Below are 72,089 nucleotides of genomic sequence, written 5' to 3' on the forward strand. Positions count from 1 at the left end.
ATTTTAGATCCTTAGCCCTACTTTTTATTTTCTCCTTTTCTCTTTCTAGCTTTAGTAACTCTTCCTCAAAACCTGTTATCTTTTGCTCAAAAATTGATAATGAATCAAATGAATTAATAAAATTGTTAGGTAGCTTATTAATTTCCTCCTGTATCTTGCTCATTTTCTTGTCTATGTCAACTATCAAAAAGTTTGTCTTACAAGTGTCATGGGATTGTAAGGTTGCCATCAATGACAAAACCTTCAATCACCTACAATGTCTCATTGGAGTGTGCATTTGCCAACAGGATGGAGGCAGTTAGACCTAGAACTGTCTGGATAACAGATATGGGTTATGAAGTGGACTCACACATCTTGGAATCTTATGCCAAGATACTCCTATATGCTCCACTAGAACAGACAGAAAAGATCTTTGGTAATGCTGAAACTATTGAAAAAGGTGTTGAAGTTCAGAAGCAAAGGAAGAAAAGAGACAAAGTAATAAAAGATTCTTCAAAGTTTGTTGAAGTTGTTAAAAAGGGCTTGTTGAAACTTGATCTGATGAGGGGTGTTGTTGCACAAGAAAGAAAACCAGAACACCAACCGATAGCACATATTTCCTATCATGCCCAAACTTTTGGGCAAAAATGAAACAACAATTTTTTTTTTAAAACAACATAAACACATTAAATAATCTACATTGAAAAATGAATAAATAAGTTTTGTCTTAACTAAGGGTTAATCTCGAGATTAAAGAATGGTTTACTAAAGTTGTTTTGATTATCTAAATCAATATGGTGACAATAATTAGAGAAGACTAATTATTCCCTTAAAGGGGTCAACTCAACTTAATTAATTAATCTAATTAAACTAAGTAATTTCCCCTAATTAAAATTCTCCAACAAAAATCGAGAGATATTAATTATCTCAATAGAATTTGAAATACTCAAGGCTAAATAAAATAATGATAATGTTCTCATATTAAAACAATTAATTGAACGAATGCAAAAACGTCTTTAATTAAATTAATAAAGTTAACCTAATTCAAATATAATATCAAACTATTTAATTTAAATTTAAATCCCCTTGGATATTTAAATCTCGTCTATTAATTACCTGACCAAAATTGACCTCGTGGGATTAAAATTTTACATTATGCCTATAGTAAATTCCAATAATAAAATTCTCCAAGGAATTCTAACACAACATCCATATTTAATTAAATATGAAAATTAACTATATAATGTTGGTATTTTGGTATGGTTTTGTCATTGATGTCAACACCTACTGAAAACTAGCACTTTGGAGATCCAGCAACATTCACCGGCAAACAAGTAACTATTGCACAATTACTAGTATATGGTTCACCGGTAGGATATAATGTTCACCAGTACCTGGAATGATATGGAAGGCACTTGGTAATGTCAAAGACATCATGTGGATACTTTGTTTTGAAGAATTAATCATTAGTATATTCATATTTGCATATTTGCTTTTACCGACAAATAGGTCCATGGTTATCTAGGGTTACACCGACAAGTTTATCTTTTCTAGATCAGCATGGCACGCTATGGAGATGATTTATTATTGTTGTAAATGCATTAAGCCGACATGTTCAATCGGTTATTGCATCGGATATTATATTGTATGTAAAATATTTTTATTGTAATATCTTATAGAGCCGACCTACTAAAATTGGTCTTAGGGTATGGTATAAATGTAAGATCTTATTTGTAAGATTGAATGTGGAATGTGAGAAAAGAATTGTGTGAAGGTATATGCGAGATTAAGTAGAGGTATACATGAAGACATTATTTGAAGGTGAAGCTAGGTTTTTGTAGAAGCATATCAGCATTACACCAGTACTGAATCCAACATATGAAGATGCTACTTTATGCAGTACATTCTTATTGGATTTAACCATCCAACTGTAGTCAGTGTGACTCCCATTTTGTGTTTGAGCAGTGAGCTCTAGGCTATTGGCCTTTCTACATGTGCAGACCCCATTTATGTAAACTTACTATCTGCAGTAGTATCATCTGATTGTGGGTAAGGTTTCCCACCGTGGGTTTTCCCCTTATAGGGTTTCCACATACAAATATTGGTGTTATGTGTTGTGGATGACTTTATGTTTATGTTTCATGCATTATTCCTTACCAGTATAGAAATTTACTATTAACACTATCTACCGGCATACTTAACTAGTTTACTGGTATTAAGCATTAAGTTGGTTAAATGGTTTTTGGTTTAAATTTATTAGACAACTGATTCACCCCCCCCCCCCCCTCAGTTGTCTCTGGGACCTAACAATTAGTATCAAAGCCTAGTCCTCTGTTATAGAAGTTTAACAACTTGAGGAGATCCAATGTCTACAAATTATTTCAGGAAGGACAATCCTAAACTTGATGGAACCAACTATGGGATATGGAAGATCAAGATGGAAACACATCTGAATTGCATCGGTAAAGACATCTGGGAAGTTACAAAGAATGGTTATACTATAGTTGTAGCTGGTCAGACTATTCCAACTACCTTAGCTAAAGATGAAAATGATTGCAAAGCAAGAGAAGCACTTTTGAGCGCATTATCAGATCAACAAATCATGGGATTATTAGATAGGTCTACTGCTAAAGCTATTTGGGATCATTTGGAAACACTAAATGAAGGAGATTCCATAGTTAAGATTGCAAAACTTGAAAGCTTCTGAGTCAGGTATGAACATCTGAAAATGGAAGAAGATGAAAGGATTTCTGCTTTTATGGAAAGAGTAAATGAAATTGTTTTGGGTATTAAATGTTGTGGAGGAACCCTGAGTGAGGATGAAATTGTTTCAAAAATCTTAAGAGGTTTGCCACCGGCATATAAAATGAAGGTCATTGCTATAAATGAGTTGAGAACAATGCCTAATACATCAGTAACTAGGGGTACATTGATTGGAAAACTTCCAGCCTTTGAAATTGAGGAATTTGGTCCTGTTGCTACTATAAAGATAGATTTGGCCTATAAAGCATCAACATCATCTGCTCCATCATTTGACAAATCAGACTAGAAAGCCTTTTATGCAAGAGAACTTGAAGAAACTAGGAAGGAGAATGAAGAACTTGAAGAACTTGAAGCACTATTTGCAAGGAAAATGCCAAAAGGTCAAGTTGGAAGTAAGTATGAAGGTAAAGCACCCTTTAAATGTTTCAACTGCAATAAGATTGGTCATATGGCTTTGAGATGCCCTGATAGACATGCTAGACTAAGAGAAGAAGAAAGAAGAACATACAAGCCTAATCCTGAATATCAGAGATACAGATTTAAGAAGAACAAAGACAAATCTTGTTACATTGTTGATGAAGGTGTGACTGATGATTCTGATGAGGATCAAGCAGACAATGGATGGGTTTTTGTTGCTATAACAGAGGATCAACCGGCACCTACTGCTCAACCAGTAGAACAAGCCCTAGTAGCTAAAGTTGAAGCAAAGGATGAATGGATCATTGACTCAAGATGCTCACATCATATGACAGTAGACAAAGACAAATTCTTGAACTTTCAAGAATACAATGGAGGTTTAGTAAGATTTGGAGATGACAAATCCTATTCAATCAAAGGTAAGGGTTCAATATCTCTTGATGGTAAGCATAACACTGACAATGTCTACTATGTTGAAGGATTAAAGCATAATCTTTTAAGTGTTTGTCAATTAGTTGAGAAGGGATTTTAGTTGAGAAGGGATTTTAGTTACAATTTAAAAATGGAAAATGTAAAATCATGAATAGAACTGGTTTGGAAATTGCAACCGGTAATTAGACTAGAGGTAATATCTTTCATTTGAATAACAGTGAAAAGGCATGCTTGATTGCACATATAGATGAAAGTTGGTTATGGCATAAGAGACTATGTCATGTAAACTTTGATTGCATGGTAAAAATCAGTACTTCTAAGGCAGTTAGAGATCTACCTAAAATTGTGAAACCTCAGAATACAATTTGTAAGGAATGTCAATTTGGAAAACAAGTTAGAGCTAGTTTTAAAAGTATTCTAGAAAAATCCAATAATGCTCTTGATTTAATTCATACCGATTTATGTGGTCTAGCTAGAACTAAAAGCTTACAAGCTGATAGATATTTCATGCTAATTATTGATGATTATTCTAGAATATGTTGGGTTACTTTTCTCAGAGAAAAATCAGAAGAACTTGGAAAGTTCAAACTATTCAAAGCAATGGTTGAAAATGAAACTGGTAAGAAAAACAAAAATGTTTAAGATTAGATAAGGGAGGAGAATTCACATCTAAGGACTTTAATACATTCTGTGAAGTGAATGGAATTAGAAGACAGTTATCAGCACCTTGGACACCACAGCAGAATGGAGTTGTTGAAAGGAAAAACAAAACTATCTTGGATGCAGCAAAAAGTATGTTATCAGAAGAAAATCTACCACATGTGTATTGGAGAGAGGTAGTTAGCACTATTGTCTATACATTCAACAAAGTTCACATCAAAGGTGAAACCGGTAAGACCCCTCATGAACTATGGTTTGGTAATACTCCTACTCTTAAGTATTTCAGAATTTTTGGAAGTAAATGTTATATTAGAAGAGATGAGTATATTGGAAAATTTGATCCTAGAAGTGATGAAGGAATATTTCTTGGTTATTCATCTAAGAGCAAGGCATATAGATGTTTTAACAAGAGATTGTAGAAAATTGTTGAGAGTACAAATGTAAAGATTGATGAATAATTCAGAGGAACTTCAAGGTATATAGACTCTAAACTAGAAACAAAAATTGTGACAAATGAACTTACACCAAATCCATCAGTACAGAATGAAGATCCAGTTACCTCGGTATCATCAAAGGATTCCACAGTAATTCAAGAACAACAGTAAACTAAGACACCCTAGTATGTAAGATTGAATCATTATGAAGATCAGTTAATTGGAAACAAATTTAAAGGAGTTATGACAATAGGAAGATTGACAAATGAAGAGGTATGTCTTATTTCTCAAATTGAACCATCATCTATCAATGAGGCATGTGAAGATAAATTTTGGATTAAAGCTATGGAAGAAGAATTAGGACAAATTGAGAAAAATAATACTTGGACGTTAGTTCCCCAGCCTAAAGATAAAAATGTAATTGGAACCAAATGGGTATTTAGAAACAAACTTAATGAAGATGGTAAGGTTGTCAGAAATAAAGCAAGACTAGTGTGTAAGGGATATTCTCAGAAAGAGGGAGTTGATTACAATAAAACCTTTGCACTGGTAGCTAGAATTGAGGCAGTTAGATTATTCTTGGCTTTTGGAGCTCACAAGGACTATAAAGTTTATCAAATGGATATTAAATGTGCATTTTTTAATGGAGATCTTGAAGAAGAAGTATATATTGAACAACCTGATGGATTTTATTTAATAGATAACAATGATATGGTTTGTAGGTTAAGAAAAGCTCTGTATGGATTAAAACAAGCCCCAAGAGCTTGGTATGCAAGGTTGGATAAGTATCTTTTAAAGATTAATTTTACTAAAGGAAATGCAAATAGCAATTTATATTACAAAATAACTAATGATGACATCTTGATTATTGAAGTATTTGTTGATGATATAATCTTTGGAGGAGAAGATGGATTATGTAAAGAATTTTCTATTAAAATGCAGCAAGAATTTGAAATGTCTATGATTGGAGAAATAAAATTCTTTTTAGGATTGCAGATTTCACAAACTGATAAAGGTATATTTTTGAGTCAATCCAAGTACTTGAAAGAATTACTAAAGAAATTTGGGATGGAGAACTCTAAACTGGTAAGCACACCTATGACTACAAATGACAAATTATCTCAAAGGGATGAATCTACACCTGTTAATCCAACTAGATACAAATCTATGATAGGAGGTTTACTGTATTTGACACAAACCATACCTGATATTATGAATGCAGTATGTATTGTTTCTAGATTTCAAAGTAATCCTAGGAAAAATCATGAATCAGCTGTAAAAAGGATTTTCTAGTACTTACAAGGCACAACAAATCTTGGATTATGGTATCCTAGAGATGAAAATTTTGACCTATATGCATACACAGATGCAAATTGGGCAGGAGATGTGGGTGATAGAAAAAGCACCACTGGAGGAGCATTCTTTCTTGGAAAGAGATTAGTTTCTTGGTTGAGTAAGAAACAGAGTTGTACATCTTTATCAACAATAGAATTAGAATATGTTGCAGCAGCAACTAATTGTACACAAGTACTATGGTTTAAACAAATGTTGAAAGACATAAAGGTAAAATGCAAGGAACCCATTACTATATATTGTGATAACACTGTAGCAATTGATATATCTAAGAATCTAGTATTACATTCTAAAACAAAACATGTTTTTATCAAACTTAATTTTCTAAGGGAAAAAGTTGAAGAAAAGGAGATAAAACTGGTTTATGTGAATACTAAAGAATAGCTTGTAGATATTTTCACAAAATCTTTGCCTAAGGAGACTTTTCAATATCTCAGAGATCATCTTGGAGTCATACCACCACCGGTAGAGACTTAGACAATTGATGATTGTCATCAACCAGCAGGATAGAAAGACAAATTTTTTACTGCGGTCTTTTGATGAGGAAGCTACTTCTCAGGGGGAGTATTTGGTATTTTGTATGAACTTGATTTTTGTAACTTTGGCATTTGATGTCAAAGGGGGAGAGATATCTATGGAAAAATACATTATCTTTTTGAAGAGAAATCTTTGGATAAACACATGTTGCTCCCAGAGGGAGAAACTATTGTTTAGAGGAGATTGTTGGTTTTTAGTATTTGGCACTTTGATGGTTTTTCCATCTTGTGTTGCCATCAATGCCAAAGGGGGAGATTGTTGGTATTTTGGTATGGTTTTTTCATTGATGTCAACACCTACTGAAAACTAGCACTTTGGAGATCCAGCAACATTCACCGGCAAACAAGTAACTATTGCACAATTACTAGTATATGGTTCACCGACAGGATATAATGTTCACCAGTAACTGGAATGATATGGAAGACACTTGGTAATGTCAAAGACATCGTGTGGATACTTTGTTTTGAAGAATTAATCATTAGTATATTCATATTTGCATATTTTCTTTTACTGGCAAATAGGTCCAGGGTTATCTAGGGTTACACCGGTAGGTTTATCTTTTCCAAATCAGCATGGCATGCCATGGAGATGATTTATTATTGTTGTAAATGCATTAAGCTGACATCTTCAATTAGTTATTGCATCAGATATTATATTGTATGTAAAATGTTATTATTGTAATATCTTGTAGAGCCGACCTACTAAAATTGGTCTTAGGGTATGGTATAAATGTAAGATCTTATTTGTAAGATCGAATGTGGAATGCGAGAAAATAATTGTGTGAAGGTATATGTGAGATTAAGCAGAGGTATACATGAAGACATCATTTGAAGGTGAAGCTAGGTTTTTGTAGAAGCATATCATCATTACACCGGTACTGAATCCAGCATATGAAGATGCTACTTTGTGTAGTACATTCTTATTGGATTTAACCATCCAACTATAGTCAGTGTGACTCCCATTTTGTGTTTGAGCAGTGAGCTCTAGGTTGTTGGCCTTTCTGCATGTGCAGACCCCATTTATGTACACTTACTATCTGCAGTAGTATCATTTGATTGTGGGTAGGGTTTCCCATCATGGTTTTTCCCCTTACAGAGTTTCCACGTACAAATATTGGTGTTATGTGTTGTGGATGACTTTATGTTTATGTTTCATGCATTAATCCTTACCGGTATAGAAATTTACTGTTAACACTGTCTACCGGCATACTTAACTAGTTTACCGGGATTAACCATTAAGTTGGTTAAATGGTTTTTGGTTTAAATTTATTAGACAACTAATTCACCCCCCCTCTCAGTTGTCTCTAGGACCTAACATATAATATTCTCATTAATAAACCTTGTTAATAAAATTTATTCAATTATGAGAATAATATTATTATACAAAAATTAATCCCTAAAAATCCTATATTAAAAACTAACTATATAATATTCTACACATGGCTATAGACAAATGGGGGGGGAATTCTTTTTCAAATTTTAAAAATAATTATCCCCTCCTCTCATTTTATTAATATTTAATTTCAAACCCTAACTAGGATTGATTTATCCTTTTTTTTTTTAATACACTAATCTAATATTTCATTCCTTATTATTAGGCAAACCCAAACCCGAAATAGGGTTAGGGTTGCTTATTGAAAATTTCTCTTCTTTTTAAATTCTAACCCTAACCCGAAAAATGGGTTAGGGCTTCTTATTCCAACATTTCCTATTTTTCTTTTGTTTTGCCCATGGCGTGTGTGTGTGCAGGTTTAATGGCGGTGAGGAGGGAGAAGTTCCTTCCACAAGAGGCCATGGATTCCATGAGGGAGGGAGGTGGTGGAAAACACATGACATGGTGGCAGTGCTGTTGAGGTGGCCACCCGTAGTGGCGGCCAAGGCCACCACTGGGGGTCGCAGCCCACAGCGACATCGTGGCATCCCTGTGGGACACGGCCCGCGGTGGCGGCTGAGGCTACCACTATGGATCACAGCCCATAGTGGCATTGCGGGTGCCCCTATGGGTCTCAGCCCACAGAGGGGGCCCAAGCCGCCCAACTACAGCTTGCAAGGTCTTCGGGGGGGAGGGGGGGGTTGAACTCTTTTTTTTATCAAACTTTTTTTTTATTAGTTTTTTTTTTATAGTTATAAATGTTAAAATATAAATATATTTATGTGTGTGTGTGTGTGTGTGCAGGCATGCATAACTACAATATGAACCAGAAAGTTAAAAATGACAAAGTATTTCATTTCCAGAAATAAAATGTAAATAAGTAAATCTATATATATATATATACATGAGCATGTTTATTTTATTTATTGTCAGTAGCATACATGTCTATTTTATATATATTTTTTGAATAGCAGCTTAGTTTTATATATAAAACTGTAGGCTTTATCTCTTGTATATATATATATGTGTGTGTGTGTGTGTGTGTGTGTGTGTGTGTGTGTGTGTGTGTGTGTGTGTGTGTGTGTGTTTAAGTCTGCATTTACATTATTTAGAGAAAGTTATTTTTAATAAATTGAATAGATTAATTTTTTATTTCCATTCATTAGCATGTAGTTTTCTTTTGATATGAAATAACAATATCTAGATCAGCCTATTTTCCACTTCACATGCTTTTTCCAGATTTACAGAAAAATATATTACAACAATAAATGTATTTACAGAATAGTAAATATAGAATAAATGTTTTTATTTACAGCTGCAATTAACCTCTTCTAAAATCTATTTATTTATTAGCAGCAAGATGCATTTGCCTAATAATTTTTTATTTTTAACTACAGGCAAATAAATTTTTCCTATTTATTTTTAACTGCATTTCTGACACTTATATTTCCAGAATAATAAAAGAAAATAGAATGGAACAACTCAAATATACAACTATTTATTTCCTTTCCATTTTTTATTTTTTTTGCAATGAACAATTACAAAGAAATTACTCAAATACCTAGCTATAGGGAAATAACTCAAATTTTATTGTTTCTTTGCAAGATCCAAAATCTAAATTAAAGAATACATCTTGTTTCATGATACAACTTAATCAAATAAAGACATTTAATACATCATGGTATTTCTTTTACAAATACGTAGGTACAAAAACTAACCTCTCATTTCTATTAAATGAGGGCTTCCCAAATACATATATTTTCATAATACAAATAAACAATGGTATCAATTTCTATCTTTTCCTTCCATTACTTTCCAAAGCAAAAACCTGCAATAAGAAGCTTGAGGTTGTGACCATGGAGGCTCACCTCCCAACCTGGGCTTACTAGAAGCCACCCCCGAGCAAGGAGAATCAAGGCTAGATAGGAAACACACATTCAAACACATATAAGCAGTAAACTCATAACAACAAAAGACACTCCCAACCCAAGGATTACACAACATCACATATGTGACTTTTCAAATGGGGTGAAGATGGACTATGTACCTTGAGGAGAATTCTGCAAATAGAGAACATAATGCCATAACATGGCTACAAATAAACACATCCACAAGTTCCAAACTTGTCCCTATAATCCCTTATGTCCCCCAATGCATACAAGCCAACAAAACTCGCCTTATGACCCCCATTGCATAAACAAATCACAATGCAGCAAGGGTCACAAAATCCCTTGAGAATCACTCTCTTCCAAAGAGAGTCCCTCACTCAAAGGTTGTCAAACAACCCTTCACCCCAAGGCCACTCTACCCTCTCAAGGGTGAGTTTGGCCTTGAAAACTCCCAAAACAAAAAAAATATATAAAAACTCAACTGAAACACATAAGGAATAACTCTACATCTTTCTACACATATATATAAAAAAAATAGCAATGGAAAACAATTACAACCACATTCTTTTCAAAATAAAATAACATCATACAAGAAATAGGAGTTCAACCAACCTTAAATCCTCCAAAAAGGGTAAGAGAAGTTGTAGGAGAGCTTCCCAAATCCACAACCTTTTTCCTCTCAAGAGTTAGCCAAAATCCTCCAAAAACTTACAAAATTTTCTCAAAAATCTAAGTCTCCAAAATGGAGAGTGGGTGATCAAACTTTTCCCTCCCAAACTATTCCCTATGAAGACACTCCTCACTCTTTCCAACCCACTTGGGAAGGGTGAAGGATGTTCATTGGTTGATATTCCCAATACCTTACACACTCCCTAACCAAGGCACCTCAAAAAGGGTAAAAGGAATGGGGAAGAGAAATGCCACTCATGAGGAGGGTTATCTAACCTAGGAAGGCTATTCTAAAGATGAAATTTAGCCAACTTAAGAAACTCAATTTTTGGGGAGGTTGAACAGGCCCTAGGGAGTGGACACATGGCTAAATTTGACCTTCATCCATAGGTAAATCATATGGCCCACAAAAAATGCCCCTAACTTGACCCTAGGAGTTAGTTTAACCCCCTAGAAGTCCACCCAAAGTTTACCTATGGGTCAACCCTAAGTTGACCTTTCTAATGGCTCCTTATCCAAGGTTTACTTGGGACCATTTTAGGATAATTGAAAATATAAGAATTGGGAAAATAAAATTCCTCAAAAAGAGACATGACAATGCCAACTCATCCTACAACACATGTGTCAAGTGACACTACAAAAAGAATTACACATCACTAAATTACACATGGAAAATGTCCCTTTTTTTTGGAATTTATAAATTAAACAATTTCCAAATTAATCACACATCCAAGCATAACATTTACAAATTAAAACACATTTACAAATTAGGGGTTGTCTCTCCAAATAGACAACCTCTAGCTTCACAATCACACATAGACCTAGGCTTGATTCTTTGAATAATTTCCATGGTCATGTGGAATAATTTTCCTACACATCTCACTTGCACATTAGTAATTCCAAAAATCACATATAATATTATCAAAAGAATACAATTCAGAAATCACATAAAATTTCAATTATAAAAATCAAGTATCCAATTATCTGATAACATCCCCATACAATCATCTACTAAATGACATCATCCTCATAAACATGAAATTAAATTATTTTTAGAGCATGCATCCATAATTTCTAGTATAAAAATGAAGTACTACAAATCAAAGTAAGTGGCATAATCATATCAATGTTATCCATAACACGAGATCATATAAAATCTATGTCAATAATGCATCACAATATAGTATCAATAATAGGTCCAACATGAAAATAACTGAAATGCTATGATGGCTCGGGGCAGGGCCTCACATTTCTCCTATGGCTACCTCATCTGATTCTGATAGTAATAAGGATGCTGAATTCAAAAGGGTGCACAAAAAGAAAAGAAAACCCTCAGCGACACCTGTTCCATCACCTAAGAAATAAAAAACACTTAGAAAGAAACAACAGGATGTGAGAGAACCCAGTGTTCAAAAGAAGAAAATCACACCAAAGAAACAACCAAAACTAAAGGAACTATATACTCTTTCACCGAAAGAGCTGATAAATGAAATAACTGAGGAAGGAAATCTTGGTAATGTTAATAAGTTTTATCATTCTTTTAAGGATTCAAATAAGGATACTGTTGAGGAAAGTATGATTTTGTATTAGGATATATATAAGAAGGTTCTTATTGAGGTTATAGATGTTCTTCCTAATGATCTATACTTAAGACTCGAAGCAAAGAGAATGTCCATTATGAAGTTAGATAAGAAACTGAAGGTTGAGGCTCTGTTAGCAATTCATCATGTTAAGTCTAAGCAAGAAATAGATGATTTAATATCTGAAGCTAACAAGACATTTTTTGTGAGTGATCATTGGCAAGTTATTCTTATGGCCAATAGAGTAGAAGAGATTATAGATGAAACAACGGATAAGTGGGATACATTCTTTGTTGAGAAGGAGAAAAGGAAAGAGAAAGATAGACAAAAAGTTGATAAATCATTTAATAAAGTATATTAGAAAGAAGATAAGGGTAAGAGTAAGGTTGGCAGTGTACCTGACATCATAGTTAAGGAAAACTTACTGCCACTGGCACATGACACCCCACCGGTAGTAGCAGAGGCATCGACATAAATGCAAAATGAGCCTAAAAAGATATTAGAGGAAGTGAAAGAAGATGATATTGATCCCGAGTCAAACATTCTATTCACAATGAATGTTGACACTCAAGACATCAATATTGTAATTGATAAGGAAATTGCAAAGGAAAATAAATCTAAAGCTATAAATGTTGAGATCTTTGAATCATCAGTCAAGGTTGTTAACACTCAACAGAATATTGAGATATTGGCAAAAGCAGAAAAAGAACCAGAACATACACAATCTGAACTGGTAGAGAATAAGAATGAGAATAAGAGTGAAAATAAGGAAGATAAAGTGGATGAAGAAGAGGTTAAGGTAACTAAACAAGTATCTGGAGAAGAGAAGAAAATTACTGCAAAACCTAGCACTCCTCCCAATACTTCTATTATAGATTAAAGACTGACAAATGTTACTGATGTATTATTAGAATCCATAAAGAAGATAATAGAATGCAATGCCTTATCATTTAAGGATATTGATGATTCTTTACCAATTTTGTAGATAATTGCATTAGCGTGCAAGGTTGATCACATTATTGGGTCTATAGGTAAATTGGACACATTGTCCAAATTCATTTCTTCCAACATTCACACTATAGATAAGATAAATGAGGAGACCATTCAGGAAAGAGTTAATAAGGAGAAGGATGAATTCTTTGACAAAATAATAAAGGATTGTACATAATAGATTGATTCATTATTACTAGCAATGAATTCCACCATTCTGGAATACAAGGAATTGTACAGGGAAGCATGCAAACCTCACCATCTAACTGAAGATATTGATGAGCAAATAAGGAAAATGCAGAAAGAGATTGATGACATTGCTGACAATATGATTGGTTCTTTGAAACTCACATCATTTTTGGATCAAGAGATGGCTATTTATGAAGAGAAGATTGAGAAATTGGAAAGAGATAAAGCAAGGTTGAAGATGAAAACCCAGGATTTAAAGAACAAACTTGGTCCTAGATTGGATAATTTGTTAACACATTGGAATGAGCTATCTAAGGCAACTATTCAAGGAGAAAGATCACCAGAGCAACAGATGCATTATCTCACCGGGATGATCTGACAGACAGAGACTGTAATTTCTGACAGTGCAAGGTTTTTGTAGAGTCTTAACTTGGTTTTGGCAGACATTTTTTAGATTATACATAACCGACTATAGGTTTCTAGATAAATTTTGAATTTTTTATACTTTTGACATCCTTTATCATTGATGTCAAAGGGGGAGTGGTGTAATGATAAAAATATATAGAAGGAGAATACTTGCTCACATGGATCACTCTCTATTTTTAGACTTCAAATTTTGGATATCAGTTTTGATTTTTCTCATGAGTGTTGCCATCAATGCCAAAGGGAGAGATTGTTGGCATTATACACTCAGATGAGAATGGTTTATGTTGTCATTGATGTAAACCAACTGGTAACAGGGTTAAAAGGTTCTAATGGAAACATACTTCACCTACCGACACCAACAGTCACTACAAGGGTTATTCACACCGACATACATCTACACCGGCAATAGATTATATCAACAATCCAAGTCAACTTGGAAATAATATTGATAATGAGCAATGTATTGTAATGTAATATTATATTTGTATGGCCAACATGATGTATTATAAAGACTCATATATGTATGAGATCTTGTAGGTCATTTGTAATGAAAAAAAAGTTATGTATGTAGGCATGTATGTAAGTAGTATATGAGAGTGAATAATTGTATATGCATTTTGATGTGTTTATCTTAAGAGTGAATAAGAGCATAGCAGAGTGAAGACTATTTTATGTAAGAATCATTCACCAGTAAGGTTTTGGTAGAGGTATCAGACAAAGCTTAAACTAGTATTGAATCCAGAATTGCAGATCCTATTTTGAAGCAATACATTGTTATTAGATTTAACCATCCAATTATAGTCAGTGGGACTCCATTTTGTTGTTGAGCAGTGAGCTCTAGGCAGTTGGCCTTCCTTCATGTGCAAGCCTCTTTTTTACTAAGTACTATTTATTCATATTGGCAAGCGAGTAAATATTATGGGTCACAAATCCCACTAAGGTTTTTCCCTTACCAGGTTTCCTCGCCAAAAATATATGTGTTATGGTGTGCATTGATGCTCATTATTTTGTTTCTCTTTACTGCATTATTATTTTCGTGCCGATATATTAGTTTGGGTTGTAAATTTGCAAATAAGTTTAAATCTTTCATGTACTGGTCAGACACTAATTCATCCCCCCCTCCCCGTGTCTTTGGTACTAACCAATTATCTAACAACCCTTACCTTTTATCTTGATTGATGAGCTATCTCCAAACCTAATTGAACCACCATTTCAATCTTCAAGTTTAGTCAATTTCTTTTTATCTCTAGTCATGTGATTGGAGTAGCCATTGTCTACTACCCAAAAGTTCTTCCTCTCTACATGTAGGGCATTTTGGACAATCAAACTTGACTCTACCTTGTTTCTCTCCTTTTCAATCCAAACTTCTTTTATTTCTTTCTCCTTCTTTATTGTCACATGTTGATTTGATTTTGTCTTTGGTTCCAAAGGTGACATTTTCTTCCTTTAATTTTTTTCTCTCATTTTGTAATGCTTGGCTATATGACCCAAGTTTGGATGGAAATTTGGAAGATTTTATTATATGTTGCATTGATGTTTGTCATTGATGTGAACACTATCTTGTTTGGTTATCTATCGGGTTCCTGTAGAGTGGTTGGACTTTGATGATGATCAAGAGATTTGTCTCCGGTATATTCAGATTGGTGGAATTAGTTTGGTTTGGTTATTCATGTTATTCAAATGCATATCACATTTAGATGGTTCAAGATTTGGTGATCTAGAAGCTATCATATGTTCTAGTAAGCCTTTTGGTTATCGGTAAGGGTTCTACCCTCAGAGCTTTATTGAAGACCTTTTGATGGATTCGATAAGTGGTGTTGGTGCGGCTTCTAGATGCTAATGGTTATCATGTTTGTGTTCCAATTGATCGATGGTGTTGCATTTGGTTTATGGCGGCCTATTTTAGGTCTAGACTTAATGCTACTCTATTAGGTTATGGACTGGTTTATGTAATGTGTTGGTGGATTCTCTCAATGCGTTACCGATTTGATTAATTGTTTGGTTAATGTTATTTTGGTCTTAGGCCGACTTAGATTATCATTGGTTTGCAAGTTTATTTAATGGATTTATTATATTATCTTTTAGGTAGCCGGCCTAATTGTTTAGGTCTTGGTTTCGTATAAATATGATGTAAGATCTCTTTGAAGATCATTGATCATGGTTATGGGATTATCTGTGTGTGAATAAATTTGTAATAATATGCAGAGGTTTTGGTCAGCCATAGATGATCAAATTGGGTTTGTGTACGAGGTTTAAGACCTCTGACATTGAGCTTAACCAGAACTGTACTTAGGCATAGGAGATGCTATTCTTGCAGTTCATTCTTATTTCTAGATTGTATTCTGGATATCTTTTGTACTTAGTGAGGCTCCTTTGTGATGAGTCAGTGCGCTCTAGGATGTTGGCCTTCCTACATGTGCATGCCCCTTATTGTAGTCACATACTTACTACAAAAGTATCATCTAACTATGGGTAGGCTTCCCACCATGGTTTTTCCCTTTATCGGTTTTTCTACGTACAAATCTTGGTGTTATGTGTTGTGGATGCATGATATTTGGTATATGATATATTCTTGTGCTTAATTGATATATCTGCTATTATAGTATTTGGTTTATGCATTTTGGTAAAAGGTTTTGTGCGCTTAAAGTTTCATGATCTGTTAAGAACTGATACACCCTCCTCCTCTCGATTGTTCATCGATTATCCTAACAATTGGTATCAAATCTTGGTCCTCTCTGTAGAAGCTTAACCGCTTGAGGAAGAACCTATGACGAGTAATCATTCAACTTCAATTGCTTGAAGGAACAACTTATAGAGTATCGAAGCTTTGGATGGAGACTCATATGAGATGTCTTAGCAAGGAGATTTGGGAGATTATTGAGAAAGGTTATACCCCTTATGATCTAGCATCTAGAAACCCTCCTTTGACAAACTTGGATAAGAATATTGAAAATGAGTGTAGAGCGAGAGAAGCCCTTTTGAGCGCCCTTTCATATCAGCAAGTAATGGGATTGATGGACAAATCATCTACAAAAGCTATATGGGACAGGTTGGAGACTCTAAATGAAGGTGACCCTACTGTTAAAATTGCTAAAATTTATGGTTACCGAGTGAGGTATGAGAACCTAAGAATGGAAGAAGATGAAAGAATTACTTCTTTTATGAAAAGAGTCAATGAAATTGTCTTTGGAATTAGATGTTGTGGTGGATCTCTGAGAAAAGATGAGATTGTTTCTAAAGTATAAAGAGCTTTGCCATCGGCTTACAAGATGAAGGCTATTGCAATTAATGAGCTCAAAACAATGTCTAACACTTTTGTTAATAGGGATACTTTGGTTGGAAAGTTATCTGCTTTTGATCTTGACGAATTTGGTCCTCAAGGAGCTGCAAAAACATATTTTGCATTCAAGGCATCTACATCAACAACCGGTAAGAGTGATTGGAAAGCATTATATGCGAAGGAACTAGAAGATATGAGGAAACAAGATGAAGAGCTTGAGGAACTTGAAGCCCTATTTTCTAGAAGAGTACCTAAAGGTCCAACATGAAGTAAGTATGAAGGAAAATCACTTTCAAATGTTTTGCATGTAATAAGATAAGTCATTTTGCATCTAGATGTCCTGAGAGGAATTCAAGATTTGAAGAGAAAGGTAGAAGATATTTTAAGCGTAACCATAAATATCATAAAAAGCATAAGTGCAGGAGGAACAAAGACAAATCATGCTACTATGCTGATGAGGAAGGTGTGGCTGATGATTCTAATGATGAACCAACAAAAGATTCAGCTAGTGGATTCGACAATGGAAAGGAATGGGTATTCTTAGCTATCAAGGAAGATGCTCTGGAACTTGTCATTCAAAATGAAGAGAAGACCCTTGCTGCTAAAATTGAAGACAAGGATGAATGGGTGATAGACAGTGGATATTCACATCATATGACTAGAGATAGAAAAAAGTTTCTATCTTTGCAAGAATTATATGGTGGTTTGGTCATCTTTGGAGATGACAAAACATGCATGATCAGAGGAAGAGGAACAATATCATTGGATGGTAAAAATAACACTTATAATGTTTATTATGTAGAAGGATTAAGGCTTAATATTTTGAGTGTAGGACAGTTGGTGGATAAGAGATTTCAATTACAGTTCAAGGATGGAAAATGCAAAATCATCAACAGATCTGGATTGGAGATTGCAACTGGTACTTAGAGTAGAGTTAACATCTTTCATTTGAACTCCAGTGAGAAGACATGTTTGATTTCACATATTGATGAGAGTTGGGTATGGTATAAGAGGTTATGTCATGTGATTTTTTATTACATTTTAAATATCAGTTCAACTAAGGCAATTAGAGATATACCTAAGATTATGAAGCCTCATAATCCGATATGTAAGAAATATCTAATGGGAAATAAATTCAAAACTTCTTTTAAGAGTATTCAAGACAAATTTAATGATATTCTTGATCTAATTCATACTGATTTGTGTGGTCCTGCTAGAATAAGAAGTTTTTATGGTGATAGATATTTCATGTTAATCATTGATGACTATTCTAGAATGATGTGGGTTAATTTTCTAAGAGAGAAATTTGAAGCCTTTGAAAAGTTCAAGAACTTTAAAACTATGGTTGAGACAGAGACAAGATTGAAGATTAAATGTTTAAGATCCAATCAAGGTGGTGAACTCACATTTGGTGAATTTAATAGTTATTGTGAGAAACATGGGATAAGGAGATAGTTGTCTACACCCCAGGCACCTCAATAGAATGGTATTGTGGAAAGAAAGAACATAACTATCTTGGATGAAGCTAGATCTATGATGATGGAAGCTAATTTACCTCGTATCTATTAGAGAGAATCTATGAGAATGAAGGTATACTCATTCAACAGAGTTCATATCAAAGGAGACACCGGTAAGACACCTTATAAGTTATGGTTTGGTCATAAACCTACTATTAAGTACTTCAAAATCTTTGGTAGTAAATACTATATCAAACGAGATAATTCCATTGAAAAATTTGATCCTAGATGTGATGAAGGAATATTCCATGGTTATTCAAATGAAAGAAAAGCATATATATGTTATAACAAAAGATTGTGGAGAATTCTGGAGAGCGCTAATGTCAAGGTGGATGAGCAGTATAGAGGTCAAATCAAAAATTATGAGAGAGAACCAGAAGTGGAAATGATCATAACTGAACTAGTAACACTTGTACTCGAACAAAATGTTGAACCAATTACTCCATCAGTATCTAAAAATTCAATAGTAATTGAAGATCACAAAAGAGAAATAGAAAGTCAGAAGACTCCTAGGTATGTAAGGTTGAATCATTCAGAAGATCAGATCATTGGAGACAAAAGCAAATGAGTGATGACAAGGAGAAGGTTGGTAGCTGAAGAGGTATGCTTAATTTCTCAAATTGAACTAGCATCAGTAGATGAAGCATGTAAGGATGAGTGTTGGATGAAAGCTATGGAAGAGGAATTGGATCAGTGAGAAAAGAACAACACATGGATTTGCAGATTTCACAAACAAATAAAGGTATATTCATATGTCAAACAAAGTACTTGAAGGAACTCTTGAAGAAATTTGGTATGGAAAATTCCAAACCAATAAGCACTCTTATGACTACAACTGATAAATTGACATTGAAGGATGATTCAACTCCCTATTAATCTGACAAGGTACAAATCTATGATTGGAGGTTTACTGTATTTAACACAAACAAGACCCGATATAATAAATGCAGTATGTATTGTTTCCATGTTTCAAAGCAATCCTAAAGAAAATCATGAATCAACAATTAAAAGGATTTTCCAATACCTACAAGGCACAACAAATCTTGGTTTATGGTATCCTAAAGATGAAATTTTTTACTTATGTGGATACATCAATGCGAATTGGGTAGAAGATGTAGATGACATAAAGAGTACCACTGGCGGTGCATTCTTTCTTGCCAAAAGATTGATTTCATGGATAAGCAAGAAATAGACGTGTACATCATTATCTACAGTAGGATCAGAATATGTTGCAGCAACAACTAATTGTACTTAGGTATTATGGATCAAGCAAATATTGAAGGACATAAAAGTAAAATGCAAAGAACCAATAATTATCTATTGTGATATTTCAGGAGCAATTGATATATCAAAGAATCTAGTATTTCACTCTAAGACAAAGCATATTTCTATTAAGTACAATTTTCTGATAGAGAATGTTGAAGTAAATGAAGTGAATTTGGTTTATGTGAATACTAAAGAGCAAATTGCAGATATCTTTGCAAAGCCTTTGCCTAAAGAAACATTTGAATATCTTAAAAAGCAGCTTGGGGTAATTTCCCCACCAACAGAGACTTGAATGATGGAGATTGACATCAAACCGACAAGGACTAACAAAAAAATCTTTTTTCGGCTTTGATGGAGGAGAGCTACTTCTCAGGGAGAGTAGTTGGCTGAATGTTATGTTTTTGAAAACTTAAATTGCTTTGGCATTTGATGTCAAAGGGGGAGAGATATCTGTGGAAAAAAATTGTATTTTGGGAGAGATGATCATTCTACGTTGAGAGATATACTCTTTGGATATATGTATTTTTGGTTTTGGTTTCTGTTTCTATTACATAACTTTTTATTGATCTACCTTTGGAAGATTGTTGGTTCATTGGTTTTTGGCATTCTATTTTTGGCATTTTGTTTTTGGCGTGTGTTGTGGATGTTATCTTTCCTTAGCTTTCATGCATTAAGTTAAACCGGTACTGCTATATCTGTTAATCTGTTTTACCAACACTTAAGTTTGGTTTACCGGCATTAAGTTTAAGTTGGAATAATTTGCATTTGGATTACAATTTGTTGAAAAATGGTTGACAACTGATTCACCCCCCCTCTCAATTGTCCTTCCTGGATCCTAACAATACACACACTACAAAGCCAAAAGAACCCTAACAAATCGAAAATGCTAATCCATGTACAAGATATATAATTTTGACCATTATAATAAATTTGACCCAATCATAAGAAAAGATTGAGAAAATTTAAACTATCAACTCAAATGGTTCCCCCTGATTTGCCCGATCCTCTCTCAATGATTAAGCTAGAGAGCTTCATTCACCAATCCTCCTTACTCGATCCGTATCCTTTTTGACAAAATTAAAAGATATCTTAATTAAGCTTTCCATCTCTTTTATCATCCATTCAAACTTTGTAAATCTAAAGATTATATATTAAAAAAAATAATCTTCATTTATCATGGTAAATTGTGAGTTCCCTGATTACAGATTAATTTTTTCTCAAACAAGATTTTATATTACCCGTAAATAATAAATCAAATTTAAATTAGTGTCTCATGCCTTGAATCTGACTACATTACGTGGACCAAGGATAATTCTGCCAACCTGTTTTCCACATTTCTGCAAGTGGGTAACCATATTCAAACACATTACTTGCCTCATTCACATAATTCGATCAGATAGAAAAGCTCTGGAAAATGAATGCAGTTAATCTTCATAATCTGTCTCTGCAATATTATTAAAATCAGATTTTAATAAATGATTTTTTTGCCATTCTAATCTTCATAATCTGTCTCTGCAATATTATTAAAATTTAAAAAAAAAATCTAAAACAACAAAGAAGTTTATCGAACATTGAACGGATATCCATTGCAAATTTATGGGATGCAACAAATGTAAAGAAAAACATTAGAGCTACAAGTAGAAAAAGAGGGGATGCAACAAATAGAAAGAAAAAGCGGCGGATAAGATAATGAATATTGTACATATGTGACAAGTGAAAAATGCAGCATTAGTCAGGCCACATTCTCTTAGGATTTCAATTTGTGTATTCAAACTTCGCTCTCTTAGGATCATCTATATTCTCCTAGTCAAAATATTATTCTCTTTATCATGATTCGTAATACTATATCAGATAAGAGTGTTAGTGTTAGCATAATAAATAAATAATTATATATTTGCTAAGTGTTGGTAGGAATTGTAGATGTGTTGTCAAGTAGTTTTAGTTAAGTGTTTTATAGTTTTAGTTAGGGAGTAGATGGAACTCTAAATTTAGTGTGATTAAGAAAATGTGAGCATTTTAGTAGTTGAACATCTTAAGATAAAAGTAGGGTTTGTTGTAGCATAAGTTTGATTTTTTGGATGTGTTTGTCTTGGCTTTTGAGTGCATGTACAACAACAAAATGAGAAGGAGAAAGCATCATAGTTTTTGTAAAGAAAAGTTTTTCTTTAAAAGTATCATTGTGATTGGCTAGACTACCTAAATAAAAAGAAGATGAAATCATTTAAAGCATGAATTTTCCACAATCTATGTAGTATAATTAAGATTAATTTTGGCTTCATTGTGCATATTTTTTCAATCAATGTTTCAAATAAGACTTGGTGACTTGGTGTCTGCTCATCAAGAAGAGGAAAGTACTCATAAACAGAAGCCTATATATACATAGGACTATATATATGATCTAGAGTTTTACATTTTAGTATCCTCTCTCTCTCCTATGTGTGTGTGGACCATGTGTGTTTGTACTTCTTTCCTCATATATTATTGTTGCCTTATATTATGTTTACTCACATTTTTTTTAAATGTTTGTGTGCGTATATATCTACATCCATACATTCTCATATATGTAACATATTGTTACCCTTTTCACGCACCCACACACATGTGCATTGATACTTTTACATATATAGTAAAATGAATTATGTACATACAAATGTGTGCATTCATATTTATTCATTTGACCTTATATATGTTATCAAGCATATAGAGAAATTCTTTTATATGTCTAGTCTTTATAACAAATCTTTCTTTCCACCTCTAACTTTCTCCTCTTTCTCATGTCTTGTCCTTTTTTCTTGAGTATTCCTTCCTTCCCCTAGTTTTTTTTTGTTTTTTATCTTATCCTTCAATTTTTCCTTCTTGATAATGGATCATTGACTACGAGCTAAAATGTTAGTTGAAAAATTATACATAGTGAATCCAAAAGATTTTTTAATAATGCAAACATCCAAATATAATTTGGATGACTATTAGATGTGTTGGATCATTAATGCACACTTGAAGAGGTTGTGTGGGGAAATATAGGTTCCTTGACATGTCTCCACTTTGGGTGTTGGAAGAAAGGTGCTTAAGATTCCAATAATGAACATTGGTGTGCTTGTGTGATAGTTAATGGATGCTTGGTTGTAGAGAGAATGTTGGATGCAATTTAAGATATAAGAAAATTGGTAATACATAGAGATATATAGATATATGACTATAGTTCTTCATTTAAGAAAAGATGCTATAATAATAGATAACTAAATTATACACATTGTGAATAAGTGTTAGAAAGAGTTATAGAGGTGTTATTGTTAGGTTTCAGATTGTTATCAATGAGTTCTATTTTTTTTTTTTCAATAAAAGTGGATTATTCCACTAAACTTTTTTATTAATATTTTTTATTTTTTACACAGGATTCAAAGAGCATACCAGAGGAAAGAACCATGGGAAGAAAACCTCTGGTCACAGCTCATAAAATAAACCTATAGTATCTAACGGATCAATTTATACACCCCGCCCAAAACCACATACAAAATGCGGTCACAACACATATAATATCAGTTTTGCATAGAGCCCATATGACAATTTGCCAAAAAAACCCATCGGAAAATTTTCAAATGTAGACTCCATAGCTACTATCAATGGAAGAACACAAAATTTTCCAAAGCCCTGTGCCAAATCCCATGAGCCAAAAACCTTCCTGCCAAAAAAGAAAGTATCAAAAAACCTTTGGAAAAACACTATCATATCAAATACCATGACCTCGAACTCTTCTCTAGATAATGAACATGAATACTTGAAATGAAAGGGGAAAGCGTGAATAATTATCATCATAAAATTTTACATCGACATTACTCAAGAAAATCATATGACTATTATTGCAAACCTTCCCATACCCTAGAAGGAATTTCCTCAAAACCCACCTCTCGTTGATTGGCATTGCTATCAATGGCTAAATTTGCCAAATAATCTCCAATCTTATTAACTTCTCTGTAACAATGGGATACCAAGAAAGATTCAAACAATTCTAATTTTTGTAAAATGGGATCAAGTATATACTACAAATTCCAACAATTCGATTTCTTTTTCATAACACATTGAATAATCACCATAGAATCACCTTCAATTATTAAGTCCTTAATTCCCAAAGAGATTGCCATATCCAATCCAAAAGACAAAGCATGAAATTCCGCATAATTGTTAGTTTTAAAACCAATAGCATGACACTTAGCTCAAATAAAATTTGCATTGTGATCATAAATTACCATGCCTACCCCAGCCGGCCCAGGGTTACCATGAGAGGCCCCATCAAAATTCAGTTTAAAGTGCCCCTGCGGAGGAGGTTTCCATCTAGCAGAGCATCTCTTACCTATTGCATCATTCTTTTTTAAAATTGAACCATGAGAGGGTAAAACTGCCAGCAGATTCCAAACTCTAGTAACTCTACTATCCCAGTGCGAAAAAGAAGTAAGATTTTCCAAATTCTTATAAATAAATGACAAAGAAACCTCAGAGATTGAAGACTCAATTTCTAATAGAACTTAGACATAGGAGACCTTGTTTTTTTAAATATCCTGTTGTTTCTCTCTAACCAAACATTCCAAATCACAATTGATGGAGATATGATCCAAAGGCATGCATAAAAAGATGAGGCAAACATAAAGGGCCAAGATCTAAAATGGGAAATGAGATCCTTACCAATAACAAAGGATATATTTAACTTCTCAAACAACCACTGCTAACATTCATAAGCATAATCACAATGTAGGAACAGGTGTGAAGAAGATTCCTAATTTTTGTTACAAAGGACACAAGGGAAAATAGTAGTAATACCAAACCTGTCTAGTCTCATACCTGTAAGGACTCTATCCTGAACTGCCAACCAAGCAAAGGCTCCAGCTTTGGGAAGACAAGCCGAATGCCAAAACAACTTATAAGGCCAAGAAGATAAATCTTTAGCAACCATAAGAGAGTTGTAACCATCTTTAACAGTGTACTTACCAGAAATATTCTTTGTCCAAATAAGTTCATCCTTAGAATCAGAAAGAAATACAATTCTATCCCCCAAAATCTTTTCAAAATCTAGTTTCATGCTTTGATCAACATCTAAGAAATCAATTGACTTCCATCTAGCTAGCTTAAGGGGTCCACTAGTCACAATTTCAAAATAATCTCCTACAAAAACACCCCAGAGGGAGGAAAGAATAGTGATCAGAGGAGACCAATCCCTAATATTCACCAAAGGTGTGTGTCAATTCCATACTTCATCCTAGAATCTGACCTTTCTACCATTATGAACAATCCATGAGAGATGAGGCAAAATAACTGATCTACATTTACAAAGGAAATTCCAAATAGCAGAACCCAAAGGCAAATTTGAGACTTTAAAAATGGACTCTCTCGGTCCATTATTTAAATATTTGGCAAACATAATCTGTGCCCATAAGGAGCTAGGCTTGTCCTATAATTTCCAAACCAACTTAGCACCTAAGGCTAAATTTTGATTCTCTAGACTCTGAATTCCTATTCCCCTAAGTTCCTTAGGCAAAAATACCGTATCCCATGCAACTAAAGGGAGTTTCTTCTTGCCATCTTTATTATTGTTCCAAAGAAAATCTCTAAGAGTATCCTATAAACTAACAATGGTTGCTTTTGGAGACTTCAAAACAGACATGAGATATATGGGAATACCATTCAAAACAGACTTGATGAGAACAATTTTACCCACCAAAGTTAACCATCTATGATTCCATGAGAGAATTCTTTTAGAAATGACCGAAATAATCTTATCCCAAAAACCAATCTTATCCTCTTTAACAAAGAAAGGAATCCCAAGGTAAGTACATGGAAGATTTCCAATCTCAAATCCCCAAAAGGATTGCAACCTATGTTGAACCAGTTGTGATATATTAAGGAAAAAAATCTTTGATTTATCACCATTCACTTTCTCACCAGAAAACGATGCATAATTTTGTATTATTCCTTTAATCACTTTTACCTCAACTAATGAAGCATGTCCAAATAATAGAGTATCATCTGCAAAGAGACAATGAGAAATACTTTGAGGAATATTTTGAATCCTTATACCTTTCCAAAGCCCCCCAACTTTAGCAGCCCTAATAGTCCAACTAAAGGTTTCAGCTAGGAGAATAAACAAAAAGGGAGAAAGGGGATCTCCCTATCTCAAACCCCTAGAGGAAGTGAAAAAACCACAAGGAGAACCATTAATTAAAACCGAGAATCTTGCAGAAGAAATACATGCATGAATCCATTTGACCCAAGCCTTGGAAAACCCTAACTTCTTAAGAACAACGCATAAAGCCCCCCACTCTACTCTATCATAAGCCTTCATCATGTCTAGTTTAAGTATCATGACCGGGGCTCTTTGGGTGGAAATAGAATGCAACACCTCATGTGCTACAACTGCACCCTCTGTTGTCTCCCTTCTTAGAACAAAACCACCTTGCTCCAATGAAATGATCTGAGGTAGAATTTTTGCCAACCTAATGGAAATTTCCTTTGTAAATATCTTATACAAAGTGTTACATAAAGCAATGGGGCGGAAGTCAGCAAAAGTCTTAGTATCCTCTTTTTTAGGAATAATTGCAATCTTTGTAGTATTAAGTTCTTTTAAAATGGACCTATTTCTCCTAGATTCCTCGAGAGCCAATAAAACATCATTTCCCACAAAATCCCAACATTTCTGAAAAAATAAAGGAGTAAAACCATCTAGTCCATGGGCTTTATCCTGATTCATGGCAAAGAAAACACTCTTAACTTCTTCTAAGGAAAAGGGAGACATCAACATCTTATTTTCTTCCAAAGATACTAAAGGAGGAATATTAGATATAATATCATTGCTAAGATTTCCATTTTCCAAAGATAATAATGACCTAAAAAACCTAACTTCCTCTGAAGCAATGTCCTCTGGCTCTGTCAATAAATTCCCATTCTGACACTGCATACAAGATATCCTATTCATACATCTTTTAATCTTAGTTGAAGAATGAAAAAAAATTGTGTTCCTGTCACCATCTAAAAGCCATAACTCTCTAGATTTCTGTCTCCAATAGATTTCCTCTCTAGCTAACACCTCCTCAAGCTGTAATTTTAGTGACTTCAATTCATCAAAAACTTGTGGCACCATACCATGTTGAAGCACATGAGTATTAAAACACTCAATCGTATCTTGAATCCTTTGTTTCTCCTGAAAAATGTTCTTAAAATATGAGATATTCCATTCCCTAATATTCAATTTCAAATAACTTAACTTCTTAGCAATCTGAAACATATAGGACCCAGAACAAAAAGGAGCAAAATTCCACCATTTCATAAGCAGAGGCAAAAAGGACAAATCCCTAAACCACATGGGCTCAAATTTAAATGGAGACTTAAAAGAAGCTCTATCCTCAATAACTGAAAGGGAAATTGGAAAATGATCAGAACTTGAGACCGATAGAATAGAGGAAAAGAATTTAAAATCTGAATCAATCCAATTCTCAGATAATAAAAACCGATCTAATCTCTCAAAAATTTGAGAAAAATCCCTTCTCATGTTTGTCCATGTGAAAACCCCATTCTGAGACTTACAATAAAAAAGGCTCATATCATAAATGAAATCCCCAAAGTCATCCATAATCCTTTTATTAGGGAAAACACCTCCTCTTTTCTCATCTAAATCAGTGATAGCATTAAAATCACCCCCGAAGATAATAAAGGAACCATGTTTTAAGGGAGAAGAAATCCTCTTTAATTCACCCCATAACTTACTCTTCCCTTGAATTCTTGATGGAGCATAGATGTTAAAAAGCCAAAATTTAACCTTCGAAATCTTGCTTATAACTAAAGCCAACATCCAATTTGTAGTAGATGCCACTAACTGTACCTCAATATTATAATTATTCCACCTTCTCCAGGATGAAAAAACCAAATCAACAGACTCCTTTGACAACTTTGTTTCTTGCAACATAAAAATATCACACTTAATTAAGTCCATTTGGGACTTAATTAAGCATCTCTTGTTAGGGGCATTTAAGCCCCTAACATTCAAAGAAATAATTCTCATTGTCCTCGAGGGGAGGCCAAAGCTCCCCTCTTCCCATTAATCGGAGAATTTTTACTTTCCCCAAAGCAACCTTGCAAATTACGTTTCACAGCCCCTGATCTTGTCACAGGTGGACTAGTCACGAATCTTTTACTCCTCTTTCTTTCTACACTTACAAGAGTTAGGCATGTTTTCTTAGGCTTACCAAGAGAGACCAAATGCCTCCCTTTCCCACCAGCAGGAGAAAGGGACAAAGTCTTTTGAATTCCAGCATCAATTTCCATTTGAGTCTTAAGATTATTTGGAGGCCTACCTCTCCTAGGAGAAACCACCAATGGTGAAAAAACTGGAGTTGTTTGGACAATTGGTAAACTCTTGCATGACTTTGGAGAAGCCAGGATAAATGGATTATCTTCAAAACCCAACTCTGTTGTAGCCAAAACCGCAAAAGGATTGGTAGATGTAGAAATTGGAAGGGTCGAGTTTATACCCCCCAAATCATTCTCAATTGAACAAACAACTCTATCAGTAATACCCTCATCCATTTGATGTACATGATTGCTAAAAATATCATGTGCTTACTGAACCAGATTCTCATCTGGCATAATAACAGGGACAACCTTTGATGGATTACTATTCCCTAAGGAAGATTCATTAGCCATATTAATTTCAACATTCAGAGGGGAATTATTAGACACCAAATTCTTAATTTCATGAACTAAAGAAGCATCATTAGGAAAACCTATGGCAGGTACCTGTTTAATAGTTTCCATATCAACCACTGCATTTTTATCTAAATTCACATTCTTTGAAGAATCCAAAACCTCCTTTTGAGTGCATGAAGACAAATTGTCGTCCTTACCCTTTGTGTGATTATTTGGCATCTTAGGGCAATCTATCATCAATGGGTGATCTACTCCATTCATCAAGGGATTACCATCCACTATACCCCCATTATTAGAAAATGTCTTTAGTAAAGACGAAAGTGAGACCAAACCTGAAGTGTGATCATTTGGTTTCCCAGAACTATGACACAACAGATTATTTTCAAGATTAATGTGACTTGTTTCTACCAATTTATGCGAAGAGACATTTCCACATCCTTCAATCGAAGGTCTTGCCGACAAACTATCTTTATTAAAGGATTTAGGGATAGAGTCAACAACCTGCTGGTTTTTCTTAAAATCCACAAGTAAAGGAGCATCCAAAAGTAAAGGAGACTTATGAAGCTCCGTATCTAATTTCTCAATTGACTGGTGCCAAATACCATCATGAGACTTGATATTACAAGTACGAGGGCAAACATTGTTAGGGTTAATAAGAAAACAAATTTTTACCAGAACCTCCCCCTCCACAAAGTCCATTTTAGATGTTAAAAAAGTTCCAATAGTATTTCCAATTTTCTCAAGAACATCTGGATCCATAAATTCAAAAGGAATTTTAGGTAAACCAAACCAGAAAGGAATAAGTTTTGAACTAGACCAAGAAGGAACAAAAAAAGGTTTCCAAGCTGCAATTGAAATTAAATGTTTTCCAAATCAATGATGCGAAGTTCTTAATACCTCATCTCTGAAAGGAGAATCAAAGACAATAATAAAAGCATTCACAGACAATAATTGAAAATAATGCATATCCCCCATCTTTTCTGTAATTTATGATAAATATTTAACAAACTAATTTGATCACCCCAAATTTCCCCAGAAATAGCATTCGTATGCAAACAATTTGCTTTCTTATCGACATAAGAACCTAAAAGATCTATACAAGGGATAGGAGCCCAAACCTGCGATGAAGAATCCTCGGGTAGAATAGGATCAGAAGGAATCTTACTTATCTTTTCCAAACTAGCTTCCTTGAGGTTCACATTTATCTTATTTCCCACCTGCTGTGAAGAAACAAAAACCCTAGCCACAGTCTCCTTATTTGCCAAGCCAACAACCCTAGCAAATGTTCGTTGATTGCCAAGATCCAAAGACCATTTCCTTGAAAATCCCTTGAGTTGCTTCTCAGAATTCCCATGATTCGTACCATTATTAAAATGCCCTTGAGTGAATCTCCTTCCATTGTTATTCTACCTCCATGCCACACTGCGTTTGTTCCCAAAGAAGCCTTGAAAGTATTTTGAAGCTAGCTGAAAAACCTTGTTATTTCCACTCCGGTTTACCTATATCGCCATGTCCTTCCATCTGCCTTTCGTGTAGACCCACTGCGGAACATGAGGCGAGTCTTCCTAGCCCACATCTGCCCATGAACCCAAATGTCCTCTATCAGCCATGTCCGATCACTATATTATCCGATCATTGTATTATGCTGATTTGATGTTACCCCAACTGTAGCGATGACAATGCAAGAAAACTTTTACTAACAATGAACCTCAAGATGATTGCCAGGTGTCGTCCTTTGCTGCTATCACAAACAAGTCTGAGTATGACAAAGTTATCTGCTACTAACAGTCTGAAAACCTCCTCCCAAATGCCGATCTCCAAACCAAATGACAACGTCTTCACTATTCAGTTGTAGATCAATCACCGGATAGGCAAGGTTGTTTGCAAATATTGTGGAGTCCCTGCATGGCTGATTTGAACAATACTACCCCTGGTATGTAGTTATTTGGTCTGTGGTGGCCCATTGATCAAAATGCTACATTTTTTTACTGATACCAGTCCACCCAGTCTGATCATTGCCCCTGGTATGAATGACATTGTGTTGTAATCGGTTCCCTACTACAGAGGTTACTAGCTAGGACGGATCTAGGGTTTAATGGCTGCCTACTATAGACATCACCAGCTAGGGAAGATCTAGGATTTAATGGCTGCCTACTACAGACATCACCAGCTAGGGAAGATCTAGGGTTTAGTAGTCGCCACTTCGGTGTGAGAGTTCCTGCATGTTCCCTTTCAAATTGGAGGAGCTCCTGGCATAATTTTGAGTAGAACCTTTTGAATTTTCCTGAACGAGGAGTAGCAGTAAATCAACAAGTCGCAAGGTCTGACTGTCTGGTCGCCCGCCCAGAGTCTTTCTCTCCCTCGGCGATGAGCAATGTTTGGAGTAGATCTCTGTCTATGCGTTGTCCTTGGAATAGCCTGGCAAAGGGTTCGCTATGGAGTTTATAGCATCTCCCTTTTTAGTGCTGATGGATTTTACATTTTCCTGGTGATTAAATTAACTATATAAGTAGTTTCCTCAATAAGTTCTAATTAGCTATCATAGTAGATTCCAATTTTGTTAGAAGTTATTAAGCTTTACTATTAAAGCTATATATATTGTAATCAATCATTGTTAATATATATATTAATTTCTCCTTTCAAATAATTTATTATGATATTAATTTTTATAATTTTATAAATTATTTTTTATATTTTACCTCCCATCCCAGCTATACTATATGATTAATATTAATTATTTCTTTCTGCTTGATACCTACATCTTATTTATTTTTTGGGTCCCTTTAAAGTATCTTCCTCTTCATTCACTAATAAAATAGATCCCCTTTGTTGATTTATTTTGATAAAACATAATTCATCCTCTCTATTTTGTATGGTTAGACTATTATCTCAACATTATTTAAGTGAATTTTAGTAATCAACTTTTTCTTCCTCCTCGAAAGAGATTCCCTTACATATCATATTTTTAATTTATTGCAAAAGAAAATTTAAGCACAAATAGTATATCTCAATAAATTAAAAAAATAGTATTCTTTCTATCTATCAACTTTTTGAAGGAAAAAAATGTATCAATGGTAAGATAAATAGTCAAAAACCAATTCATACATTATAGTGCATAAACTAGAAAATAAAAGGAATAAAAGACATGCTCAAAGTATGTGTGTATGGTATCCAGTGTTTAGATTAAAAAACAATCAATGCATCAAATTATCTATAGTATATTAAATGGATGTCACAACATGAGCTTCACCTATCTTGAATTCAAGATATTTTAATAATTTCTTTTGAAAGATCTAATTACTCACTTTCTTCTCACTTTAGAAATATTAAATATTGTGTATAAAATTTAAATTGCACAAATACTACCAAAATTATTTTATGATAGTAGAGTTGAAAATGCTAGTGAGAAATATTGGAAAATGCTTGCTTCAATTGTCATTGCTGAACACAATGTACCACTGAGAGGGGGGTGAATCAGTGGTTCCTAAATTCTTTTCCTTTTTCAAACAACCTTAGAATACCGGGGCAAGTGCAAGGTAATGAGTCACAAATTCGCGGAAGTTCACGCATTGGAAAACGCGCTCTTATAAATGGGGGCCCATTTATGCTTCGGGCTCTCGAGTCGAAAGGTAACGAGGGTCCGAAGAAAAAAAAATGGGCCCTCGTTTTGTTCTAAAATGGGGGCCCGCTTTTAAACAAAACGGGGGCTCGTTTCTAAATCGCATTTTTCCTTTTTTTTCCACAAGTCGCCCTTGTTTGAAAACGGGGGCCCATTTTGTGGAAGTTGATTCCACAACCCGCCACTTGGCTCAGGATTAGGCCCGGGATAGGCCTGGGATGGCCACAGCTGAGACATGGACCTACAAATTCAAATCTCCATGAATGAAAGCACAAATATGAACTTAAAAAATAGTTTACGCGCCTCTAATCAGAGAATTTTTATACGAAATTAAAACCCATTTCAGATTATACTGTCTAGATTCTAAATATGTAAATTTATTTAAAAATTGATTATTTTAACTATTTTTCATTTAATTTATACTAAATCGGGTCCATAAATTTGAAATATTAACTAATTTTGTTAATTTAATAACTTTTTTATTTTAAAGAATTTTAGAAAAAAAATTATATGTCATCAATCTACACAAAATTCTTTTGTATTTAAAAAAAAAAAAAAATGTTATGTTTACATCAAATTATGTGGGTCGTACACTTCAAATTTTTAAAAAGATAATTACGGCCATTAAAAAATTAATTAAAAAAAAATATTAGAAAAAAAATACAGAAAAATATGCTCATCAATCTTCAGTGTGTTACAAACCATTTCCCAAAATGGTTTGAGAAAATAATTTTAATTGTGTCAAAAAGTGTGGGCCGTACACATGCATGGTATGGTCTTGAAACAGACATTTTTAAAACATAGTTTTCAAAACTCCATTCAAAAAGTTATTTTTTATTATGTGGGTATTAAAATAAATTACATATTTGGAAAGTACACTTAGAGGGCTATCTTTTATATTATTGACTTTTTCCAAGATTCAATCTCTAAGTGTTTCAAAATTTAAGCTCAAATGAGACAAAATTTGAAAATCAGGGAAAACACTTCCACTTTTTGGCCAAAAAGTGGACTCATCTTCTTGCACTAACCCACCGGTTATCACCCTAAACACTAAACAATCAAATCGATAAGACAACTGTGGATATCAAAAGAGACAATCACACAAGCGCAACCCACAACACCAGATGTACGAGGAAAAACCAATATGGAAAAAATCTTGGTGAGAAATGTTGTCGGAGTCTACTGCTCCAATCCGGCCTCACAAGTGAAACAATGAATTACAATGAATTAGGGCACAAACCCAAGGAGCACGAACCCCTAGTGCACCAAGCTCCAACTTGGTGATGTGTAATGAAATACAATTTTGTTACAGTTATAGCATCTAGTTGCAAATGAGTTATGCAACACTTGATCAATAGATTTCTGTCGGTTAACAACCTTCTCTTCTTCACTGGATCTCACACTATTGGTTATCAAATTAATCTCTCTAATTCTTGTCCTATCTTCTTTCTATCTCAGTCTCACAACACATTATGTCACAGTTGGATGCCTTCTTGATCAATTACACCTCACCGGTTAGCTTAACTATTAGACCTGCAATAGTTTACCGGTTATCCTATCTCTATTGGTTAAACCCTCTCACCGGTTCTCCTGCTAACTTACTCTACAAATTTCTTAGAATAAATTCTAAGGAAGATGATTTTTCTCCTTGCTCAATCTCTCTTCTATCTCATTCTTCATATTAAGCATCAATGATTTCTGTCTCGAGCTCACATATTTATCATCTAAGGTTCCCTCCAAAATCTACATTCAAACAGTGTCGTGTTAGGTTTTTCCTTCACCAACTCAATCCATATTGGATTTGATTTGATCTTCTTTTCCAGGGATATGATCTTCATATCATCGATCAGCACCACCAATGCCTTGCATTCCAATGTGCGTTTTCTAAATTTGGAGGTCTGCACCATGCTTTTCTGCTTTTCTCTGTCATATGCCATTAATGGCTCAGTTGTTTCCTTTAGCAAATGGGCACAAAGATCAAATCTCCATGCAGGATGAGTTCAATCACATGCCAGCTTGTCTTCCGCGAGCCACAATCTTCTGGCATCCTCCATGACTTGTTGGTTCTTCATAAAAGTTGATTTGCTTGTTGACTGTTACATCGATGCACACTTCACCAACCTGTGCTTTATTGCCACCTGGCTTCTAGCTTTCATCTTTGTCGACATACACCTCTACTTGGTTTTCTATGTCGGTTTGACATTCTTTATTGACCAAGATTGACTACCGGTTCAATTCACCTTATTGATAAAACTAACAAACTAAACAATCACTCTTACCGACAACACATCCTCCTGACAATTCATCTTGCCTTTCGATATATCTTCATGCCATTCTTTTTGTTCTTTTCACCACATGTTGTTGTGATTTATATAAAATTCTGCCTCTTCATCACAAACAAACAACTAGCCTTCATACCAGTTTATGCCTTACCGGTAAGCCTGCTTTACCAACAGATGACATAATTCATATGTATTAGTAACCTTCCTTTTGTGTTCTTACTCACACATGGATTGACATCATATGACTTAGATTTCTTATACTAGTCACCACTTCCTACACACCACTGACTATGCCAAACTAGTTGACATCAATGACAACTTAATGCTAATAATACCAACAATCTCCCCCTTTGTCATTCATGTCAACTTACTGCAATACTTCATATTGGTAGATTTATCCCCCTTTGACACAATGACAAAGGGTAATGTATACTTCCCCTTTGATTCATACCTATTTCCCCCTTAGACTGATACTAGTGATTAGAACTGGTACTGCGACATACAGCCTCGAACTTTCCTTATGATCAACATGTGGTTCAAGAGTTATAGATGCTACTATGAACTCCCCCTGGACCATATAATTCCTTACTAACTTAAGTGCATAAGGCAGGTGACACAACTCCCAACTTGTGTCTTAAGTACTCAAAAGTGTTTATCGACAATGGTTTGGTGAAAATATCTGCCACTTGTTCTCCTATAGGGACATAGTCCATCTTTACTTCCTATCCTTCAACCTTCTCTTTGGGGAAATGATACTTGATGGCTATATGATTTGTCCTGGAATGCATCACCGCATTCTTTGATATGTTCATGGCACTTGAATTATCATACCGAATGAGAATAAGATTAGTGATGTCCACCTGTATGTCCTTGAGGGTTTGCTTCATCCAAAGTACTTGAGAGCAACATGTAGCAGCAGGAATATATTATGCTTCAGCAGTTGATAGAGAGATTGAATCCTGCTTCTTACTATGCCATGAGACCAACCGGTCACCTAGGAAGAATGCACCACCACTTGTTCTCTTTTGGTCATCAATGAAACCTACCCAATTAGCATCAATATATGCTTCCAAGAGGAATTCCTCTTGTTTAGGGTACCACAATCCATAACTGAATGTTCCTTGTAGGTACCTAAAAATTCTGGTTACAACATTCATATGTGATTACTTAGGTGCAACTTGAAATTTGGCCACCATGCACACTGCATGCACTATATCTAGTCTAGAAGCAGTAAGATACAATAGGCTACCTATCATGTACAATGTTTGCTACCACCGGTGATTCATCATTTTTGCTTAATTTTCTTCTGGTCACCATGGGGGTACTTACCAGTTTGCAGTCCTCCATTTTAAATTTCTTCAACATATCCTTTGCATACTTGGTTCAGTGAGATAAAGATTCCCTTGTCTTGCTGTGATATCTGCAAACCAAGGAAGTATGTCAATTCTCCAAGCATTGACATCTCAAATTCTAACTGCATCAGATCAGCAAATTATTTGTAAAGGGTGTCCTTATTGCCTCCAAAAATAATGTCATCTAAGTACAAAACCACAATGATCATGTAGTTTCCATCTTTCTTTATGTATAAATTGTTGTCAGCACTCCCCTTTTTGAATCATTTCTCCTTCAGGTAATGATCTAGCCTTGATCACCATGCTCTAGGAAATTGCTTTAAATCATACAGGGGTTTCTTCAACTAACACACAAAGGTTTCATCATCATGTAGCAGAAACCCTCCTAGTTGTTCTATGTACACTTCTTCTAAATTCCCATTTAGGAAGGCAGATTTACATCCATTTGATATACTTTATAAACCTTGTAGGCGGAAAAGGCTAGAAACATTCTAATTGCTTCTAATCTAGCTATTAGTGCAAATGTTTCTTCAAAATCAATGCCCTCTACTTAGAATAACCTTTGCACACAGGTCTAGCTTTATGCCTAACAATTTTACCTTCTTCATTCATCTTATTCTGGTAGACCTATTTGGTGCCAATGATGCTCTTGTCTTCCAATCTAGGGACTAATTCCCAAGTCTTGTTCTTCTCAATCTGTTGTAGTTCTTCTTCCATGGCATCCATCCATTCTTGTCTTTTGCTAGCCTCACTGAATGTTTTAGGTTCTACTTCAGTCATGAGGCAGAAGTTGACTTGTTCATCATTCTGGGTATGTCTTCTCCTATTCTGCACACCATCACTTTTATTACCTAGAATTTGCTTCCAAGTGGTTCATCTACACATACCGGTTAGGAGCCTTTTTGGATGCTTCTTCTGGTTCATTGTCTGACTGATCTTCCTCACCTTCATCACTGGAATCATCATACTAGTTTACTTGTGATTGACTTCCTTTGTGCATATCCTCATCAACTCTTACATGCACACTCTCAATGACTCTTCTTATTCTTTTGTTGTAGCATTTATAGGCCTTGTTGTTTGATGAGTAACCAAGCAAGATTCCTTCATCACTCTTGAAATAAAAACTACCTAGACCATCCATATCTCTCTTGATAAAACACTTGCTTCCAAATACCTTGAACTATTTCACTGATGGTTTCTAGTCATGCCATAACTCATAAGGTATCATTATGTTATTTGTTCTTAGTTGAACCCGGTTCAAGGTATATGCAACAATATGAACTGCTTCCTTCCAATATACGTCTAGCAAACTGGCCTCATTTAACATAGTTCTAGCCATCTCCTTGACTATCTTGTTCTTTCTTTCTACCACACCATTTTGTTGTGGTGTCCTAGGGGCTGCGTATTGCCTTCTAATTCCATGTCTTTCACAGTAATCTTAAAACTCATTTGATGTGAACTCTCCACCCCGATCTAATCTTAGACATTTCAACTTACACCCACTTTCCTTCTCCACCATCTTCCTTAAAGTTTTTGAATCTGTCAAATGCTTGTGATTTATCTTGTAGGAAAGTGACCCATGTCATTCTTGAATGGTCATCAATGAAGAGCATAAAATATATTTCACCGGGAAGAGCTCTTGTCCTAGTTGAACCACACAAATTTGTAAGTACAATTTCAAGTGGTCTTGAGGTGTTGTGTTCTTTTGTTCTGAAGCTCACCTTAGTCTACTTCCCTTTCACACATTCATCACAAAATGTGCTTATTGGTTTGATGATGGGTGGAATATTTATTACACTCTCCTTTTTGCTTACTGCAACTAAGTTATCAAAATTTATATGGCCTAATATTCTATGCCACAACCAGCTTTCATCCACTTGTCCCAACATACATTGGGATTCAAAATATTCTTTCAGATTATATACATTACCATATGTCCTCTTTCCTTCGGCTACAATCTGACTGGTACTCTCTTTCTTTATCTGGCAGCCGATAGAATCAAAGGTGAATTTGGTCTAGGTGAGGGTTTCACTAACAGAGCTTTTAGTGGAGATCTTTGATGAATTGCATAAGTGGTGTTGGTGCAGCTTCTGATGGAGTTTCAGGATGTTGTTGGTGATCATGTTCGAGACTTGGCATTTGGAGGTCATTGTTGAAGTGTGTGGACCTATACTTGGTCTCAGTTGATCTAGGTTATGGACCGACTTTAATGTAATATGTGGATAGGACCTATTGATGTATTTATGGAATGTCTTATGTGTTGTTATTACTTGTTTGGTCTAAGGCCGACACGGTTTGTAATTATGTAATTAATTTATTGTCTAGTCGTCGACCTAATTGTTTATGGTCGAGGGTTTGTATACATAGATGTAAGATCTCATTGTAGATCATCATGGTTAATGTAGGAGGTCATGGTCAAGGAATGTAATATGCAAATAATGTAATATCATTCAAGCAGAGGATTTGATCGATCATTGGAGAATGAATTGGGTTAATGTAAGAGGATTTCATCCTCCAGTATTGAGCTTAACTGAAACTGTACTTAGGCATAGAAGATGCTATCTTTTGCAGTTCAACACTTCTTTGAATTGTAGTTTGAATTTATATGTAGTCAATGAGACTCTTTTTGTGATGAGCAGTGTGTTCTAGGTTGTTGGGCTTCCTGCAAGTGCATGCCCCTTCATTGTAATTCACATACTTACTGTAGAAGTATTATCTGATTGTGGGTAGGCTTCCCACCATGGGTTTCCCTTTACCGGATTTTTCATGTACAAATCTTGGTGTTGTGTGGATGGCTTTTATTCTGTGATTTTTGTTTATGCTTAATTAGATTAACTGCTATTCTAGTATTGTTGTTTTGGTTTCTGTTATTAAAGTGTTAATTGTTGAATGTTCTTGTAATCTATGACAATTGATTCACCCCCCCTCTCAGTTGTCTTCCGGTTATCTGAACTATCTAACAAGCTATAAATTCAAATATTTTTTATCTCCAACCATACACTTTTACATCAAAATGATCGATAACTATATCTCATTTATAAAATGGTTCATCTAATGAATGGTACAAATCATTTGTATCACATGAGATGTTGCATAGTATAGGTTTAGACTTTAGACATCGGTTTTCCTTTACATATGCTTCAAGTAATTGATGGGAAAAATTGGTTTCTTCTCTCAATTTTGATATTTTTTTTAATTTTGTGATCTATTTTTCTCTTTTAGTTCTTCGTTTTCCTTTTCAATTTTCTCCAATTCATTTTCCAAAATATCATTCACATGTACTAAATTCTCATATTCTTTCTTTGCTCTTTTACAATGCTTTCCCATTAAAACAAATTATTTAAACTTATCTTGTTTATAAACTTGGTAATAATTTTCTTACAATGATTTAGATCACCTTCCTCTGACAGCTTTATATGCCTTCACTTTTCTATGATTTAAAGTGATCCACTAGCGACTTTCTATCTCTTCGGACTTAAATTTTAACACATAATATAGACTTCATAGAATATTGCAAATGTTTTAGAAAAATTACAATAACTTTGTTTCTCTTACCAAAAAATTCTTTTAATATTATTTGGTAAACTTCTCAATCTCTTTGAAAACTAGGATTGTAATATCAAATGTTCCTCTTCAAATAAATTTGCCTCCCATAAATTTTGTGATTTTCTTTTACCTGCCATACATATCTCTCAACCAGCCCAAAAAAAAAAAAAAAAAAAAAAAAAAACAATTCTTTCTCATATCAATGCCTTTTATATTCTCAATATTCTTGACTTGTGGGTGGCTTCAATAGAAGCTTTGATCTCCTTTTAGTTGATTCAAATACTACAATCTCTCAAATTATGGCTTCAATTTTGGCAATGAGATCTTTGATTTGGACAGTTCAAAAGTGCTTCGATCTTCTTCCTATAGTGTATGCACTTCTCTCTTATTCAAATTAACCCATTCACCACTGCTAGCTATGGTCCTTCATAGGTGAACTTTTGCCTTTGAAAATTTCTCTTTTCTTTTGGGTTGGCTGGCAATTTGAGAAAAAACTCATTCAATTTGGACGTTACTGACAGTATTCTCCTAACGAGCCCTTGATTCAGCTTTTGATAGCATTTCAAATGGCTTTTCTAATGCCACGATCTTCCTCTAGTTTTCCCTTAGTGACAACAATCGTTAATAGTTGAATACATATAGCTTCTAAGTATCTGTAATATTATATGGTTATCAAACTTGAGACGGATGGACTAGCCTATGATAACAATCTGACATAAAATCTCTTTCCAGTATTCTTGCGACTTTTCCTTTAACAATTGCACCTGCAACTCATCGTCACTTGGATTAGGGCACCATCTTTTCCTTTTAGCGGCAGCTTCTCTATTCCATCAAACAATATTCAGCAGCTTCATTAATCTCCTTAACAAGATAATAAGAATATGTGTTAGTTGTAGCCATACAAAGGCTTATTTAATTCCACATCTCTTTCACTTTCAGGGCTATGATCTTTACCTATGCTCTGATATCAACGTTGAAAATCGGAAATTTCTCTATACTAGAAATAGATGGATCCACAAATCTTTAAATAAGTGTATGTATGCAGAGCTGTATCTCTTCCAACAGACGTGCCTATACATGACAAATATGACAGTCTGAAAAAATATAGCTTCTCTGAACAAAACCTGTATTTTTCGAAACAGGACTTGTTATTACTCATGGATACTACATAAGCTTTTAATTAGTATTTCATGCCTTATATCTGAATACATTATGTGGATCAAGGATAATACTGTCAATCTGTTTTACACATTTCCGCAAGTGGGTAAGCATTTTCAAATGCATTACCTATCACTGGAGTCTGATTGGCATATTCTAGTCAGATGCTACCGTTGCCATAATATATCTCTTCATTTTAAAGAATATCTCTTGACAATATATTTCACAGTTATTCAGAACAAAAGACAAATTGATTTAGAAGATTTTGAAGACAAAACATATAAATCGGTTTTAAAAGTTCTGAAAATATCTAAAACAACAAATAAGTTGATAGAACATCGAAGCACTTGATTCTACCAATAAATTAACATAGCTTATAAATCTATCAATAAAGGGGTATGCATTGCAAATTTATGACTGCTTATAATTGATGATGTTCTTTAATAATTGTAAACAAAGCTTCATACCTTTCCTGGCAAGTACACCTCCAAGCTTATGACCCCTGTAATGTGATCCGGATTTTGCAGTCTGATTTTCCTCATCCAAGAACTCTCTGTTATAGATCAAAAGAAATTTAAAATGAAAATAGAAATTTTTTATTCTCAAAATTTTCAACAGCATTACTCCTTTCTAGTGTCTAACCCTCACCTTAGCCTGATGTCCATCTATTCTGTTAAGTCTGGACGTACAAAGACTAAGATATTACTGTGCAATAAAAATTAGGAGGAGTCATAGAAATGAAAACATTAGCAATATGTTACTGTAATAAACAACTTATCAATTACCATTAGTACACATATGGCATTGTAATAAAGATAACTCATTAAGCATTTCACCAAACCTGGGAGGGCTTTCATAAAGATCAATGGTTCAATCTTCAAAATTGACATTCATATTATCGCTCAGGGGTTTCCCTCCTTTCCTTCCTTTCTTCTGGCCAGAAAATATGTCCTCTATAATCTCTAAATCAGTTTGCTGAACTGAACTGAATCAAGAATCAAAGTCTACTGTCATTGTTTCAAATTCCTATAATTATTTGAATTTAACATCACCCATTTACTCAATTTTTAACTCAACTACAGATATGGATGAAAACTGCCACTCTACTTCAAACTACACGAGTGCAATTCTTTATAAAGATTAGATTCTCTAAAAATAGATAGTAAACTGAAGTGCTTTATTGCATTTAGCATACACAAATATGGAACTCGGATTTACTTTAAGACTTCCTAATTAACAATCCTAAAATATCCAGTCATGTATAATGCATGCGACACATCAATATCAACAATACAAACATTTATTACCACTCTTGACAACTATAAATTTGTAGGTTCACCTTTTCTTTGCCCATGTTAAAGTTGTAGGACTGATTTTATAGATTAACTATCATTCTGTGTCTAGATGAAGATGCTGATATGGAGGGTGTGACTTCAGAAAGCAGCTTTTTTTGTGGCCAAACAAAAGTTACCTTGGAACATTGGGAAATCGTTGTGTTTGTACCCCTATAAGTGAGATTAGACCTTTCTTTTTTTTTCCATTTTTTAAAAAAATATTTGGTTATGTTCCACACTGAGAATGATAGTGATATAAGAAAGATTTATAAAGAGAATTGCCTATGATGCATGAATGGGGTACATTGATTACAATTTATTTGGATCAAATCTGGGCATTCCATGCCTCAGATGGTTTTTTTCCCTTTCTCTACTGTGTTTCAGCTGTTGTAAAACATTACATATACTCATTCAGATAAGAAAATATTAAATATGGTTTGGACTGATATTGACTTCCAAATCCACTAGATATAAAAGCATATTTGAAATAATTGTGTGCTTTTCTTCATATCTCCAAAGCTTCTTCCTGTAAACATCATCAAAGCTTCCTTCTTCTAAACTTCGACGTTACTCTTGATTATGTCTTAACATTAAGAAGCCATTCCTATCCATTAACACTAAATAGTGCAAGTCGAGTCGACAAAAGGAGCAAATAAATACACCAACATCGTTATTAAGACATGGCATAAGTTATAAAAAAAACATTTACTTTCTACATACTTGTTTGTGTTCAGAGTGGAACTCACTATTTAAATGAAAATGTTTGAATTGGAGAAGTTTATATATATATATAGGAGAGAAAAAAGAGAGCATATTTTAAAATACCTTGGAACTATGTCAAAGAGGGCACTGATCCACTAATCTAGGACAATTAGAAAAGGGACTCTCTAATTCAATCTTTGAAAGTAAGCCGGATCAATTGAGAAGGTGTTTAAGTTGATGGCTTATAATGATATTTAAGTTTCTCATCTTCTTTAAATCTTGATTCTTGGAAAAGTAAAAAAATATTTTTTTTAAGATTAATAACAGATTTATTTTGAATAGATTAAACATTATATATAATAAAATAATTAGTAAATACAAACAAGATGTTTTTGTTTAAAATTTGGTTTGCTTTCCTTCTCCTTTCTACTATGTATTTACTGTTATAAAACATTACTTTTACTTCTTCAAATGAAATAATAAAATTATGGAGTGGACTGACTGAATATAAAAACATCTCTGAAATAATTATATACATTACATTACACTATACTCTTTCTTCCCATCATCAAAGCTTCTTCCTTGTAAGCTCCATCAAAGCTTCCTCCTTCTAAACTTCAACTTCACTTTAACGTTAACATGTCATTCGTCCTCCCCAATAGCACTAAATAGTGCATATCGACAGAACGAAAAGAGAATATCAAGTAGACCCACTTCATTATTAAAGCATGGCATAAGGTATAACATTTTGTTTAAGAAAAACTTTCACCTAAAAATCTTCACTAATAAAAATTCTCTCAGCAATTATATTTTAAGTTTGAAAGACTATAAATATAAAAGCATACAAAATATGTTGTAGTGGTCTCCTAGACTTGAAAGTTGAAGCAGTTCGTATACTGTAGGAATGGACGTCAAGCAAATAAAAACCCCTTCGGGATCCTGAAATTGAGATTGAGGAATCAAGTGAAATTGGGGAAATTATTTTACGTGTGCACCAAACATTTCACAACTCCAATGCAGAAAAACCTTCACCAATCTATTTTCAGGCATGCATTTGCGTCGGGCTATGTAAAATTGTAATTTAGAATATCAAAGTTTCCTTCCTAGTTCCTATAAGATCAGGTTACCGACAATAGGTATTATTTTATCAAATTAAGATATAAATTTTTGGTTTGAATATATTTGAACTAGATTATTCATGTCACAATCCAAGATCTGCTAGAATGAGCAAGCAAAATAAGAGAAATGAGAGTGGGATAACAAATCAGATAGCTAAATAGATTAAAGAAACAAAAATAACCTCAAAACCAGAATTCAATTACATAAATTGTTTAATATCTACAAATATCCATTAAATACAATGTAGAAAATATGGAATTAATTTTAAAAAATTAAATAAAATCGAATCTATCTAGCAAGATAGAAACCCTGAGAAACATTTACTAAAAATTATAATCAGTGCTGGGTCATCTGCTAACATTAACATACTCTAGGGTTATGAAGCATTTGGCGGATTAGAATCAAATAACATTGCTTTTTAACGCAAAACTGATCATCTTTAAAAGATAAAGAGGGCAAAAGGATTCCAATCTACCTGAAAACTGGGAAGGAAGTCTCGCCTCTTCAGAGAAAAATTGTGACGGCTCTTATAGCAGCACCAATATGAGAAAACAATGAATATTATTGCTGATCGTCCATTTCCCTCTGTTGCCACTTCTCGATCTGCTATAGAAACTGACGAATCTTTATAGAATCCCTGTGATGGGTTTAATCTGATTCTAACATAAACTGAAAATTTAATGAAAATAGAAATCAAGTGACAACGAGAGACAACACGCAAGTTCACAGTCATTCCTCATATATGAATGTTTACTAGCGTGCTCTCTCTCGTTGTCACCTGGGCTCTAGTGAAAGACATTACCACACAAACTTACACACTACTTTCTCAAAAGCCCAACAAATTAAAAGCTAAAATATGCACCAAACAACGGGAAAAATAACCCAACAACACAATTTGCAGACTGATCTCAGAGAACCCCATATATGGAAAAGTGAAGAAAAAATGGTAAGAGAATATATAAAACAACGAAGAAATTCTCAACAGTACTTAAACAGTAAAATGTACAGATACCCATTAGAGATCCCGAAAAAAGGGATGAAAAAACTCTAGAAAATAATGAAAATGCCCGCAGAAAAAAGAATAACAATCAGAAGACATTCAAACCATCCATATACAAGATCCCTGAAGAAAAAGGAAATCAGAAAGTTAAAATCAATGAAAACCCATTTAGAGGCACAGATTCGAGAGATCACAAAATATAAAATACCCGAAATGGAGAAAGGCTGTTCTAGAACTGTCGAGAAATGTAAAAAGACAGTGACAAATGAGAGAACGCCGTTCGAAAACTGTTGGAAAACGTAAAAAGACAGTGACAAATGAGAGAAGGAAGATAAGAACATCGAGAAACTGAGAGGATAAGATGAATGCAGAACAAATAGTGTCCTCATATAAAATCAAATCAATGTTAGGATGTGAATGTCACCATTTACAAGAATTCAAGCCCTCATTATATAACAAGAATTCCACTTATTCTTATAAAAATTCTCCATTATTTCAAGCAAGTCAGTCCAGGTACATTTATCCCATAAAAACCCAGAGTAACTGTACTTTGAAAATACATTACGATAAAAACAACTAAACCATACCTCAGGGATGAAAAGGTTGATTGAAATAGTACTCCAAGGAGATAAACTTTAACTGTGTACAAAAGTCCAAAGTTATGAGGGTCCACATAAAGTAAATTAACTGAAGTGTCTAGAATTACTGGGGTTGGACCAATCAGGAATCATTTTAAAGAGGTTGGAATGAATCAAGAGCGGTCCCTGCACCACTTAGTTGAGCCATTCTAGAGCATCTAGTCTGGTTTCTGTCACCATTTCGGGATACTTTCACTGTCGGGTGTTGAACAAAATTCTGTCGATTAGTGTAGAGGAGTCATCATTGTAGTGTGCAACTATCAATTCCGTGTGGTCCCTGCCCTCATAATAGGTAATGCAGGGTTAGAATGTACCTTTAAACTAATCATATAAGTTGGAAATTAGATTGGCTCTTCGAATTATGTTGTCCTCTTAGTACTGCGTATTTGAGGGGTTAATCATATATGTTTGAATTTTATAATGCTACCAAACAGTTGTGTACCTGCAATATGTGTGTCCATTTATAGTAAATGGGATTCTGGTTCACTGTACAACAGGCTGGTCTTATCCCTGCTGCACAGTTTTACTAGCGTGACTACGACGAAAGAATGTGGCAGAAGAGATGTGCAGAACTAAAATTCTATAATTGTAAGGGAAGTGTACTTTCATTGTTCAAAGTAAAAGGGATGAAGACAGGTGGTTTTTCTTGGGTAAATGCACTATTTATATCAGTCTATATTGAAACTTAAAAATAAAAGGAATACAAGATTTTTCACTATCATAAATATTTGTTGAAAAATGATCAAGCATCGTTTGTTTATAATGAATGTTAGACTACCATTGAAGTTGTGCATGGGGATGTAGGTGGTGTGTTCTTGAAATCCATGAAATTCATAGAACTGTGATGGAGATTTTTTAATGTAGGTTCAAGGTGCGGCTTCGAAGTTAGGTGTTGGGACTATATGTACAGTTATTTAGATCTTCTTGATTCTTTTTGGAATCGTGTGATGGATGTTAGCATTAAGGAAAGTATTGTTGTGGTTAACCAAAGATCTTTGGAACAATTTGGCTTCAAACCACCTTGATTTTGGGTTGGTGACTTGTCAGCTATTGTAGCTATTACTTGTCTTTTATTGATTATTTTTAGTTGTTCAGTAGTTTTTTGCTACTGGGGTCTAGCGGTTCCCTTTTGTCTTTTATTGAGCTTTACTATCTTATCTTCTTTCTTGTACAAATGGATGGCCCGTTCCAAAATCTCATTTTACTTTTAATCAAGAAGCTATTTGAAGTGTTTAATTTTTTACTATCTAAAATGTTGATATTATTTTATATTTTAAGCAGTGCATAAAATATATTTGATATTTTTGTAAAAAAAAAATCATGTTTTTATATAAATTTAGTTTTGTGTGTGAGAGAGAAAGACATGGTTTAAATTGGAAGTGGTAAATATATGTCAATAAAATTAATCCATATGGTTTTGAAGAAAAAAGATGCCATAAGGAATTGCATTACGATGTTTGACTTTATATTGACCAATCAAAGAATGTAGGGTCCATTCATAGATTCTTTGTAATTCTAATGCACTTGCACCACCCACCCACCATCACACACTTGCCTTCAATTGAATGGACCCCTTTGTAATTATAATGCCTTTGTAGACCCACTATCACACATTTCTCTTAATGAATACACTATTTAATTATTTATACTTAGTAAATTATTATTATTAGTCAAACACAAATTATGATTGTGTAGAGAAATGACATGTGTAAAAGAGGAAGGAGATGAGGATGCCATTGTATGATTTCAAAGAAAAGAGAGGGAGGGGAGAAGAGGAAGTACATGGGAAGGGTATTTTAATTAATTTTGATTTATAGAAAACAAAAATTCGTAATATTATTTGGTACGAAGAGAGAGACAATAAAATGATTGAAAGATATGGGCTTCAAACAAGCATGCATGTGTGTGTGTGCATGTGCATGTGTGTATGTATGTACATACATAAATATGTTAGGATAACCGATGAACAACTCCGAGAGAGGGGGGGTGAATCAAGTGTTAAGATATTATATCAATTAATCCACATTACAACCTTAAATCGGAGCACATAAATATTAAATACCAGAATAGAAGAAACAGATATCGGTAAACAATGCAACTCAACAAAGAAATAGATAATCAACACAATGCAACCATACCACATAACACCACAATTTGTACGTGGAAAACCAAGTGAAGCGAAAAACCATGGTGGGAAGCCTACCCACAATCAGATGATACTTTTGCAGAAAGTAGGTGATACAATGAGGGGCGTGAAAATTCAAGAACACACTGCTTAGAGCGCACTGCTCATTAAAAAAGAGTCTCACTGACTACAAAGAGGTTAAAACCACCTCAAGATAATTGGACAACAATCTAGTAGAATGAACTGCTAGAGATAGCATCTACCATGCCTGATTACAGTCTCGGTCGAAAGCTCAATATTGGAGGCCTTTCACCTCTTACATAAACCCAATTTGATCTTCAATGATCGACCTAATCCTCTACCTGAATGATATTACAATATTCGCTCATTACATTCCTTTTCCATTTCCTTTAATCTATAATGAGATCTTACGTCAATTTATGTCAACCCTAAGGCCTAAACCAATTAGGTCGGCCACCTAAAAGATATTACAATAAGAACATTACATACATCCATATTATAATGATATGCCATGTCGGTTTTAGACCAAAACAATATTAACCAATCCATAAAACATCTCGGTAACGTGTAGAGAACACGTTATCATGATATCGATCCATAAACTAGATAGGCATCAGACCTATTCTGAGTCCACCATGCCAAAGCGATGTCTCCAACTAGTTGAAGCACTATTAGAGATCATCTTTTGCATCCTAGAAATCGCACCAACACCACTTATGCATCCTGTGAAAGATTCTTGATAAAAGCTTTGTCGGTAAGGGTTTACTAGAGTGTATGATAGCATCCGATCACCAGGTCAATACCAACTGACCAAGACATGCTCCAGTGTTGGCATATGGACACTCCAATGAGACATTGTGTGTGATTGAAGGTTTTGTCATTGATGGCAACCTTGCAATCCTATGGCACCAGCAAGGCATTCTACTGGCAAAGCATTATTCAAGCAAGACAGTGCACCAGCATCAACAAGACCACTCTACACCGGCACAGAAGAAAAGATGTATACCGACATAGAGGCTGACAGGATTTTTGATATGTAATATTTTGTTTATTATTGTAAGTCGACTTGGCAAATTGTAAAATGACTCTTGTATATAAAAGAGATCATTGTAGACATTTGTAAGAGAGGTAAGATAGCAAAAAGAAAATTATGAGACAGACCTAATGTGCGAATTATAGGTCAAGGGTATATGTAAAGAACAGAGCAAGAATCGGCACTAAATCTGGCATTGAAGATGCTATTATAAAGCAGTACGGAATATTGGATTAGCATAATCCTCATTGTAAGTCATTGTGACTTCTCACTAAGCAGTGTGCTCTAGGCAGTTGGCCTTCCTTCTATTGTAAGTAATATTCTCTTATTGGCCAGTAAGTGAATATTGTGGGTCACAAATCCCACCGAGGTTTTTCCCACACCGGGTTTCCTCGTTAAATATCTTGTGTTATGGTGTTCTTTTCATGTGGATGTTTTTTATTATGTTTATTACATTAATTCTTGCATACCGGTACACTGTTACTTTATGTTCTGCATGTTTTATTTTAAGAAAATCTTATTACCGGTCAGATACTGATTCACCCCCCCCTCTCAGTATCTATGGGAACCCTAACATCTAGAAGCATGTAACACATAGAACCAAGCATATTCCATTGACCCAAAAATGTCGAAAGTGTCCAACAGATAATCTCTTCTGCCAGTAACACTAGATCTTTTGTCGGTAACCAAAACATGTATGTTGGTAACCAACCATAACAGCTAGTGTTGACATCAATGACAAAACATCAATGCAACACATAACCAATCCTTCCATATTGCCAACAATCTCCCCCTTTGGCATTGATGGCAACACTAGATGTGAAAAACATCTAACTACCAAGAAATGCTAAATAAGTCTCCCCCAATGGAAGACAACCAAAAAACTCCCCCTATGAGTAATATCTTTGTATAGCTCTGAAAAACAACTCCTTAAGTTTTCTTTTTCACATCAATATCTCTACCCCTTTGGCATTAATGCTAGAGATACGACATAGATATCAAAATTTTGTGAATCTCAAAGATGACTACTCCCCCTAAGTTGTAGCACTACTACATCAATCTAGAGAAAAGGATAAAGTTGTTGATCCATACTGGAATGATACATTGCACAATCAGCTAAGTCTCTGTCAGAGGGGTAGATACCCCTAACCTATCTCTCAAATATTCAAAAGATTCTTTAGACAACGGTTTAGTGAATATATCTGCAATCTGTTCTTTAGTGTTCACATAAACCAATTTGACTTCCTTTTCTTCAACCTTGTCCTTCAGAAAGTTATACTTTATTGATATGTGCTTAGTCTTAGAGTGAAATACCGGATTCTTAGACACGTCAATAGCTACAGAGTTATCATAGTAGATAACTACCGGTTCACTACAATTTACCCTGATATCCTTCAACATTTGTTTCATCCATAGGACTTGTGTACAATTAGTTGTTGTTGCAACATGGGTATGTGCAAGCTAATGAGTCACAAATTCACGGAAGTCTGCACGTTGGAAAACGCACTCCGCAAAACGAACCCCTGTTTTCAAAAAATGGGGCCCGTTAATGGTTCGGCTTGCCGAGTCGAAAGGTGATGGGGGGCCGAAGCTAAATAAAATGGGCCCCCATTTTGTTACAAAATGGGCCCCCGTTTATAAACAAAATGGGGGCCCGTTTTTAAAAAATGGGCCCCCGTTTTGAAATTCTATTTTTACCATTTTTTTGGGCAAATTTTTCATTTTCACCGTGACAGCAAATTGACAAGAGGAGATAAAAAATGGGCCCCTGTGTTGTGGTTTCCATTTCAAGCCTCCACCACTATCCCAGGTACACATTCAGTCATCTATTTTCACATTTCATAATTTTCTTGTATATTTTTCTTGTTTTTTTGTGTATTATTTAGTTTTTTCTGTATTATTTTAGTTTTTTTTTATAGTAGCCTATAAATAAATTATTTTTTATATTTGTAAATTATTGATTTTGATCTAAAATATTTTTGAACAGTTAACCCTAAACCATAATCAACAAATTTAGAAATCAAAACCAAACCTAGATAATTAACAAAACGAAATTGACACAAACAAAAAAATGAAAAATGAAATGGAAACAAAAACAAAAACATTCAAAAATGAAATTGAAATAAAACTGAACATATGTACCTAAATTGTTCTTAATCCTCATTAGGCAATACAAAAGTTACCACTAAATTAGTATAACCTTAAAAGTAATTAACATTACTCTTCAAATTTTAGATATCAAAGTTTAGGCTTAGGTTTATGCCATGTCATGGCATAAAGGTCCTATTATGGTCCTATTATGTCATGTGATGGTATAAAAGGATCAATTATGGACACATTATGTCATGCCATGGCATAATAGGACACATTATGCCATGATGGCATAATATGTCCTATTATGCCATGACATTGCATAATGGGTTCATAGTTGGTCCTATTATATCATGTCATGGCATAATAGGACCTATTATGCCATCATGGCATAATAGGTCCTATTATGCCATGACATTGCATAATAGTCCACCTATTATGCCATCATGGCAAAACAAGTCCATAATAGGACCTATTAAGCCACAACATGACATGATTTTCTCAAAAATTATCAACTTCATCATCTAATTCATCTCCAACACTGAAACTATGCTAATTCGACATGTTTACTTAGTATGATAGGACCAATTATGGCCCTATTATGCCATGATGGCATAATAGGTCCTATTATGCCATGACATGATATAATAGATCCTATTATGTCATGTCATGGCATAATAGGACCTATTATGCCATCATGGCATAATAGGTCCTATTATGCCATGAAATTGCATAATAGTCCACCTATTATGCCATCATGGCATAACAGGTCCATAATAGGACCTATTAAGCCACAACATGACATGATTTTCTCAAAAATTTCCAACTTCATCATCTAATTCATCTCCAACACTGAAACTATGCTAATTCAACATGTTTACTTAGTATGATAGGACCAATTATGGACCTATTATGCCATGATGGCATAATATGTCCTATTATGCCATGACATTGCATAATGGATCCATAGTTGGTCCTATTATGTCATGTCATGGCATAATAGGACCTATTATGCCATCATGGCATAATAGGACCTATTATGCCATCATGGCATAATAGGTCCTATTATGCCATGACATTGCATAATAGTCCACCTATTATGCCATAATAGGACCTACTAAGCCACAACATGACATGATTTTCTCGAAAATTGCCAACTTCATCATCTAATTCATCTCCAACACTGAAACTATGCTAATTCGACATGTTTACTTAGTATGATAGGACCAATTATGGACCTATTATGCCATGATGGCATAATAGGTCCTATTATGCCATGACATTGCATAATAGGTCCATAGTTGGTCCTATTATTAGATTTTTAAAAACTTATAAATATCATGTGTATCATTTAACATATCCACACCTAAAGGATTTGGTTTTGCATAAAAATTAAAAAAGAGAGAAAAGTAAACATAATTTTTTTATTCATGGGTGAAAACTATTCTTATGACACCTTGGACAAGTACCTTGGCATCATGTATAATTTTTTTTTAAAGTACCCTACACTTGGAGCATACCACAATCCATTCAAATTCTCTTTATTCTCAACCATCCTTGTCATCATCTATATCATGTGGTGTAGGAGCACCTGAGCATCTGAATGCTCAAATCCTACCAGGTATAGCATTTTGTTGCAAATTAAGCATGTGTGTTTATTTTATTCTTCTAGTAGGTTTAATAGGTTTTTTTTGTGGTGTAATAAGGTTTGGAACTCATTTTTGTTTAAGAGTTTCCAAGATTTTTGGTTTTTGCTCAGTGGGCCAAAAACTGTCAATTTTGGGTCCAAATGAGCATTTTTGAATTTTTGATGTTGTAAAACCTTGAAAGGCATTGGAGCATGTTTATTTAGTGTTTCTAATGATTTTGAGTCATTGGTTTGAGTGCCAAGTCACCGGGAGTCAAAATGCAACTTTTGAGCAACAAAAGTTGTCAAAAGTTGTAAAAAAAGTTGTCAAAAAGTGCAAAAAAGTGATTTTTGGTGGTTTTGGTTAGCTCCAGCCTATACCTATCCATACAAAGGCTTCAATAAGTTGGCACATGTATAAAAACCATGTTCCCATCATTGTATGTGTGGTTCATGTTGGAAAAGTAAAAGAAATACTTATTTTGCTCTTGTTTTTGTGAGTTTTAACTAGTTTCCTGCACTTTTGAGAGTACAGTCCGTACCATGGCTTCATGAGTCCATACTACTCCTGTTTTTAATTGGTGTGATCTCCTTTGATCTTTGAGTAGTGATTTGGAACAAGTTTTGTTTGAAGTTATTTTAAGAAAGGCATTGTTTTGTGGTTCCAATGGAAGGTCATTCATGGTCCAACTAGTTTCTTCAAAGTCTATTCATCCATGGCTTTGAGGAAATTTGTTGGACCCTTTGTACATACTGTATCATACATCTATTTTCCTTTTCTAGCAATGCACAAGTGTTTGTAAGCCCATGGCAAGTATGTGAAGTGGACAACTTGGCTTGGGTATTCTTAAAGTTGTTTGAATGGTACTTTGTTGTTCATAGCACTGTACTTTGAAATGTTGAAGAAGAATTGAGTTGGAAAAGGTTATCATTTAATTTTACCATCCTTGTCTTTCTCATGACTTGGTTGGATGCAAGAAGCAAAGCTGTAATCAGACTGTAAAACAGTGTGTCACTGTTTCATTCTTGAAATCTCATTGCCAACCTTCCTAATGGACAGTATGGAATGATGGATTCCTCTTTTATGCATCATGGGAATGTATTTACAAGTGTTTTCAATGATAAGAAGACAAGGTGCACAATTTGGTTGTAAAGGACCTAAATAAGGATCCTAGAAAAGTGTATTCTTTGTCACAGTCTTATAATGCTGTCATGCTTTGTGGCATCTTTTAAGTGTTCAAACTTACAAGATCTTTGAAGAGGCTATATGCATTGTTTTACCTTTCCATTAATAGCTTTTTACAGGTCAGGGATAGAGTGAAGAAGTAAATCAAAACAAAGAAAGAAAGTTGTATCAGTTTTAATACTGTCAAAGTGCAGTGATGGCGGGTGAATGAACAACAATTATCAAAAATCCTTTCCTATATGTTTTGCAGGTTGTTCCAACTTATGTCAAGTCATTGTTTCATCTATATTTGATAGAATTTCATTGTATTTGGTTTACCAATATTGAAAATGTATGCAAAACCTTAAAAAAAATTGTTGTCTCAGTCCTCTAGATTGTTATTTCTATGTAAAAGCAGCAGTATGGCATTTGTTTGACATAATGATAGCATTCTAAGATAGGGTTTGAATTCTTGGGAGTGTTTGGTATATGTCATAGCAAGGTTTGAAACATTTAATTGGGTCTAGTATCATGGAGAAGGCCTTTAAATTGCAAACCCTCACTAGAACTCTCAAAAACCCTTGAAAAGTGCCTATTTTGTGGGACAGTCCTCAAACAGTCCGTACAGTACTTGCCATAGAAAAAATCCTTGATTTTTCATCATTAATTGACCACATCTCCAAGGGTTTTCCATGAAGTTTAGTAGATTGAGAAGGGTGAACAATTTTCACTAAAAACTAGGGCTAATCCTAGTAGCCTTTTTTGGGGCTAATTTGACAATTTCATGAAATCGGTAAGGAAGGAGAAGTAAATGATTGTTTCAAACCATCAAAATTGATAAGTTAAGACCTGAGACACCCTACTACAAGATCCATAGCATTGCATTAAATCTTTTGATCAAGATGACCTTTTGAACCTAGAAGTTGCCTTGAGTAGAACAACGCTCATTGCATCCGAATTGGATATTTTCACTCTTGAAAAGGTGAGGGACAGTCATCAGACTTTGCAAACCTATCCAGATGCTCATCCAACATATTAATATGATTAAAATCCTTAAAAGGTGCAAACAAGGTTCGGTAAACCATGGTTCTCCAACAATTGCCCATTCCTGGAAGAGAGGAGATTCAGCCAGTTGGACAACCAAACGTGTTCAATTTTAGTGAAACACAAGAGGACCTCATTTCAGATTTGAATACCTTAGCATGGAAGGTAAGGAGGAGTGATGTGCAATACAATAGGGTGCAAGAAATGTTGAATAGAGAGGAGGAGATAGGAGAAAGGTTTAGAAGAATCCCATTTGAGCCTAGGGATTGATTTGGGAAGTACATTGAAAACAAAAGCCCACCAACCTCAAAAGAAGACCAACTTCTACTCTACCTCCTCATCATAGTGGTATCAGAGCCAATTCAGATTTGGGTTGAGAGATTAGCACATGTCAGGTAGTGAGTCAGTGGGAGACAACACCAACAACATGGTGACCAATGCAGAGTTAGCAAAGAGGATGGAGGATCAGGTTGAAGAAAATAGACTCCTTAGGGAAAGATTACGACAACTTGAAAAAAAGTTGAACCAAGTAGAAGTCAAGACTGAAGAAGTCAGTGAGAGAGTAGAAAATGCTGAAGATAAGAAGGAAACCTTAGAGGAAGAAGTCCCAGAACTAGATCCAATCTTGGATAGAGAACAAGAAACCTTTTTACAAGCTTTGAAAGCTTTGACTGGAAAGGCCATAGATGGAGTGTCCCTTTTCAGTGGCAAGATGGAACCGGAAGCACTAATGGAGTGGATAGAGGGTCTAGAGAATCACTTTGAATGTGATGGAATTACTGAAGCACAAAAAGTGAAGGTAGCCAAATCCAGAATGAGAGGGGCAACCTTAACTTGGTGGAAGTTCATCCAAGAGGAAAGGGTGAAAGAGGGAAAGAAACCCATAGCCACCTGGAAGACAATGGTAACTAAAATCAAAGACACCTACATTCCTGAAGATTATGAAATCCAGTTACATAGGAAGAGACAAAACTTGAGATAGAAAGACCTAGATGTCAGTAGTTACACTGAAGAATTCCAAAAACTATGCCTTAGATCTAAGGTACAAGAAGATGAAAATGTCAGAGTAGCTAGGTATCTCAATGGGTTAAGATGGAATATTCAGGAAGAGTTAAGCCTATGGTGTCCCAACACATTACAAAAGTGTTATCAACTAGCACTGAAGGTAGAAGAGAGAAACAAGAAGAAACAAGAACAGAATGGTAGAGGCAGAGGCAGAGGAAATAGAGGCAGTCATAGAGGCAGTTTTGGGGGAAGAAACACAGATCATAGGTCCCAGGGAGAGTCTAAGCTTATTGAGCAAAGCGGGGATTCTCAGAGCAGACCCAACTATAGGGGTAGGGGATCAGGCAACCCAGGAAGGGGTAGATCTAATGGACCTGGAAGAGGTTCATACTTCTCCACCATGAAGTGTTATAACTGTCAGAAACTAGGCCATCCAGCATATAGATGCCCAGAGAAGCCAAGTTCATCTCAAGGAGGTGATAAGAGAGTCCATTTTGTGCAAGAGGAAACCACACCAAATCAAAAGTGTCTACCATCTAAAGAAGGGGAAAACCTCATAATCAGGAGGATCCTCATGAAAGAGCCATCTCAGAAAGATATGTCTCAAAGGAAAGCTCTTTTCAGGATCAAATGTAAGATCCAAGGAAAGGTGTGCAAAGTTATCATTGACTCAGGATCAACTGACAACATCATATCAGAAGAAGCTGCTACAAAACTTCAACTACCTAGGATACAACACAATGAGCCCTACAAGGTCACATGGTTGAAAAAAGGGCAGCATGTATTGGTGAGTGAACAAACATGAGTAGAGTTTAACATAGGTGAGTACCAAGATAAGATTTTGTGTGATATACTACCTATGGATGCTTGTCATTTGCTTTTAGGAAGACCTTGGCAATTTGACAGGAAAACACAATATGATGGTGAAAAGAACTCATACTCATTTTTCAAGAATGGTATCAACTATAAAATTTAGTCCCTTAATGAAGAAAGTGAGGGCAGCAAACCACAAGTTCCTAACACTTTGTTAGTTGGTGAAAAGGAGTTCATTCATACCCTAAAAGAAGGTGATGGCATAGGTTTTGCATTGGTAACTAAACCAGTTGATGAAAAGAAAGAAAAGAAGGTAGAAATCCCATATGAGGTGCAGCAACTTCTAGATCAGTTTAAGTCAGTTGTTAATGATGGTCAACCAACCTCTCTACCTCCTCAGAGAGCCATTAGCCACCAGATAGACTTCATCCCAGGTGCATCCTTACCAAACAAAGCTGCTTACAAAATGACACCTGAACAAAATCAGGAAGTGGCAAGACAAATCCAAGAGCTCTTAGACCAAAGATTGATTAGAAAAAGTATTAGTCCATGTGCAGTACCCATAGTGTTAGCACCTAAGAAAGGTGGGGCTTGGAGACTTTGTACAGATTCAAGAGCAATAAATAGTATCACAATCAGGTATAGATTCCCCATCCCTAGGATAGAAGATCTTATGGATTGTTTAGGGAGAGAAAAATATTTCAGTAAGATAGACCTAAAAAGTGGTTATCATCAAATCCGCATCAAAGAGGGGGATGAATGGAAAACAACTTTCAAGACAAATGAGGGGTTGTATGAATGGCTAGTCATGCCATTTGGGTTAACAAATGCACCCAGTACATTTATGCGATTGATGAATGAGGTGTTACATGACTTCATAGGCAGGTTTGTAGTTGTGTACCTTGATGACATCTTAATTGTCAGTAAAACCAAGGAAGAACACCTCCAACATTTGCAGATTGTCTTACAAAGATTGAATGATGAACAACTTACTATCAACCTAGAGAAATGCAATTTCCTTAAGAAAGAGCTGGTCTATTTGGGTTTTGTTGTTTCAGGGGGTGATTTGAAGATGGATCCAAGTAAGGTAGAAGCCATAGTTAATTGGCCAACCCCTAAGAATGCTAGAGATGTTAGGAGTTTTCATGGACTTGCTCAATTTTATAGGAAATTTATTAGAGGTTTCAGTGAAATATGTGCACCTATGTTGGAAACCATTAAGGGTGGTGTGAAAGTGAAATTTCAGTGGACAGAAGCAGCCAACAAGAGATTTGAATTGCTGAAAGTCAGAGTTGCTACTCAACCAGTGTTGATTCTACCTAGTTTTGAAAAATTGTTTACCTTAGAGTGTGATGCAAGTAACATTGCTATTGGTGTTGTTTTCAGTCAGGATAATAGGCCTATTGCATTTTTCAGTGAAAAGCTTAATGATGCTAAGAAGAAATATTCTTCATATGATCTTGAAATGTATGCTTTGGTTCAGGCACTTAGGAAATGGAGGCATTATCTTCTTCCTAAAGAATTTGTGGTTTACACTGACAACGAGACACTTAGTTTTCTCAATTCACAGGATAAGCTTAGTCACAGACATGTTAAATGGGTAGAGTATTTGCAAGCATATACCTTTACTTTGAAGCATAAGAAAGGACAGTGCAATAAAGTAGTTGATGCATTGAGTAGGAGGTTACTTACTGTTCGAGAAATTCAGATTAAAAGTATTGGTATAGAATGTTTTAAGGATTTATATCCACATGATTCTGATTTTGCTGATATTTACAAGGTTTGTCAAGATTTTCAGAATACTTTTCATAGTGAATATGCTGACTATACTTTGTAGAATGGATTGTTATTCAGGGGTGGATAGCTGTGTGTGCCAAAAGGTTTAATGAGGGAGAATCTGATACAGGAAAAGAACAATGGTTGCTTGAGTGGTCACTTTGGTCTTAATAAGACTTTGGAATTGGTTCAGAGGCACTATTTTTGGCCTAAGATGCAGGCAAATGTCAAGAAATATGTTGAGCAATGCATGGTATGTCAGAAAGCCAAGGGTACTAGTACTAATGTTGGTTTGTATCAGCCTCTTCCCATACCTTCTAGGCCTTGGGATTGCATCAGTATGGATTTTGTGGTAGGTTTGCCCATAACTAAAGCAGGGTGTGATAGTATTTTTGTGGTTGTTGATAGATTCAGTAAAATGGCACATTTCATACCTTGCAAAACTACTAATGATGCTAGTCATATTGCTTTTCTTTTCTTTAAGGAAGTTGTAAGAATTCATGGTTTGCCATCCAGTATTGTATCTGACAGAGATGCTAAGTTTTTGGGTCATTTTTGGAAAACTTTATGGAAGAAATTGGGTACTAACTTGTCTTTTGGCTCAGCTTATCATCCACAGATAGATGGCCAAATAGAAGTGGTGAACAGAACATTGGGTAACCTACTCAGATGTCTTACCAAATAATATGGGCAAAGTTGGGATCAGCTCATCCATCAAGCAGAGTTTGCATACAATGACAGTGTAAATAGATCCACTGGTAAGAGCCCATTTCAGATTGTTTATGGAATGCATCCTAGAGGTGTTTTCAAGTTAAATGATGTAACTAATTTGCAACATGTGAGTGGTACAATAGAAGATATGGCACAGTCTATGAAATAGATTCATGAGCAGGTACAAAAGTCTTTACAGGAAACTACTCAAAAAGTTAAGGAGAGAGTTGATGCTTCAAAAAGAGATGTTCAATTTTTAGTGGGTGATTATGTGATGGTCCATCTCAACAAGTCACGGTTACAGAAAGGAGTGCCTACTAAGTTGCAAATGAGAAGAGTAGGACCATGCAAAATCTTGGCTAAATATGGCCATAATGCTTACAAAGTTGATTTGCCTAATGAAGTTTCTATGTCTCCTATTTTCAATGTTGCAGATTTGGTGCCATCCAAAGGGGAGCTACCATCAAAATCACAAAGAGTTTTAGATATTTCTCATTCCCTTTCTGATCTTTCTCTCCCTTCTTCTTCTACTCCCTTTCCTCAGTAGGTACTAGATTCAAGAATCATCAAAAAGACAAGAAACCACACCTACATGGAGCATCTCATCAAGTGGAAGGATAAACCATCTTTTGAAGCCACATGGATACCTGAAAGTGACTTTCTCAAAGCTATAATTCCTTTTTCTTTACTGCCCAAAGGAGTCACATGACTTCTTTGTCCTTACGGGAGTATGGTGCAAGAGCACCTGAGCACCTAAATGCTCAAATCCTAGCAGGTATAGCATTTTGTTGCAAATTAAGCATGCGTATTTATTTTATTATTCTAGTAGGTTTAATAGGTTTGTTTTGTGGTGTAATAAGGTTTGGAACTCATTTTTGTTTAAGAGTTTCCAAGATTTTTGGTTTTTGCTCAGTGGGCCAAAAACTGTCAATTTTGGGTCCAAATGAGCATTTTTGAATTTTTGATGTTGTAAAACCTTGAAAGGAATTGGAACATGTTTATTTAGTGTTTATAATTATGTTGAGTCATTGGTTTGAGTTCCAAGTCACCGGGAGTCAAAATGCAACTTTTGAGCAACAAAAGTTGTCAAAAGTTGTCCAAAAAGTTGTCAAAAAGTGCAAAAAAGTGATTTTTGGTGGTTTTGGTTAGCTCCAGCCTATACCTATCCATACAAAGGCTTCAATAAGTTGTCACATGTATAAAAACCATGTTCCCATCATTGTATGTGTGGTTCATGTTGGAAAAGTAAAAGAAATACTTATTTTGCTCTTGTTTTTGTGAGTTTTAACTAGTTTCCTGCACTTTTGAGAGTACAGTCCGTACCATGGCTTCATGAGTCCATACTACTCCTGTTTTTAATTGGTGTGATCTCCTTTGATCTTTGAGTAGTGATTTGGAACAAGTTTTGTTTGAAGTTATTTTAAGAAAGGCATTGTTTTGTGGTTCCAATGGAAGGTCATTCATGGTCCAACTAGTTTCTTCAAAGTCTATTCATCCATGGCTTTGAGGAAATTTGTTGGACCCTTTGTACATACTGTATCATACATCTATTTTCCTTTTCTAGCAATGCACAAGTGTTTGTAAGCCCATGGCAAGTATGTGAAGTGGACAACTTGGCTTGGGTATTCTTAAAGTTGTTTGAATGGTACTTTGTTGTTCATAGCACTGTACTTTGAAATGTTGAAGAAGAATTGAGTTGGAAAAGGTTATCATTTAATTTTACCATCCTTGTCTTTCTCATGACTTGGTTGGATGCAAGAAGAAAAGGTGTAATCGGACTATAAAACAGTGTGTCATTGTTTCATTCTTGAAATCTCATTGCCAACCTTCCTAATGGACAGTATGGAATGATGGATTCCTCTTTTATGCATCATGGGAATGTATTTACAAGTGTTTTCAATGCTAAGAAGACAAGGTGCATAGTTTGGTTGTAAAGGACATAAATAAGGATCCTAGAAAAGTGTATTCTCTGTCACAGTCTTATAATGTTGTCATGCTTTGTGGCATCTTTTAAGTGTTCAAACTTACAAGATCTTTGAAGAGGCTATATGCATTGTTTTACCTTTCCATTAATAGCTTTTTACAGGTCAGGGATAGAGTGAAGAAGTAAATCAAAACAAAGAAAGAAAGTTGTATCAGTTTTAATACTGTCAAAGTGCAGTGATGGCGGGTGAATGAACAACAATTATCAAAAATCCTTTCCTATATGTTTTGCAGGTTGTTCCAACTTATGTCAAGTCATTGTTTCATCTATATTTGATAGAATTTCATTGTATTTGGTTTACCAATATTGAAAATGTATGCAAAACCTTAAAAAAAATTGTTGTCTCAGTCCTCTAGATTGTTATTTCTATGTAAAAGCAGCAGTATGGCATTTGTTTGACATAATGATAGCATTCTAAGATAGGGTTTGAATCCTTGGGAGTGTTTGGTATATGTCATAGCAAGGTTTGAAACATTTAATTGGGTCTAGTATCATGGAGAAGGCCTTTAAATTGCAAACCCTCACTAAAACTCTCAAAATCCCTTGAAAAGTGCCTATTTTGTGGGACAGTCCTCAAACAGTCTATACAGTACTTGCCATAGCAAAAATCCTTGGATTTTCATCATTAACTAACCACATCTCCAAGGGTTTTCCATGAAGTTTAGCAGATTGAGCAGGGTGAACAATTTTCACTAAAAACTAGGGCTAATCCTAGGAGCCTTTTTTGGGCCTAATTTGACAATTTCATGAAATCGGTAAGGAAGGAAAAGTAAATGATTGTTTCAAACCATAAAAATTGATAAGTTAAGACCTGAGACACCCTACTACAAGCTCCACATCATTGCATTAAATCATTTGATCAAGATGACCTTTTGAACCTAGAAGTTGCCTTGAGTAGAACAATGCTCATTGCATCCGAATTGGATATTTTCACTCTTGAAAAGGTGAGGGATAGTCATCGGACTTTGAAAACCCATCCAGATGCTCATCCAACATATTAATACAATTAAAATCCATAAAAGGTGCAAACAAGGTTAGGTAAACCATGGTTCTCCAACAGTTGCCCATTCCTGGAAGAGAGGAGATTCAACTAGTTGGACAACCAAACTTGTTCATTTTTAGTGACACACAAGAGGACCTCATTTCAGATTTGAATACCTTAGCATGGAAGGTAAGGAGGAGTGATGTGCAATACAATAGGGTGCAAGCAGTGTTGAATAGAGAGAAGGAGATAGGAGAAAGGTTTAGAAGAATCCCATTTGAGCCTAGGGATTGATTTGGGAAGTACATTGAAAACAAAAGCCCACCAACCTCAAAAGAAGAGCAACTTGTACTCTACCTCCTCATCATCATGTATCTCACATTCCTAGTTTTTGATCTTGATTCAAGTCTTTTAATCATTTTGAGACATGTTTTAGGAAAATTCTAATATATAAAATCCTATTTGTAGAGAGTTGTTACAAAAAAATTGAGAAGATGAGTAACATATATCCACATCTCTACCAAAGTAGGGAGTATGAGTTGAACATGTGATTCCTACCTTGGTCTAGATATCTACCCAAGTAATCTTATCCTATCCTTTAGGTGCAAATATGCAATACAATAGTTAGGTAAATGCAAGAAAATAATGATGCACCAACAAAATGAATGTACACATTGAGGTGACACATAACATAAAAGAGAAACCACTAGATATCACATGATTTGATATTTTATGTTTACTTCATATTCTATTACTTCATATGTTTTATCTCCTATTTTTACATTAAATCTAATCTTTATTAGTAACTACTAATTTCCCATAATGATTGATGTCTTATACGTTAATCTTTGTTCTAGCTGATGATCTTCAAGACTATTTGCTTCACATGTATGTTCATATAGTGTTTTTTTAATCTTATTAAAGCATTATCTTATGTTTGTATATTGGTTAATCTATCTTCTTAAAGTATTATCTTATGTTCATACATTGACCTATTATTATAGAGAATATAATAGATTATCACTATTTGATCATGCATTTTTGCATCTTAATATCATATGATTGTGCCTCACATGATGATCTTATGATCATATCTTGGTTTATAGAGTGTAATGATCTTACATTTGAATATCTTATTTTAAGCACTTATCATCAATCCTTATATATTCTTACACTAGAAGGAGGATCATCTTATTTCTCACTTCTTTATTGATCTTATGTATGAAATATTTTATATTGATTTTAATAGTTGATGCATTTTACAAGAAATGAATTTATTAAATTGAATATATAATAGATTTATGATGTTTCATTGAAATTTTTTATTAAGTTTTGTGCGCAAATTTTATATTTAAAGATTCAATAGTATGTACATGTATATTTTTTTAAGTTCAATATTATATTATATATTTCATGTGTATCTCATTCAACAACATAGAAATGTTACTATTTATAAATGTTTTTTTTTAATTTAGTAAAATAGATTCTTCTTTGACATAGAGTTGTATATAATTTATGTATATCTTTATATATGCTGGAGTTCTTTGTTATCATGGATGTCTTTGACATAGATGAACTATTAGGTGAAAATCCCCCACCACAACCCCCTCCTCCTCCTCCTCCACCTCCACCACCACCACCACCTCCACCTCCACCCCCTAGATTGGATGAAATTCGTTTAAGAGAACTAATTAATGAAAACCTACAAGTGATTGAACAAAACATTGCTGCTATCCAAAATGAGCAAATCACGCCACCCCATCTTGTAGAGTTTACAAAATCAATGCAAACTATTGTTGAGTCAGTTAGATCTATTGATTCTCAATTAGATCAATTTCATAGACGACGACAAGAGTTGCGTGATTTTATGCCGATGGTTTAACTTATAGGAAAATCACTGATTTGAAAATAACCAAAGCTCATTTATGTCCATATTTTACCAACCCAAAAACAAGAGAACCAATGAAACCTAACCAGAAAAGAATTTCAATTAGGTGGTGTGTGCATCCAGAAACGGCTAGATACTTTTGGGGTATTATGTGGACTTGAAATTATGTGCACATTAGATCATATATATTGACTTGAAATTATGTGGACTTGAAATTTTGTGCATACTTTATATATTATGTGGACTTGAAATTTTATTTATGGAAGTTGTGCTTATACAACTTTATAGGCATTATGTGGACTTGTAGTTTTATTTTTGGAATTTCATTTAAATAGTTCTTGTGATTAGATAAACTAAAGGTGCATACATCATGAACTAAGTATCGAAACATATCTTATAATTATAACATATTCTAAATTAAAAAGTATCATTTAACAAATATAATGAATAGAACTTGATTAAATCATAATTATCTCATTCATAAATTTGACCAATAGTCTCTCATTTATGTATATTGTACACAAAATGTAATCAAGAAGACATATCTAAAATAAAATAAACAGTTTATTTAAATTATAATAATACGTATTTATATCTCTCAAAATACAACATAAAGTATGCACAAACAATAGTAGTCATTGAGGCCAAGTCTACTCTGAGAGAACTAGAAAAAATAAATACATATGATTAATTTTTATAATCAGGATGCATTGAATTTAAAATACAAAGGGATTTGCCTTAAGGGTACCAAAATTTAACTTACTTGTAATTATTCAAAATGAAACATAAATTATGCACAAATAACTTTGTTTTCATTAATGCCTTCTACTTGTGGTACACCTGAAACAAAATTTTACTAGATTAGATTTTATAATTATGATGCATGATATAAAATGCTATATATAATATGCATCATGACTTTTAAAAGGGAGGTGGATTAAGGGTTTAAATTATAACTTTCTTGATATTCATTCCGTTATACCATTTGCATCCTCTCTCTTTTGCAAAGCATCTATAATTGTCTCGTGCTCTTCCATAGAGAGAGTCCATAATTGTTTATTAGTAGGCCTGCCACGATATCTATCCAATTTTATATTAGTTGCCACTACCAAATGCGAGTAATGTATAATCTTCTTCTCTAATTCATAATCTTCAAATGTAGGCAATCCATTCTTTCTTGTTAGATATTTGCATAGCCAAGTGCCAACAACAACCACAGATCCTATTGGATAGTCATAACCATCATCATCTACTCGAGGAGTGGTTAGCTTATGTTTTGGCTCTACACATTGAGCCAACCAATACTCTGTCCCCTCTTCATTGTCCTCTGGTGCAACAACAACATAGACATGTCCTATGCACAAAACAATTTTATTTTAATATTTAATGAGAAATAAAAACAAAAATATACACTATAAGATTTCATAAATTTATGTACTATTTAATAAATCAAAACAAATTTCAAAAATAATTTTATCTTGTTGTATAAGATCTGAAATGCAATCATAGTCATTTGATGCAAACATTTGATCCATATCTTCATCAATTCTTTCATGCAGATCATTTGCATCTATGGGTGTCAATGATCTTTGTTGCCATTCTTCAACTCATTCTTTATTCCCACAAAATTCCCAATCTCTAGAAACACAAAATTGACAAAAGCAAGCAAGTTACCTTGTGAATATAGTCCATGTGTTTGAATTAGAACTCTTAAACAAATGCCACTTAGCTGATCCAATGATGGTATTACAATCATGCCAAATAGGAATACTATCTTCCTCTATCAACTAGAAGAAATGTCGAATTGCAGAGTTTTCAGTTGATCCTTTTGACAACTTTGAATTGCACCAATCTACAACTGCACGAGCATCTCTAAATTTCACTGCATCCTCGAATTTCAATTGTTCTCTAGCAAGAGCTCTTTTTATACAGGCACCGGCTCCATCGTGTTCCCCCTTACCATGTCATGCTTCAAAAAAACTCCATAAATGTTGGACATTGGTTATCTTGTGAACTTTGCATAGCCAATAAAACATTCTTGCATTTTTGAATTGTCCAGTGCAGTTATCTGACCATATCATATGTTGTTTCATGTCAATTTCTCTTTCCTTAAGATTATCATAAAATACCTCGAAGCAATGTTGAACAAACTCTGAAGAGTGTAATCGATTATCGCTAACATAGAAATGATACTCCCTCAAAAATTTTCTGTTATCTTTTGTACTGTCATGGTCATGTCAATATATAATGTGCACAAATATGGCCACTTGCACTAAGTTGTAGTATTGTGATTGAGTTTCCTCTTGTGGTTTTAGAGTATAATTTTCTACAAAATCCACAACTGATACTATTGTTCCAACTGGAAATGTGTTCTTGCATATGCGAAACTGTCCATCAAGCCATCGGGCATGTTGGAAATGTTTCACATATTTTGGAACAATATGAGTTTTAAAATCACTAATAAATGCATTCACACTATTCTGTTCTATAATCAATTCTAAACGTTTCCCCATCTTTCCATCCTTTAGAGGGTATTCTATATTTTTAAATCTCCTAACATCAACCATTTTTTGTCCAAACTCAGATGAAACATGTTCATGCAAACATTCACCTATCAAAGAATAGTTCCCACATAAATTGCAAAGGCCATAAATGCATGAACTGGAAAGAAATAATTGTTCATTAGGTGGTTTACAAAATAAACTTCCAATAAAATCTTTTATAGTTTCAGGTGGAACATAAACACCACAATCTTGCACAAGATCATTACCATGCAACATACAACGTATGTATCGAAAAACATCATAATAGTAACGAAACTGAACATGAGTTTTACAACAACAAGATATTCTTTGTTTATTGATTTTAACATACCAGGGTTTGCATTTTTCAAATGATCTTTGACTAATTCGTAAATTCATTAATACAGATTCATCACTAAACTTTTTAAAGAATTCAGTTTGAGTCATGTCAAGAAGATGTTTTGGATGAGGATCACGAATTTTTGATCCCACCCTTAACTTTAAAACATCTCTAGCATTTGATGAAACTCTAGTGTTATCATGCCAAAATTTTGCAATTAATTGTTTAGTTTCATCATTTAATTTCATGTCCGACCTTTGAAGTCTACCACTAAAACTCCAACAATGGTTTAGTGGATCAATTTCAATTGTGTCTCTTCTTTTGGCCACTCTTGACAAGGTTCTACGATGTAAGTTCAAATAGCCACTTATATCACTTAACATTCTTTTACTAACAATCATTTTGTCAACTATAGCAGTCGTTATAACTCTACGTCCTGCATTCTTATCTTTAGATTGACTTGTTTTCCTATAGAATCAATGGCATTGGCAATAGTAGATACAACTTGCTTATATGATTCATCTTTTCTTTTTGGTTTTGCATAAATACCTATTTTTTTCATGACTTTACGCATTTTTAACATTTTTATTAATTGTAGCATTAACTGACATTGGAATCCTAACTTTTTATTCTAGAAAAATTGTTTATATAATCTGTTCGCATGTATTCTGATTTGTCTCCAAGAAACTAACCCATTAGGATTATCTAGCACATTGCTATCAATAGTAGACAAATTACATTCATTTTCTTTCAGAGAGGGTGGTGTAATATTTTCAATTTTTATTTCTTTTCATATTGGTGTATGAAATTTATATCCAGCTTCATTTAAATCATCAATTTGATTGGCATCATAGTCTTCAGGATTTAAAAACATACCAGGATTCACATCCACATCAACATTTGCATCAACAGTCATACCCGTGTGTGGTTCTACATTTCTTGCATCCATCATGATGTCTTCAATGGTCTCATCTACAATGGGCACTAAACTAGATGCTTCAGAAGTGTTATTCAATTGTCGTTGTTGTGATCTTCGATCTCTTTGGCGTTTTGCCTCCTTCTCTCTTTGTGCTTGAATTTTGTCCACTGTCATTGTCCTCTTTTTTTTCTTTTGACATTTCTTAGAACCCATTTTTACAAACTTGTCTTCAAAAAATAATATCTTTTTACTGAGTTCTTCAAAAAATCATGTAAAAAATATTAAAAAGTACTGCCAAATGATGTAAAAAATCTTTGTCAGTACGGATTTCAATGATAGTGTGGTAAATTGATGCAATCTATCTTTTTTTTATAGTAACGGTTATTTAGAAACGGGGGCCCGTTATTAAATCCAACGGGCAAAAAATGGAACGGAAATTTGAATTCACAACCTGCCACTTGCCTCGGGATTAGGCCTAGGATAGGCCTGCGATGGCCACACCTGAGACATGAAACTGCAAATTCAAAGCTCCATGAATGAAAGCACAAATAGGATGAAATGAAATAGTTTACGTGCCTCTAATCAGAGAATTTTTATACGAAATTGAAACCCATTTCAGATTATACTGTCTAGATTCTAAATATGTAAATTGATTATAAAATTGATTATTTTAACTATTTTTCATTTAATTTATACTAAATCAGGTCCATAAATTTGAAATATTAACTAATTTTCTTAATTTAATAACTTTTTTATTTTAATGAATTTTGAAAAAAAAATTATATGTCATTAATCTACACAAAATTATTTTCTATTTAAAAAAAAAAATCAAAAAATGCTAAGTTTACATTAAATTATGTGGGTCATACACATCAAATTTTTAAAAAGATAATTACGGCCATTAAAAAGTTAATTAAAAAAAATATTTTTGAAAAAAAAATACAGAAGAATATGCTCATCAATCTCCAGTGTGTTACAAACCATTTCCAAAAATTGTTTGAGAAAATAATTTTAATTGTGTCAAAAAGTGTGGGTCGTACACATGCATGGTATGGTCCTGAAACAAGCATTTTTAAAACATAGTTTTTAGAACTCCATTCAAAAAGTTATTTTTTATTATGTGGGTATTAAAATAAATTACATATTTGAAAAGTACACTCAGAGAGCTATCTTTTATATCACTGACTTTTTCCAAGATTCAATCTCTAAGTGTTTCAAAATTTAAGCTCAAATGAGACAAAATCTAAAGAATAGGGAAAACACTTCCACTTTTTGGCCAAAAAGTGGACTCATCTTCTTGCACTGACCCACATATTCAAGAAAGAAAGCTCCACCAGAAGTGTTCTTCCTGTCATTAGTATCTCCTGCCCAATCTAAATCTATATATGCACATAAAGTGAAGTTATCATCTCTAGAATACCATAAGCCATACTTGTGCCTTGCAAATACCAAAATATCCTCTTTACTGCACATTCATGATTTTCTTTAGGGTTACTTTGATATCTTGAAACAATACTCATTGAATTCATAATATCTGGTCTAGTCTGAGTTAGATATAACAAGCCACCAATCATAGACTTATACCTTGTCAAATTTATCGGTGCAGATGTATCTTTAATAGATAATTTCTCACTTGTCACCATAGGAGTACTTACTGGTTTGGAATTATCCATACCAAACTTCTTCAACAATTCCCTTAGATACTTTGTTTGGAAAATAAATATGCCTTTGTCAGTTTGAGTAATCTACAAACCTAAGAAAAAATTCATTTCACCAATCATGGACATTTCAAATTCATTCTTCATATTATTAACAAATTCCATGCACAATTTATCTTCTCCTCCAAAAATGATATAATCAACAAAAACTTCAATAATTAGAATATCATCATCAGTGATCTTGTAATATAAATTACTGTCAGCATTGCTTTTCGTAAAACCAAGCTTCAAAAGATATGTATCCAACCTTGCATACCAAGCTCTAGGAGCTTGTTTCAATCCATATAATGCTTTCTTTAAACTACAAACCATATCCTTATCATTTGTCAATGAAAAATCATTAGGTTGCTCAATGTATATCTCTTCTTCAAGTTCACCATTAAAAAATGCACATTTAATATCCATTTGATAAACCTTATAGTTCTTATATGCTACATAGGCAAGAAATAGTCTAACAACTTCAATTCTAGCTATAGGTGCAAATGTCTCACCATAATCAATTCCTTCCTTTTGAGAATATCCTTTATAAACCAATCTAGCCTTGTTTCTTATAACTTGACCATCCTGTTAGGATTAATGATAGTCCCAAAGATATTGAGAGGGGGAGGGGGGGTGAATCAGTATCTAATCGGTTTATAGAATATTTAACCTTATTAAGTATTTTGCATTCCAAAACAGTGTACCAATAAATAAGAATTAATACAGTAAACAGGAACAATAAAGACAACATAGAAAACACACCATAACACAAGATGTTTAATGAGGAAACCTGGTGTGGGAAAAGCCTCGGTGGGATTTGTGACCCACAATATTCACTCATTGGCCAATGAATAAATATTACTTACAATTAGGGGCCTGCACATGCAGGAAGGCCAACTGCCTAGAGCTCACTGCTCAATCTACAAAATAGAAGTCTCACTGACTTACAAGATGGATTATGAAAATCCAATACAATGTACTGCTTCAAATCAGTATCAACTATGCCAGGTTCAGTACCGGTTTAAGCTCATACTATAACCATAAACGTTATACAAAATGTTTCCTATGCATTCATATATATCTTCCTTATTATTTGCTTATTCCTATCTCATCTCTTCTATCCTATCACAAAATGATTTACAAGATCTCATACATATATGAGTCTATTACAATATGCCATGTCGGCTTTACAAAAATATATTTACAATTAGATACAATAAACAAAAGTTTATCTTTGTCGGCTTGGGTGTCGGAATGCATTGTTGCCACTGTCGGTGAAGTGTCTGTCGGTGCCAGTGCCTGCCGGTGGTTTGCCAGATGAATGCCACAAGATTTCCTAAAGGTTGCCAGTAGGTTGCCATCAGTGACAACACCATCATTTCTCACTAGAGTGTAGAATGCCAACGCATCCTCATTTAATTTATTTCTAAGAACCCATTTAGTTCCAATAACATTCTTATTTTTAGGCCAGGGAACTAAAGTTCAAGTCTCATTCTTCTCTATCTGATCTAATTCATGTTCCATAGCCTTTAACCAATGTTTATCTTTACAAGCTTCAATAACAGATGTTGGTTCAACTTGAGAAATAAGACATACCTCTTCATTTTCCAATCTTCTTCTTGTCATAAATCTCTTGTTCCTATCTCCAATGATTTGATCTTCAAAATGATTTAATCTTACATATCTTGGAGTCTTCTGAACTTCTGATCATCAGTCACAGTTGAGTTTTTTTTACCATGCCAGTGTAACTATCTTAGTGTCATGTATCAGTTGAGGTATTATCAGTTCAGTTATGATCATTTCCACTATCGGTTCCCTATCATATGATATAGATTAATTTTTGTATTGCTCATCCACTTTTACATTTGCACTTTCAACAATTTTCTACAATCTTTTGTTATAACATCTATATGCTTTGCTTTGATTAAAATATCTAAGAAATATTCCTTCATCACATCTAGGATCAAACTTCCCAATTGAATCATCCCTTTTGATATAACATTTACTTCCAAAAAATTCCAAAATATTTAATAGTAGGTGTATGTCAAAACCATAATTCATAAGGAGTCTTACCGGTTTCACCTTTGATGTGAACTTTATTGAATGTGTACATTGTTGTACTTACTGCTTCTCTCCAATAGATGTGAGGCAATTTGGCTTCCATCATCATGGTTCTTGTTGCATCCAAAATGGTTCTATTCTTTCTTTCCACTACTCCATTCTGCTGAGGAGTCCTAGGTGCAGATAATTGTCTCCTTCCATTTGTCTCACAATAAATGTTAAATTCATGAGAAGTGAACTCACCACCTTAATCTAATCTTAGACATTTGATTTTTCAGTGCAGTTTCAGTTTCTGCTTTTGCTTTAAAGATCTTGAATTTCTCAAAAGCTTCATACTTCTCCCTAATAAAAGTCACCCACATCATTATAGAATAATCATCAATTATTAGCATGAAGTACCTATCACGTTGAAAGCTTCTAGTTCTTGTTGGACCACATAAGTCAGTATGAATCAAATCAAGACCATCTATTAGATTCATCTTGTATGCTCTCAAAAGTAGTTCTAACTTGCTTTCCCAATTGACATTCCTTACATACCAAATTATGAGGCTTCATAATCTTAGGTATATCTCTAACTGCCTTTGTTGAACTGATCTTGACAATGCAATCAAAATTAACATGACACAACCTGATTGCCATAGCCAACTCTCATCAGTATGAGCAATAAAACATGTCTTATTACTAGTGTTTAGGTGAAAGATATTACCTCTAGTCCAAGTACCAATAGCAATCGCCAAACCAGTCTTGTAAATGATTTTGCATTTTCTATCCTTGAATTGAAGTTGGAACCCCTTGTACACCAATTAACCAACACTCAAAAGATTATTCTTTAAACCTTCTACATAATAGACATTATTAGTATTATGCTTACCATCCAGAGAAATAGTACCTCTACCTCTGATCATACATGCTTTATCATCTCCAAATCTTACTTGACCACCATTGTATTCATGCAGGGAAAAAAAAATTCTTTTATCTCCAGTCATATGATGTGAGCATCCCCTATCAATTATCCATTCATCCTTGTCTTCAACTTTTGCAGCCAGTGCCTTTTCTTCATTCTTGATAGCTAGTTTTGGTTCATTTTCATTTAGG

General features: G+C 34.3%; 1 long non-coding RNA gene across 7 annotated transcripts; it reads right to left on the reverse strand.

Moving 5' to 3' along the window:
* Nucleotides 1–20,950: 20,950 nt before the first annotated feature.
* LOC131032381 (uncharacterized) lies at nucleotides 20,951–45,283 on the reverse strand. 7 transcript variants are annotated; one of them, XR_009103442.2, is made up of 6 exons: nucleotides 45,140–45,283; nucleotides 44,028–44,155; nucleotides 41,239–41,382; nucleotides 41,046–41,102; nucleotides 40,865–40,950; nucleotides 23,099–23,427 (listed from the first exon to the last, which is right to left on the reverse strand). It is a non-coding gene; the product is annotated as an uncharacterized LOC131032381 (long non-coding RNA). The 7 variants fall into 7 exon arrangements; XR_009103443.2 differs by lacking the exon at nucleotides 45,140–45,283 and adding an exon at nucleotides 44,761–45,091; XR_009103438.2 differs by lacking the exons at nucleotides 23,099–23,427; nucleotides 45,140–45,283 and adding an exon at nucleotides 20,951–21,196 and having other exon boundaries at nucleotides 44,028–45,090.
* Between the last annotated feature and the right edge of the window lie 26,806 nt (nucleotides 45,284–72,089).

This window comes from Cryptomeria japonica, chromosome 3 (assembly GCF_030272615.1).
Source record: "Cryptomeria japonica chromosome 3, Sugi_1.0, whole genome shotgun sequence".
Classification (NCBI taxonomy): domain Eukaryota; kingdom Viridiplantae; phylum Streptophyta; class Pinopsida; order Cupressales; family Cupressaceae; genus Cryptomeria; species Cryptomeria japonica.